At 33.8% G+C, this 72089-nt stretch overlaps 2 protein-coding genes and 1 long non-coding RNA gene across 5 annotated transcripts in view; 1 reads left to right on the top strand and 2 right to left on the bottom strand.

Moving 5' to 3' along the window:
- Positions 1-15012: 15012 nt before the first annotated feature.
- LOC149494329 (uncharacterized) lies at positions 15013-17586 on the bottom strand. Of its 2 annotated transcripts, none has more exons than XR_016322283.1 (3): positions 17488-17586; positions 15753-15822; positions 15013-15489 (listed from the first exon to the last, which is right to left on the bottom strand). It is a non-coding gene; the product is annotated as an uncharacterized LOC149494329 (long non-coding RNA). The 2 variants fall into 2 exon arrangements; XR_016322284.1 differs by having other exon boundaries at positions 15013-15480.
- Positions 17587-19736: 2150 nt separating this feature from the next.
- Positions 19737-24307, bottom strand: LOC105631079 (ATP-dependent RNA helicase). Of its 2 annotated transcripts, none has more exons than XM_020678159.3 (2): positions 23860-24304; positions 19737-19965 (listed from the first exon to the last, which is right to left on the bottom strand). In XM_020678159.3, exon 1 carries the CDS (start codon positions 24164-24166, stop codon positions 23897-23899), a length of 270 nt encoding a protein of 89 aa, XP_020533818.1. In that variant the 5' UTR covers positions 24167-24304; the 3' UTR covers positions 19737-19965; positions 23860-23896. The 2 variants fall into 2 exon arrangements, with proteins under 2 accessions (XP_020533818.1, XP_089581445.1); XM_089725319.1 differs by lacking the exon at positions 19737-19965 and adding an exon at positions 22985-23294 and having other exon boundaries at positions 23860-24307.
- Positions 24308-69791: 45484 nt separating this feature from the next.
- The window catches only part of LOC105631080 (RNA-binding KH domain-containing protein PEPPER), a 16946-nt gene continuing 14648 nt past the window's right edge, over positions 69792-72089 (top strand). Inside the window, exons 1-2 of the mRNA XM_012213080.4 lie at positions 69792-70326; positions 70736-70988. Of these exons, the coding sequence (XP_012068470.1) occupies positions 69949-70326; positions 70736-70988 (631 nt within the window). The 5' untranslated portion in view covers positions 69792-69948. The remainder of the gene's footprint in view (positions 70327-70735; positions 70989-72089) is intronic.

The raw sequence follows: 72089 nt of genomic DNA, 5'->3' as shown, positions 1-72089 counted from the left end.
GACATGAAGAAAAGAGACGAGGGGGGGACGAAAAGACGAGGGAGGGGAATGCAGAAGAGAGAGGGGAATGAAGAAAAGACGAGAGAGGGCGAGGAATGTACGACCAGCGGGGGGGGAATGACGCGCAGCGAGGGGCGAGGCCAACCGCCACAGCAGCGAGGCGGCCTGTCGCCCCCCGCGGGCGAGGCATGCCGCCCAGCACGCGCGGGGCCTGTCGCCCCGCGCAGGCGGGGCCTGGCCCCCCCACGCCCCTGGGCGGCACCTGCCGCCCAGCTTGGGCGACACCTGCCGCCCAGACCAGGCGGGGCCTGCCGCCCCACCGACTGGGCGGCAGCTGCCGCCCTCCCAGGCGGCACCCCCCGCCCAGCGTGGGCGGGGCCTGCCGCCCCACCGACAGGGCGGCAGCTGCCGCCCTCCTGGGCGGCACCTGCCGCCCTCCCGGCGGCACCTGCCGCCCGGGACCCGAAAATGGCCTATAAATAGACCATTTTCAGTCCAATTTTGGCACACCTGTCTGTTTTGACGAACGAATCCTTCTCCCTCTCACGCTCCTTGCGTTTTCTTTACCGCTTTTTGCATTTTAATTTAATTTTTATTGCATTTTTATTGTGATATTTGACCACTAAAATTAAATAAAATTGAAAATTAATTAATATACCTAAACGAGGAGCTTAACCTGGAGTTAAGAAGTGGTCGACGATTAAATCAGGTACGTAAACGAAACTCTGCCTATTTAATTTTAGCACTTCATGCATACTTCTTTTCTACTCTTAATAATTCTATAATTGCATAAACGCATTCACATCATCATTTAGACAAATAAACCGTCTTAAATTAATTTGATTAAGCTTAAATGCCCGGTTAATCAATAATCGTGGTATTAAAGTTTAAATCCGACAATATTGGCTAAAAGAGCCTAGTTAATTAATAACTACGATTCAACTGCCTTATTTCGAACAAATCCGGCTTAAGTCCAATTAATCAATAAGTGTGACTAAAAGCCTAAATCAACATTTTTTGGCAAAATGCCTACAAATCAACCTTTTTCGGCTAAAAGTCGTAAAACCGAACCATTTTGGCGAAACGCCTTAAAATCAATCTTTTTCGACTAAAAGTCGTAGAATTGAACCATTTTGGCCAAAGGCCTCAAAATCAACCATTTTGGCGATAATCGCCTAAATCGCACATTTTGGCAAATTAATTGCCTAAAACAACACCTTTTGGCCAAAGGCCTAAAATCAACCATTTTAGCGACAAATCGCTTAAAATCGACATTTTGGCAAAATGCCTTAAAATCAATCATTTTCGGTTTAAAACCGTAAAATCAACCATTTTAGCGACAAATCGCTTGAAATCGACATTTTTGGCAAAATGCCTTAAAATCAACCATTTTCAGTTTAAAACCATAAAATCAATCTTTTAAGCGACAAATCGTTTAAATGAACCATTTTGGCACAAATGCCTCAAAATCAACATTTTTGGCAAAATGCCTAAACAAAATGCACAAAGCATACACACACTCATGCACAAAGCATACACACTTATGCACAAAGCATACAAAATCATGCACAAAGCATACAAAATCATGCACAAAGCATACACAAAATCATGCACAAAGCATACACACAAAATGCACAAAGCATACACAAAATCATGCACTAAGCATACACACACCCATGCATTAAGCATATCATTCAAAGCCCTCTAAAAGAGGCCTATCGAACTACGTTGACTTTGATCTTCCATTCAAATGGAAGTACGTAGGCACGTTCGGGATTTCACCCCGGGTGGCAAGTCGAAATCACTTAAACATTTCATTGATCCATCATTCACCCTTGCAAAACACTCATTCATCGGTTAGTTTATCAGCATGACATAGTCTCGGGATCCACCTCGATTTCGTAGATTGTGCCTTAATCATTGGGATAATTAATCTAGTAACTAGGTTAATTAAAAATGGAGTCATTCAGGTTTTTTTCCTAGTTTACCCTAAAATAATTAAACAAGGTGGCGACTCACACACTCACGCGCATTTCTTCTCATTCATCATATGCATCACATGCCTATGTGCTTTTGGGGAAGGGGTTCACAGCAGCTGACCTTCTTCGAGCAGTTGTAATGTTCTGCTCCAGCCGGAGGGACCTGGTGGACAAAATGTAATATGGGACGTCATGAGGAACTCTCCTCCTATCCGGGCCAAGCTCCACTTATATACCCTCTCTCCAAAGTAATAATTGTCGTAGAACACGCTCGAGAAGATAAAATGTATGTGCTAATAAACGACAGCTACTTGGATGAAATCGAAAAAGTTAGCTGCGTCTCCCCATGGATATCTTTTTATCTGAAAAAACAAAAAAAAAAGACGAAAAAAAAAACACAAAGAAAAAAGCAAAGAAAAAAAATCAGAAAACAAAAATGGAAAAAGAAAAAACGAAGAAAAAAAATAATAAAGCGAAAGAAAGTTGTAATAAACAAAGGGTGATAGCGACTTATCCTAATCCCAGCTCAAGCCATTCAGCAATTGTTGGAACATCGCAACGTCTGAGGTAGTATGAGAATATCTCTTGCTGTACTGCCATCCTCGGCCTCGAGGAAGAGTCCTTATATTCACACCGCCCTCAAAGCCAAACAAGCAAGGCATGGGGAGGACTTTGTGTTCACAAGCCCAAATCTGCATCATAAATAACCCAAAAATTAGTGAATAAAAGGAAAAGCAAGAATAAAAGCAGAAAGCAAAGAATAACCAAAAGATATGGTTTTGTACCCCAATAACCCGCTTGTAGCCGACCTTCAAATGCACCCCGCGGACGCACAGATTCATGTCGTAGTACAGATAAGACAAAGCGGGGGCATCCAGGTCCCACAATGGTGGTAGCAGTGCCAAATCCGTGTCATTACCATGGTTCCTTAATAAGGTAGTCGATAGTAGATAGAATAAGTAGGCTCGTGCTACCACGTCTACATCCATCTCAACTACCCACTCTAGAGGCATTTGCTGATAATAAGTATATATGCTCTCATATCTGATCCTCTGGTCAGAAATAGTGGGTTCCACACCAATGGCTCGCCTGCAGGCTTAGACGGTCCAATGTCCTCATCTTGTCATCAAAGACCACTGACCGTCCTCCAACGAACAATCCCATGATAGCAGCAAAATTAATTGGCGTGATAGTCATCTCATCGAACAGCACATAGAAAGTATGTATGGTGTCCATCCACTGCTCCATCAATGCTAGAATGCTAGATGGTAGAGTTCGCCCCTACACCCGAGGAAGAGTGTCCACGAAACGGCCAAAGCCTGCCTCTCGAACGCTCTCTTGACCCGCTCAGGGAGCCAGTCAAACCATTCACCAAATTTTCTATCAATACAAAAAAAAAAACACGCTGCGATCGACATTTGTGACAAACTCACATCGGTCGCAATATTGCAATGATATTGCGACCAATTGCGATGGTTGGGAGGTGGAATATCCATCGATGGATTTTCGACCAAACGGCGACACAATTTGCGACCAACATGATATCCATCGCTAATTTTAGCGCTAATAATTCCCACCAGTTTGGTTTTCAGTTTGCGACCCCGTTGCGACTACTTTGCGATCGATTCTGCGATGGATTTGCAACCGTTTAGAGGCCTGTCGCAAAATTGCGAGCTGCAGTTCAGCACTAAAATTTAGCTTTCATTCTGCGATCGATTGGAGAATGATCTGCGATCGATTTTTTGCAACTAATGAAGTCGATCGCAAATAGGTCGCAATTTTTCTGACCCGAAAATGACATCGCATGATTAAAAATTATGACTGACTTTTTAAAGAATTGTCGGTTGCAAAAAAAATAGGGCTTTATAAGCCCTTGGTCGCCTTGCGCGGGCGCAGCTCGCCTCCTTCCTTCCCGTTCTCCTCTCTATCGCGTCGCAACCCTTCTCGGCCGCCTCCTCCTCCGCTCTCTTGCAGCATCGGTCGTTGGAGATTCTTACAAGAGCTTCATTCGCGCTCGCCTGGTCAGGTACACCTCTTGCTGTCTTTATTTTTTTTGGTTTTTTTTCTATGGATTGATTTCGTTTTGCAATGTGAATGCATTTTCATTTTTTTTTTTTAGTTATTATTTTTGTTTTTTTAGTCATTTAATTATATTAGTTCTATATTATTGTTGTTTTTTTATGATTATTGTTATACGAATCTATGGTTGTTTTAGCTTAGCGATTTTAATTTTAGGAGGTAAAATTTGTTATCGAAGGCTGTTAGTTTATGGTTTTAGGTTGAAGTTGGTCTTTGAATATTTATGAATAAATTGTTTTAGGCTGTTAGATTTATGAAGTTGGTCTTTGAATATTTATGAATAAATTCTTTCTCAAAGTAATCATAATCATTGTTTACATATCGGTATTGTATAAAAATACATGTACAATTATACATAAATTAAAAAAAAAATTAACGCATCAAATGAACAGCTTAAATTTGCAGTTTGATTTTGTTTTTTTCTATTTTTTTTCTGAATTTAATAAACTTTTAAGAAAACTCAAAGTAATCATTCTATGTCACAAGTCCAATCTATCTTTTGAATTGTAAGGCTATTTCATGTCTTATACCTCATCATAAGATGTTAAAATACAGTGCTTCTTATTTTTCTATGAAAAAAATATACAACAAATTAATTAATGGTCATATTAAATAAGAGCTAATAATTTTTATGGGAATCTCATTTTAAGGTTCATGACTGTCTTTTTAAATTTTAAAGCTTCTTATTTTTCTATGAAAAAAATGTACAACAAAATTATTAATGGTCATATTAAATAAGAGCTAATAATTTTTTTTATGGGAATCTCGTTTTAAGGTTCTTGACTGTCTTTTTAAATTTTAGAGAAATATTGTACTAAATTTAAGCATGTCTCACCGTTTAAATCAATTTGAATATTAGACTTTGCAATATTATATAAAATAAACCGCTACCCACTTAAAGTATCTCTTATTATTTAAAATTTAAAATATACTAATTTTTTTTTAAATTAGTTTATGTTGATTTGTGTTTTCATTTGATTGGAAATGAAATGAATGATGCATTTGAGTTGGAGGCCAAGTAGTGGCCATTTTGACTTTGATGGATGTTGCAATGATATAGAAGTGCTTATAGTAGTGTGTTTTGGCTTAAGAATTGATTATGTTATGCCGAAATGCTGCCGAAATTTTTATAAAAACTGAAAATTTTTTTAAAAACTGATTATGTTATATATATATATATATATATATATAACCTTAGTTAGAAATAATAAACTTCGTGAGTTTACATATATATAGTTATCCTTATTATAGAAATAACCTTAGTAAGTCAGAAATGTAAATGGAACATTACTTTTGGCATGTTTTAAGGATGGTTTAGGACTAATGCAATTACATATAATTTGCCCTTTATAAACAGAGTGTTAATTAGGTAAAAAAATGCAGACTAATCGAGATTGGATGTACTGGAGGTACGAGGTCAATGGGATATTAAGACAAGAATTCTTGCAAGGATTGGAATCGTTTATACAGTTTGCAGTTGGTAATCCCAGTTGTATGGATGATTATAAGTTGAGGTGTCCATATAATCATAAGAAGTGTCAAAATAGAGCCTTCTTAGATATCGATACAATTAAACTTCATTTACGCAAAAATGGGTTCGTGGAGTTAGAATATCCAGGCCTACCAATCAAGTGCACAATTTTATTCAAATGTGAATGGTTTGATCCTACACCAAATGTTGGCATGAAGGTTCATCCTAAGTATAATCTTGTGGATATTAATCAAAGAAGAAGATATACGAAGTATGAACCTTTTGTGTTGGCAATGCAAGCTATACAGGTGTACTATGTCCCATATCCATAATTGAAACGAGATCGTTGCGATTGGATGGCAGTATGTAAAATCAAGCCTAGATCAGTTGTTCATGCAGTTGAAACCAAACAATCTGCTTCGCTCACAGTATCTGAGCCATTTCAAGAAGTTGCGGTTGATATGCAACCGATGCAAGTTGTTGAAGATTTAACGGATAGATTAGATGATGAAAGCGGAACTTATGTTGAAATAGGAGCATCAGATGATGAAGAGAAAGAAGATCAAATCATCATGGATACCTCAAAAGACGAATATCAACAAGAGGAAGAAGAAGAAGAAGAGGAAGCAGATGATGATGAAGACACTTAATACTTCAAACCACATGTATTATGGATAATAAATTAATAAATGTATATATAATATTATTAATGAAGAATTTTAATGTTATTCAGTTTCTTTATACATATTTACCACATGTTCTACAATTTATATAATTGTATACATATATATGTAGGTTCTGTTATCTGTAGTACAGATGGCTAGAGGCAGGCATTTGATTCAGACGGGTCTAGCAGTGGTCCGCGTGGAGCTCGTGGCCGAGGATGTAATACTCATGGACGAGAAGGGACTATCCTTCCTCCTTCTTCTTCAGGTACATCTGGGGCTTCATCCTCTGCTTAGCCTCCTGTTCCGCCATCACTTCCTTCTGTTCCTTCCTCTTCTACCCCACTTCCTGGACCAGTAGAGTCTTCACCAGCTTCACAGTCACCTACTACACCAGGTAATCATAAATGTCATTATTATCATTTTAGTTATATATTAATTATTTATCTGTATTTATAGCATTTGTACTTGTTTTGCAGCTTCATCAGAGCCATGTAACAAGCTCAATTTAGTAGCAGGACAATAAGTACTTATGTACTTTTTTCTTTGTACTTGGTTTTGTTCAAATTTTGATGCATTCGTTTACTTATATTTCACTTATGTTTTTTTTCTCAGCATATATCCATCCTCTCGAGCATCAAGGCAAATTATGAGGATAATCAAGCTACATCTTGATAAAGATTAATACACATGGGATGTCGTACCACAAGAGCCGAGAGAATTTTATTGGAAAGAGTTTCAGGTACGATATGGTTTAAGTTATATCTTCATTCAATTTTTACAATTAATCAAGCTAGCTCTCTTTGTTGAAATTTTATTTTTCATTTTTGCAGAAGCATTTCGTATGGTAAGAGGCAATTACGGCTATGCTAAAAGTGGCCTGGGAGAAATTATGCGCTCTATGATATGCTGACTTCACCTATAGGATGCGAAAAAGCAGTAAGAAGCAGCAGTGCGTGTCTTAAGAGATATGGGAGAGCTGGAAAAAGGCTTGGGAGGATCCTGCATTCAAGAGAAAGCGTGAGATACTTGCACAAAATAGGCACAGTGAGACTAGTGGTGATGGAGCAGGACCTTCTCGACACATAGGCGGATCAATATCTGCTATAGAGACATCTCAACTAGCCACAGTTACAAAACTAATATTTAATGAAATGACACCATATTAATATATCATGCATAAAAATTCATTACAGGCTAAAACATATGGTCGTGAGCCCACACCGATGGAGGTGTTTACTTACACTCACACAAAGGACCACGATTGTCATATGTTTGTCGACGGACATGCGTTGGGCGTCAATGTAAGTAACAATGAAAAATATTTACATTTACCTTTTAGTCCTTTCTTACGTGTACAAGTTCAGTATAATAAAGCTTGCAACTACATTGATTAACTGTGTGTACAAATCGAGATGTTTCGACAGCTCAGCAGTAGCCACTACCGTCTCCTCTTGATCCCAATACTGCAGACGATACCTTGGTCACTCCTGCCGACACTACGACACATCCAATAGGTACTATAACGTCCCATTTTTCTATATCTGACATAGTAAGTTGTGACATCCTATTGAATCGAGTCGTTGTTTAAAGTCAAGTCGAGCTGATCCAAAACTCGGTTCGAGCCATTAGAGTCCAGAGTGGGGTAGAATGGGATGTAACTGAAAATAAGGAAAAGAAATGGACTTACTTGAAGGAAACAAAAAGATCAAAGTATAAGGATTAGGACTTACTTGCACTAAAACATAAAGCTTAGGTACTAAGTTGTAACATATTGACACTTGAGGTACCATTTGGTAATTTTATACACAAAATCATGATATTTTTGGAGTCTACCCGAGACTTCCATTTCACTTTCCCATTTTTCATCTTTATCTTCTTCGTCTCCTTCATCATCTTCATCTCCTTCATCTACTTCCTTCACCTTACTTCACCTTCCTTTCTCCATCAATTTTCATGGGATTCAAGAATTACATTCAACTTCTATTCTATCTAAGTAAGTAAACCTTCTTGAATTTCATAATTGAATCATTTGGTGATATTTTTAGAGTAGTCATAAGAATTCTTATTTAGAGGTGAAGTGAGCTCAAAGGTAAAAGGAAGTTAAGAAGAAGATTCCAAGCTTGTTAAGTGAAGGTGTGCTATCTCTTTTAGTTTAATTAATTTCCTTGCATGAGAATTTGTGTGGTGTGTTGATAATGAGAAGATATTTTGCTTAATGTTGAGTGAGAGAACTGGAAATGGTGAGAAAGGATAGGATGAAATGAATAAATGAAGTAAATATTGAGTTTTTACTGAAACAAGTTTTGCTGGAAAATTTACCAGTAACTTCACCTTGATTTTGACCCTATTTAACGATGGAATTAGGAAGTGTCATAAAAGAGGTATTTGTTCCTCTATGTGTTAGCTTTCCATGGGTTTTTGAATCACCCAAATCGGAGTTATAAATTGAGAGATATGACCAAAATAGTACAAACTACGTAGGCTGGAAAACACGACGCCCGCTCGTGAATTTCATGTCGAGCTCGCGAATTTGGCCTGTAAACTCTCTGACTCTCACTTGGTGCTTCTCGCGCTCGCAAATTTCATTGCGCGCTCGCAAATTTCACCTGTAAACTCACTGACCCTCATGTGTGCTTCTCGTGCTCACGACTTTGCATGGCGCTCTCGCGACATGTGTTTTGATGCTCATTTGTACCTCTTTTTCTATGCAATTGTATTCCTTTGCTCAACTTGTATGCCTCCAATCATTTTAAGATAAAAAGACAACATGAACACATGTATAAACACAAAATGCAAGCATGCAAATGATGTGAAACTAACATGATGCAAATGATGTGAAACTAACATGACACAAGTTGCCCGCTTGGCGAGGCTATCAGCATACAGGTAAGCAGTATGGGTTATGAAATTATGAAGCAGTTAATATGCTTTTGTTTTATATATTGACATACCGATATTATGCTCCATTAAGGTTAAGTAGAAACCACGTAGATAAGGCTATGTTGCGACATAGGATAGCAGATCTACGCCCCATACAATTTGGTACTCCAGCTACAGGCCGTTGAGTGGATATGATTATATAATGGCCATAGCAGCCCAGTCATATAGTATTCACCAGTTTCATACAGTTTTTCTTATCACTTTAGTTTCACTATAAGCTTATGGAGCTATATAGTTATATTGACTACAAATTGCATAATCATACAGTATAATGAGCAGCAAGTATAATAATGAAAGTATCATGATATGTGTGCTTACATTCCATATGTGATTACATGTTTATTTCTACATATGTATGTGCTTACATGTTTCTTTCTTCGTCGAGATATCCACTGAGTTTTAATAAAAGTTGCAGAATTCATACAGCATAAAGAACATCAGGTAAGATCATGAAAGTGTAATGCTATATATGCTTACAAGTTTATTTATTTAATTCTTAAGGAGCCATACAATTATGAGATTTTATTAATCATAACTTATATGATGTGACTAAAAAGTGCATAAGTCATACAGCATAATGAACAGCAAATAAGATAATGAAAATATAATGTTATGTGTTCTTACATGTTTATTTGTTTAATTCATACAGCATAATGAACAGCAGGTAAGATCATGATAGTATCATGATATGTGTGATTAAAGGTTCATGTAAAGGAGTTATGAGATAATTAGAACTAAATTATTTATGTTATGAATTAGAAAAGTATTATTTGCTAGAAAGATATATTTATGTTGAAATTTACTGATTCTATGATTATCAATGCTTTTATGAAATTTGTATTTTAAGTAAGTCGCCATCGCACTTTGTTAAGTATGTGAATTATGAGCACCACTGAGTTTTATACTCAGCACGTCGATTTTTATCACGCGTAGGTTGAAGATCATGGTTGCTACTTGAAGCCGTGAAGAGTACTATCAAAGCAGAAGTGACTAATTTTGGAGTAGTAGATTGAGAGTTATATAATTAAGAATTATGGCATGTATAATTATTACATTTGTTAGAGCTTATGTGATTGTAAATATAAGTGAAGCATGTAATTATTTTGGTGTAAGTAGTTGGAGATAAGAATAATACTTATGAAATGATTGAATATGAAATATTTTACAATAGTTGGTGTGATTAGTTCATGAAGACTTGATATAGATCATGAATGCACTTAATTGCTGGTTATTAAATGCTATTGAGGATTTATACAATTCTGAAAGATATATAAAGTGTTATTGTGTTCTAATGATTAGTTGGAGATATTGGAAGTCTGAAGTTTAATTGGGAGTGTTTTATATTCATATTTAGCATACAATATAATATCCGCATGACAGGACATAGGTTCAACAAGATTGTAGCGTCTCGGCCCGGTTCATTCGGGTTAACGGGTGGACCGAGAAGGGATGTTACAGGTACTCCTCCCGGCGATACGACACTGGATCGTGCAGATGACCAACCTCGTAGAATTGATTTTGGACCTTTTTAGCTTTTGTCGTTTCCTCATATTTTGTACGGTACATTACATTAACAATTACATCTTTACATTGTTATTGTGTTGTGATCTTGATGATGATACTTTTGATTGTGAGATATATATATATATATATATATATATATATATATATATATATATATATATATATATTTATATATGCCGATATTCACAAGTGCAAAAAATTATGGTTTTTAATATTATTAAAAAAATTTTTTTGCAATTGTATATTTGCGACAGATTTGCGACTGAACTGTAACCAAAATTGTAACCGTTAAATTTAAAATTATGACAGATCACCGACCAATCGCTTTCAACATTTGCGACCACTATTCATAATTACGACAGACACAATCAGCGATCAATTTGCGACAGGATTTCAAAAGGAAGACACGACCAAAATTAGCGACCGACATTTATAATTTTGTGACTAATTTTTCGGTTGCTAATTTGCGATCGATTAGTAATTCGATCGCAAAAGATTTTGCGACGAGCACTTTTGCGATCGATTACTATCGGTCGGAAATCAATCGCTGATCAAATTTTAGCGACCGATTTCTTATATTTTTCCTCGCGCCCTTCTGCATAAATAAATCACTATAAGTATGCTAATAGAGTGCAAAAGCACGTGTTTTTGTGTTTTGATGTAGGTAAGCAAGGGAAAATGGTGCAAATCATAAAAATAAGGTGTCACACAGACACTATGGCGAGAGCCACTACTAAAGTGGTGCACGCCACAAGCCCTTTGGAGCACGCCACAGGCCTGCAGTCCAACCAAATGCCATTCAAAGTGGCGCAAGCCACAGCGGCCCTCACATGCCCAAAACGCTCAAAACGCCAAAATCAGGTAAAATTGTACTTAATTTTTGACTTCTAATCTAATATTTGCATGTTTCTAGTCCTAATAATGCACGAAAAACAAAGAAAAGGTTTCGGAATACCTCTATTGTACCCCCAACACAGGTGACCAAACAAATCGTACTGCAAACTGATTGAAGTACCCGCATCTGGTACGAACTCCCATAACTTCATCCCTTGGTTCACAAGGCGAGTCACAAGGTCGATCACTGCATCACCAGGAAGCCAGTCATAACATTTTCAAGAGCCATGAGTTCGGTTTGCAAAAGAGTGGAAAAGAGAGAAGAGAGAAAATTTGAAAAGAAAAAGGAACAAGAAAGGTTGAAAGTCATAACAAAATGTCGCTTTCACCTTTTATAAGAGTTAATGGGCTTATGGGCCCAATTCAAGCCTTCGAGCCTGGTTAGATTTAAAGGTCCATGAACCGTGACCAGCTCTCGTACTTAATTGGCAACCCGTCAATGGCTAGCCGATTCGATAGGGGCAACACACTGCTGGCCACAGGTAAGCCTTCTCCTTTTGCATGCCACGGCACAATTCACATGAACTCACGCAAATTTACACATTTTTATCATGTATCACACGAGCACGCTTTTCTGATCCTAATCACAGAAATTTCTAACTATAACAGGCCAAAGTGCCTCTTCCCCTATGTTGCTAGAATTGTTTCTGTAGGTACCTCTCCAAGCGGAACATTCTAGAACTAAGCCGTCCCGAATGGCGCACCCAAGCCGTCCCCAGTGGCACACCTAAGATGTCCCGTGTGGGGCGTCGTAAGTCCTCTGAGGCAGGTTTTCAAAGTCCCCCTGGGCACCGTCCGAAGGGCAACCTCCCGAAGTAGAACATTCTCAAATTAAAGCAGCCAATTGACGCAAGATAGACAATCACCATGGCACAATTTGATCGCCTATCAAATGCCATAATGGTAATCCATATTAATAAAGCTACCAAAATAGTGCACTTCATCTATCAAAGTCGTGCGCGCCACGCAAATCAGGTAAGTATTTTCTTACTTACGCATCTACTTTACACTTTGATGAGATTTTTGTTGAAAAGCAAAATATTATCAAAGTGGGCGTAAACTGTAAACGCTTAAATTTTGCTCTTAAAAGATTCAGTGATGATACACCGTTTTTCACATAAATTCAGATAGGGATGCCCAATCGCCCTAGTTCTCAGACCAATGATCAGCGACTGAAATTATCTATGTGCTTAACCATTTTTACTTTTTCGAGTCATTGGGCATTTCACGACAAAACTAGGCCTGGGAAGCACATCGAGCCCGTCCGATAAACTTTTCGGTGCATCGTCTCATTTCGCGTGCCATCTGGTCCGATTTTTAAAAGTGGGCCGGGTCCCGTTGCAGGGCCCAACAGTGGCATTTTTGCCACGTTAACCCTAAATGGGGCCACCCCACCCTTAAATGTCTACAAATAGACATTGGGGGTTGAGCTGTAGGGGAGGATTTTTTGGATTAGAGGGGAAACTATTGCTTTTTCAAAACTCAAACAAAAAGGTCAAACGCAGCAAGTGTTACCCTTTGATCTTAAGTTGAGATTTCATTTATTCAATCATAAAAACCCCAAAGATCAATCAAAGAATCCTAAAAAAAACACAATTTTAATCCTCAATCTCGGATTATTGGATCAAGAACCAAAGAGTTGGGTTTGCTCATCCATTTTCATCTAATCTTTAAAGGAATCTCCAAAATTTAGTTTCTGAAAACCTTAAACCTCTTTCTCCGCCTTTTCCCTTTCTTTTTTAGTGTTTTAAACACCTATTCTGGGTTTGGTTGTGAGGGAAACCTAGGATCAACCATTAAGAGGATTTTATGCATTTATGGCGCACAACCCGGGCTAGTGGCGCCAGCCACTACGTGTGGCGTGCGCCACAGGCATGTGGCGTGAGATTCCCTTATTTTTGCTCCATTAAGCCCAAAAGCCTTCCTGATGCAAGAAAGGCCCTGCGCCACTACGTGTGGCATGCGCTATACGCAAGAAGCACACTCCATAGCCCCTGTGGTGCAAGACCTTTTCAATTCAGAGGCTTTAAATGTATAAAAATCCAATAAATGGCCCGATTCGAAGACTCAGTGACCAAGCTCTGACCTTAAACGGTTCAAGATGCGTACTAAGTCGCATATAGATTGAATAAACAATAAAAATGAGATTGAGAATAATGATTGATGTATTTGCTCACCTTTCAAAGATGAACATCAAGATCATGAGTTTAGATCTCATATAACCATTTAAATTCATGACATTTAATTACTGTTCTTTAAATTCCGGCACCTTAAATTTCAATCCTTTATTTTTACGCACTTTAATTTTCTTTAGTCTTTTGTTAATCTAACCCTCTAACCTAAGCGTAGAACATCCTAACATTATCATTCATCATTTGTCATTATTGATTGAATATATGCTTTGTGCTTCTAAGAATGATTGTTATTATTTTGTGGTTATCATTCTTTATGTTTGGATTAATGTTTTATTCATTGTGTTAAGCTCAATGTCAAGGGTCCATAAGGACTCCTATTATTGCTTGTTTGTAATATTAAATTTGGTTTGAAAAATTTAGAGGGGTAAGAGTAAATTGTATTATTAGGATGGTTTTGTAACTCTTGTCTCCTCCCTCCTTTATGTTGGCTTTTATGTTTCATGTTTATTATGCTTACAATACTGTGTGAATGACAGTCTTCTAAAAATTATATTAAAATTGTTTTACATCTCAATTAAAAGTTAATTTCATTATTAATTATTATGAATTAGTAGACAACAAGGAGGCTAATTTAACCGGGCAAAATGAATACCTAATACCTTCCCATTTCGTACCCAACTGCCAAATTCACCTCTGGTTTAAAACCGAATTATGCGATTCTAAAGAATCGACTAATTTAAAAATTTTTCCCTAATAAGAGTGGCGACTCCAAAATAAAACCCTTACCAAAGTAATATAACATTTTTTGAGGATTAAACGGGCTTAATGAAAGAAAACCATTTTAATAAATAAAATCAATCGAGCCCGTTCGATTTGGTTATTTTCAAATCCAATCTTTTGAAAAAACCACACGTCCTCACCCACGTTATTTTATGTTTAAGTCATAAAATCATATTACATTATAGTCCGATTCCAACATCCCACATAAATCATAGTTGTGTGTGTGTGTGTTCACAATATTCAAAATATGAGCTAACTGGTTCATACATATACTGAATTGGACATTTAAAAAACCCATAAAATTCGTCGATTAGCACACTTATAATTTTTATAGGATAACAGTGATATAAAAATCCCTAACTGCGGAGCTCAATAATAAATAGATATGAATATATTCTTATACACAATACTACATAAATTAAATAATAATAATAATAATAATAATAATAATAATAATAATAAGAACTAGAAATTTCTTTTATAGCTCTGCGGTGAAAGATGTAGAGCTTAATTGGAACGATAGAGAGTCTACCTCTTGGAAAGATTACATAAAAATAAGTGAGTTTTACAATTCACTGAATAATAATAAATAATACATAACACAGATATTCACGTGAAATGCTTCTTAAAATACTAAAATAAATACACAACCAGTCAAGTAAGCATACGGCAAACATCAGCACCCATAAGTAATTACATCTTCAAATAATTAAACAAGTGAAAATTGGTCAATGGCATCACTGAAACCCCCAACGAGTCGTCCTTACACATGGCCCGCCCTCTCAAACGTGTACACCAGGGAGCCGATCCCCTACACATGGCCAACTAGTCTGACGCTCACTTGACCAGCCCTCTTATTTTTTTTCCATACTCTTTTCTTTTCCATTACCGACAAAAGGTCACCATGTGGTTTTTCCTTATCATCCACATCATTAGATGCTCATGGGGACGCCGATCTCCCCATACATGGCCCACGGTTTTATAGACCGCCCTCACAAATCCGTAGTGACCTACTTCATCTCAATTCCACACAAACAAAGCACAATAATATCACAACACAAATAATAACACAATTCACTCGGTATAATGCACTAAATCAATAAATAATATGCAAACATAAAAGGATATAATTAAGATGTAAATAAATGTATTTAAATATAATCATATATTAATAATAACGTAATAATATAAAAATAAATGCTAAATTATCATTCATATATTCTGTATAAAGTAAATAATATATGCATGCAAATGATGGTATGCACTATTTATTATTACTCACGATGATAGAGAAGAGAATAACCGCTAGTTTGGATTTTGACTGATAGGAGCGATAGACGAACTCGGACAATCTAGATAAAACATAGATACAAAGGAAATGACTAAATTAAATAAAGAAAATATTTAAATAGAGAATTTAACCAATTAATCTAGTAAGTTTATCTACATATCTAACTGCTATAACTAACCTAAATTATACCGAAATTTTGACAACACCTCCCCTAAAAAATAGGACTATCTACCTCTTTAAATATCACAATATTATTATGTATGTGTCAATCAATACACATAGCCTATCTATCAGACAATCAATCGAATCGAACACCGATCCTCCTTCAATAGCAACATTACCATTCAACCATAATTTATAAATTAAAATAACTTTCAACTTGTCCCAAGTGTAACCATTATTAAACATTCTTGCTTCATGTCAATATTACCGAATAAATAAAATCATTTATACATGCATATATAAACAAATCTTATACCATTAAGTTAGTTAGCTTTCATAATAACTCTTATTCCAAATATATACCTTTAATAATCATATACAACTACAATTCATAAACTCTTTTAGTTCCTTGATTATTAACTAAGATCTCGTAATTCAATTTAATGACCTACGAATCATCATCCTCAAAAACATGATCATAGCTTAAAAACACATTTTAATCGTCTATCGATTGTAAATAATTATTTATATATCAACCAACACAGAAACTTGAAAATACACTTGCTTATATATATTTGTCCTTCTAAACAACACAAGATCTCAACGTCATTACTGCTAATACACTAAAATTTAGAGTTCTTCTATACTAAAATCATAGATTACACATCAAATAACCAATCCCTTGCAAAGACTGAACTTACAACCTAATATGTATTGTACCAAGCAATAATTTAAAGGAATAGTTAGAAATAGTTGCTGTCATTTCAAGAGAATTCTCATTTTAATTTCATCTTGATCACTAGAACCTTATATTAACAACAATTATGGAAAACTTATTCCTACCACCAATATAGACTTAGTTCATATCATCTTAAAGAAAATTAAAACACTCATTCTTAGTTTTGGTTAGTCAAAATTTATAAGAATCAATTTCCTAACAGCTGTCATTTCCTAGAAATTCTAAATTCTAGCTTAAATTCATAGCCCACAGTCTAGCAAATTCATTAATCAACAAGGAAATCATTTTAATATACCGTTTCTAATCTCATCATCACCAAACGAATTAAAATGAACAATATGGTTGCTACCACGACACTAAACTTCAAGTTTCTTCACCAAAACTCAAGTTCTACATGATAATCAATTCATTTCCCAACCTAATTATTTTTGACTAATAGCATTCCTTCTTAAAATAATATAACCCATAAAAATAGCTACGTTGATTCCTGCCATAATTAAGAATTCCTTGATTTCTTTATAAAAATTGCAATTTAAGCAAATAATCTACTTCTTTATATACAATAACTCAATTTATAGGCCAATTAGATAGTAAAGATCAAAATTCAAGTGTTTAACATATATAATATATAACCTTCTTAACTTAACTAAAACTCAATTCATAGTTCCTAATAATAATAATTTTTAACAAAATCCTCCAAGTCAATATGCAGAATCAATAGCTAAGGGTTTCAATCTATACATTAACTCAATCTATACTTTAATCCCTTCAACTAAAATTAGAAACTTATGAATTCAACCTAAAAAGAGTCAGAATATAGCTTACCTAGCTGCAAATGAGCTGAAAATCGAAATTTTCCGGTTAAAATGACCGTGAGTAGTTCTAACGCCTAAAACCCTGTTTTGTCGGCGTTAGCTTGGTCGAAGCTGGGGAGGACTGTGGCAGGTGAAGTTGCTAGCATTTAATATATTAATATAAATTTATTTCTTCTTACAAAACAATTAATAAGTAATCCAAACGCTTAAAAAAGCGCGAATAAAAAATATATTACTATTAAATAAATAATATATAAACAATAAAAAAATATAAATTTGTATGTGCTGGATAAGACAATTTTTTAAAAAGTAGGACATCCACATGCTTAGGACACAGAACACTAAATAAGTAATATAATAATATTTCAAATAAATAAACAATCATTTATAATAAATCATGAATATAAAAAATACTTAATTTCTTATTTCAACGACATAAAAACAAATTTGAAAAGAAACACTCCATTTTTCATTGGTAATAAGAAAAAACTTTGGTTAATTAGCTTGGTGTATGGAGTAGTCTCATATATCAAGAGCTAAGTTACACGGACACAGGACATGAGATATGGGAATATACAGAATTTAATAATTTTTTAAAAAAGTAGAACACTCACATGCTTAGAATACACTACACTAAATAAGTAATACATTAATATTTCAAATAAATAAACAATCATTTATGATAAATTATAAACATAAAATAAAAAATTAATTTCTTATTTCAATGACACAAAAATAAATTAAAAAAACACTTTATTTTTTATTGATAATAAAGAAAATATTGGTTGATTAACTTAGTGTATGGAGTAGTCTCATATACCAAGAGTTAAGTTGCACAAATACGATACTCAAGATACAAGAATGTATAGAATACGATAATTTTTAAAAAAATAGGATATCCACATGCTTTAGACACACTACACTAAATAAGTAACACATTAATATTTCAAATAAATAAACAATCATTTATAATAAATCATAAACATATACTTAATTTCTTATTTCAATATAATTAGTTAATTTCTCAAAATTATTACCACTATTAAAAATGCATTTGTTGATATAGGTCATAATATGGCTTTTACTATTACATATCTTAGCATTCCAACTTTTCAGCATATTTCAATGAGATACAATTTATCATTTTATTATATAATTTTATTATTTTTGAATGATATATGAAAGATTATTTCATCATTTAATATTGATCTGTCCATCACTCAGGCTTAGGTTCTAACACTACTACATCTAAAAAACTGGGGGTAAAAAAAGTGTCTGGCAACACTTTTATATATCATTTTCAAATTTTTCTTTTTAAAAATTATCTATCATTTTCATTTTATAAAGATTAATAAAAAAATTATCAAAATTAAAATAATTTAGTAAAATTATTTATCATAATTTAAATTATAAAATTATTTTTTAAACTAAACAACAAATAAAAAAATAGACGAAATGTGAGGATTTTGAGCTGACGCTGCAGCTGCGGCTGCATCTTCCTCTTAAGAGGAATATTCGAGTTGGCTGAACATTTTCTATCCACGCAATAACAAGGAAAAATGCAATTCACCGCTTTCTTGGAATTATCAAAATGAAATTTATAATTTCATAAATTTATCAAAATTTCCTCATTTGGTGAAAAACTAAATCACAATCCATAATATGGATAGATTCCATCATAACCTCAATTCTATCCGTTTAGAGGAGTAAGAAAACCCACCTTAAATATAAACTACTCTCAATCCCATTGTTTCTCATTGATAATGTAATTTAAATCAACTAATTTTGTTCAAAATATCTTTTAAATCCATAGGTTATATTTTTCCAGCTGAATAATGGAATCCAAAATTCTATTGATTTCACAATCCATGAATTCCACGTTCCATGGATTTTATCTACGACATTCATTTAAAGGATGGCTGAACAATCCTTCGACCATTTGCAGCTCCGCCCGTTTCTGTGGTTGGGCATTCTAAAACACATCTGAAAACGCACTCTTTCATGATAAATAGCCAATGGCTATCAAACTTATCTTGAAAAAACCTCCAGCCAAACAGGTTAACTGGCGTGGAGGGCAACAGCCGCAACTCTTAATTCAATTAATTTTAGATAATTTGTAGATGTACGTCCATATCATCCATGATATTGAGATATTATGTAAATTCATGTAGAATTCCACATAGAAAGTGCCCTGCCTAAAATAGAGACTAAAAATAAATTTAGTGCAAACAAAATAGTTATGGGCGCTTGACAAACAAATAGAACAAAAAGGAAATTTTTTACCAATGTGGCCATATGCAATATATCAACATCAAGACAGAAAAGTAATCAAGCTCGATACTCATGAGCAAGTGTATTTTATTTCCTCGCTTTATGCTATTATCCATTGAAAGGACAGTATCTTCCTGCCTAGAATATCCAGAAACACAAAATGAAACATCAAGCAAATCAATGGTTGTGAATAAACTCCCATGAGGTTTACCGAATCCTGCCAAGAGATCACAAAAACTTATCAATCTCTTGAAATATATAGGGGATTCAAACAGAAATACAAGCAATGCAGTTGCATCTCATTGACACAAATATGAAATATACACAGCACGCGCGCGCACACACACACACACACACACACATTTAGCAAGGAAACAAAGTGTAAGCCTGGTTAAAAAAAAATAAAAAAGAAAACCAAAAAAATTTATAAGTTGGGTAATGTAGTTGCATCTCGTAAACGTCTAAGTTTTGCAAATTGATATTCATGGATGACTGTGATAAGATTAGCTGAGTATTTAGCTCACAGTCTTGGTGTAGTTCAGAATGCAACCCGACACCTTGCTCCTATCTTTTATAGGGGAAAGAATTTCTTAATCCCTAAGGTTTGGCCTAATTCACTACTTCGTCCTTCCATTTTCAAGAACTAATTTAATAGTCCCTAAAATTTCAATCCATCAAACAAAAACATCCTTTTGGCTTTTTAATGTTAAGTCAAATAAGGAACACAGGTCAGAAGTGAGAGAAACCAAGATAAAGACAAATACAACCATGTTCCTTGCTCAAATCTCCAATTTCTACCACCATTTCCATTCTCCACTCAATTCCATTAGTCACCACAGCCATTAAACAACACCATAACCACCAGCATAACATGTCTTTACATTGAAACCAAAATAGAAATCAAGCAGACTCAAGTGGCAAAACATCCAAACCTGTAGCGATATTTCATTAACATCCATAACGAGTACCTTCCTTAGGACAATTCTTTAATGAAAATCCTTGGGCCTTTAGAAGATCCAGCAGCTAATATGAGGGAATAATTCTTTTTCAGAAATATATAGATAGAGGGACTCAGTATTTCGGTTTTTGTATTTCAATTGTTGATTAAAGAATGTTCTATTATTAAAACATATTTACTTTTATTTTTGATATCAAAAAAAAGAAATAGGTTGTCACAAAAACACAATTATTTTAAAAAAAGAATGGTATGATGGAGTTTTGAAGATAAAGATTATGATGAAACTGAAAAATGGAGAATGGAGAGTGAAAGAAAGGGCATTGTTGTCTTTTCACACCAAATAAATGGTAAAATCAACAAAAATAGAGGGAAGCACCTATCAGTTTCACAGACTGAAATGTGAGGGACTATTGAATCAGTTCTTGAAAATGGATGGATGAAGTATTGAATTAGGCCAAACCTTGAGGACTAAAAATTTTTTTTCCTTTTCAAATTCCAATTCACCAAAAAAATGATACTGACAGCAATATGCCTTGCATATTAACAAAACATGGAAATCTAATAAATAAACAAGAACAAAAAATTAAACGTAGAAAGAACTTCATAAAGAGACAATTCACAATAAATTGAGGCAAAAAAAAAAAAAAAAAAAAACAAAGAAAAAAGAGGTCCCACTATGCTGTATTAACTTGACAGAAGATAAAGAGTGACAATGGTAAGTAGTAATGTGGGTGACACATCTAACAACACATATGTTTATAAACACACGGATGTACTCTTTCCATTTGAAACGATAAAGCTTATTACAAGAAACCACAAATCTTCTAATTTTTAACAAGCAAAATAAGGATCACAAACAAGAGTCATTGTTCTCCACAACTAATTCCAACATAAAGAGCATGTGAAAAGACTAAACAGAAATTGCCAGCAAGGTATTTTCTAGTTTCACCACTAGATGGACCACAACTATTCACATCCAATTCCTTCCAGCACAAAGCACGGAAAGCAAATTCCTATAAGGTGGCAACGTGGGAATTGGTTCACAGATTCCAATTTAAGTTTCGGAATCTCTTTATTCAAAACATGATGTCTGGGTATCATATTTCAAGGAATTTTTGACATTTGGGAGATATACTTACAAAAATGCACATAAGACCAGTTACAAATAGTTCATTAAAGTACATGCAGTTTCTTAGCAAAAACAAAAAGAGAAACATCAAATAAACCCTTCCACCTTGCCCCATGGTTAGAGAAGGCACAAGGCGCATTAAGGTACAATTGGGGTCCTGAAGACTATGTGAAAAGCACTCAGCACAGGTGCACGCCTGAGTGACATGAGACACAAAAGGAAAAAGGAAAAAAAAAAAAAAAAAAAAAAAAAAAAAAAAAAAAAAAAGAGGAGAATTGATATTATAGTCGCCCAAGTGTTTGAGGCACCAGAGGCTGCCCCTTACACCTGAGGTGCACTTGATGCCTTGCCCAAATTCATTCAGTGGTTCAATTATTCTACCTTTAGAATTTAACTTGCAAAACGAACCAAAACACAAGTATTTAGAAGGAACTTGCGAAAAGGTGATAAAATTCTCCAACTTAGGAAAACTAAGTAACAAAAGCTTCAACAATGGGATATCTGCGACAATCTGAAACGAGAGACAAGCAATAAAGGACAAACATATTTATTCCTCACAATATCATAGATATCCAACAAGTATTACACTATTACTCAGACAGAAACCATGGAATAGCAAAATCAAAATTCAAAAATGTAAACAATAAAATCAATGCACATAATTGCCCAAACATGTATTCACTGTCTATCTCCTAGATACTTTCACATCATTCTTCATTTTCTTTTTCTCAGTTATCTGATTAACTTCACTTTGAAAGCCTCATGTGTACTGCTCAAAGAGATTGCAAGTATCTGTTGAGATTTAGCTACCGTTTTCAACAAAGGTTGCATGGTATGGCCCACATGGACCAGATTTTAGGCATCCACAGTTAGATCATTCTTATTGCAGTATTTACATCATGGCATTCTTCCTTCAGTAATAACTAATAACTCTATTCTAAAACCAGTGCAATTGACAAATAGAATATAATATACTTTTTATTTTTTATTCATTTATTTTGATTTAGAATACAATTTGCTATCATTTTACACACAAAATAATATCCATTAACTGGATCAACAAACATTAAAATTCATTCAGACTAAATGTCAATACCACAGATTCACAAACAATAGCTGATAGCGAAAAATAAGAAAAGGACAAAAACATATACAGACATCTTCACAATTGAAAATATCACAGTTATTGATTCATCTCTACAAGGAATACCAAGTTAGAAACTAATAAATGCTAAAAATCTGCCCAGTCAATCTCCCAGTTGGAACAAACAAAATATGTCAATACAACCATAGAACATTTTCACAGATTAGAAAACCTCATTAACGCGTCTTGGACATACTTTGCATACAATATTCACTGGTCACAACAATGAACAAGAAAAAAGTTTTGAGCTATCAAGGGAAAAGGGCGTGTCACAGAGCATGAAGAAGATTTCTCAGAGATCCCATCCTTCCAACTCTGTCCGTCAAACCCCCAACCAAATAAAAGATTAAAATAAAATTGACAAACAAATTACTCAAATCAAAACAAATTGATGAAGTTATAAGAATGTAAATTAAATGCATATATTGATTAACTACTAACACCAAAAAATTTTCAGCCTAATTAAGGCATCCAAACAAAGAAAATTGACCAATTAATTCAGTAAATGTAATAATATTAAACTCTTCAATCCATCATATTCCATGACTACTTGACCAAATCCCATCAAATAATCATCAGAAAGAATCAAATGAAACGAAGATCAAAACTGCATTTTTTACCCACGATCATTTAGAAAAACAAAATTCCAATATAGTCAATCTACTTTCTCCTACCAAAAACTTTACATTGTTAACCAATTAAATTTCACATTCTCGCAAACAAACCCACCAATCAAATTGCTGAATACATTAGAATCGGAAAAATAATCAACAATTTTCCCGAAAAGAACAACCCTAATTAATTACAGCACGTCAAAAATCCCGAATGAAACAAACAAAAGCCAGCAATAGAATCATTACATAAAAGAAATGAGGAATACCTGCATTGAGAGATCGAAGAATCGATCAATCAATGAATCAGTGGCCATGCTCCTTGGCGTGCTGTTGGTGCTCGAGATGGCGACGTTCCTCCGGAAGAGCAATAAGGTAGGATAAGATCAAGCCGCCGAAGCAGACATGGTAGAGAGGGTCGATGGAGTCTGTCTCGATGTACTTTGCGTGATAATTGTCCAAAGCTTTCTGCACCGATTTCTTCGCATAGTCGATCGATAGCTTTGGTTTCACGTAGTCAGGCACCTCCTTCACTTTCAAACCCCTAATCTCGCTGTAGAATCTCCTTAGCGCCATTTGTCTTTTGATGTTTTAGATTGGGATTTTGAGTATTGGAAAATTGAGGAAATGGAGCTACAAACCCTAACCTCTCTGATTTTCGCTGACAGGCAGAGAGAGTGGCGGAAATTAATTATATGTGGGAGAGATCTGGTTGAGTGAATTCGACGGGCTTTTACAATCATGCACCTTTTAACTGTGGGACCGACAGTGAGTCTGGGGCTGTACATTGTTCGGGTCAACCGGAATTAGATAGTAGGCATGGCCATAATACGGTTCGGGGAACCGGAACCGTCGGTTCGAACCGGTCCGAAACCATAACCGGAACCGGTGTGAACTGGAACCGAAACGAACCGGAACAGGAACCGAAAAAATTCGGTTCGATTCCGGTTCCAGCAAATGAGGAACCAGAATCGGCGGTTCCAGAGAACCGGTCAGAACCGGACTGGAACAGCCGGTTCTCCGGCCGGTTAGAACCGCCGGTTCGAACCGGCGGTTCTAGCCGTTGTAACTGTCAGATTTTTGCAGTTTTTTTTTTTTAATTTGTTGTGAAATGTCTTAATTACCCCTCCCAACAGCCATAAACGGCTATATAACGGCTAGTTTTAAGGGTATTTTTGGAAAAATGAATTTTTGGATTTATTATAAATACCTCATTTTATTTACAAATTCATTACAAAAAAATCTCAACTCTCTCTACTTACTCTCTCTACAATATACTACACTCTCTACTTACTCTCTCTACAATATACTACACTCTACTCTATATTATTCATTTACTCTTCTCTACTCTACAATATCTATTATTAAGTAATTATTCTCTCTAATTTTTTTTATTCAATTTTCCAAATTATATTTTATTATCATATAATGGCAAGTGGAGGAAACTCAAATTCGGGTAAGGGCAAGGGAAAAATTGGAGAATCATCTATTCCTACAAACGACATCTATGATATGATTCCCGACCAATTTAATTTTGAAGGTTTTCCAAATGAAAATTTGGATATTCCAACTCAAGAATCCGAATTTAATGAGCAATTTCAAGAAGATGAAGAGCAAGAGCAAGAGCAACGAGCAAAAATTGTTACAAGAGCAAGACAAAGTTCCGACATATTCTCCATTCATTTCACCAAAAAATTCAAAGGTGAGAAAATGTACAATGTAATTTGCAATTATTGTGGAAAATCTTATAAATTTAAACAAGCGGGCGGCTATGGATCATTATAGAAGCATTTGGAGGCAAAACATCCAACAAAAATAGGAGTTAATCGGTCTCAACAACAAATTTCCGGGTACGCTTCTAACCTTTCTTTATTTAAATATTCTGAAAAAATACAAAAAGAAGAATTACCAAAAATGATTTCTATAGAACATTTATCTTTTAGTTTTGGTGAAAAAGTAGGTTTTAATAATTATTGTCAAAAGGCTTTAAATCCTTGTGCTAAAAGAGTACCAAGAAATACTGTAAAACGAACTATTATTTCTTTATATAACAAAAGAAAAAAAGAGTTAGAGCTTTTATTTTCTCAATTGAAAATTCGTGTTTGAATTTGTTGTGATGTTTGGAGTGATCATTGGCAAATGCATTCTTATATGGGTATTACATGTCATTGGATTGATGATGATTGGAAAATTCAAAAAAGAATTATTGGTTTTCGTGTTTTTGATGATAAACATACTGCAAATAATATTTATAGAGTAATTGTTTCAATTTTAGATGAATATAGGTTGACAAAAAAAAATTTTTCAATTTCATTTGATAATGCTTCTGCAAATACTAGATCAATTATTGAACTTAAAAAAATTTGTGAACCAAATATTGGTGGTAAATTTTTTCATATAAGATGTGCATGCCATGTTTTAAATTTATGTGTACAAGATGGTTTGAAAATTCTTGATTCTTTTATTTCTCCAATTAAAAAAACTATTTCATATTTATGGACACATCCCCAAGTGATGAAAAGTTGGGCTAAATTTTGTAAAGAAAATAATAAAAGACCAAAACGTTTTCCAAGGGATGTCCCAACTCGTTGGAATTCAACATATGAATTACTAAACGAGTCTTTTTCTTATAAAGAATTATTATGTTTTTTTGTTACTAATAATATTGAGGATATTAATTTATATCCACAAAATTGGGAGATTTGTGCAAAAATTTTAGATATTTTAAAAATTTTTAATGATGCTACCTATAAATTTAGTGGGATTTATTATCCCACATCTAATTTATTTTTACCTATGTGTATTAATATTGTTACTGCACTCCAAGAATTTCAAAATGATGATTTATTAAAAGATTGTATTTTTTCAATGAAAAAAAAATGGTTATCTTATTTTAAAAATATATCACCTCTTTATCTTGTTGCTATTGTATTTGATCCTAGATGTAGAATGGATGTTTTATGTGATTATTTGACTATTTATTATGACGTATTAAATCTTGATGTAGAAGATAATGTTAATATAAATGTACTAGTGCATGAAGTTAAACAAAATATTATGCAATTATATAATGAATTTGTTCAAGTTTCTAGTTCATCTACTTCTATTTCTACTTCTTCTCAGTCTAATATTCCACAATTTTCAACACAAAGGGTAAGTGGTGTTGATGTTGCTCAACAAGTTTTATTGCAAAGACAAAAAAGAACAAGGGAATCCGGTTCTATTTCTGAATTTGACAATTATCTAACAACTTCTTTTGAGTTTGGTGATAATTATGCAGATGCAGATTTTACCAATTTTAGATTGGTGGAGTCGTCACGCAAATACTTTTCCAATTCTTTCTTTACTTGCAAAACAAATTTTAGCAGCTCCGGTCTCCACTGTTGCGGTTGAACAAGCTTTTAGTCAAGGAGGTAACATACTTGATGAAACACGATATTGTATGACACCCGATTCATTAGAAGCACAAACGTGTGTGGATGATTGGACCAAAGCCGAACTAAGAGCCCACGAAAATCCAAAAGAAAATGAAGATTTATTTGATTTATACGATGAGTCCTCAACGGGAACATCAACCGGTGGTGCAAATAGCGATTAAGGTAAAAGGGGTGAAATTGATATAAGGTAAGTAAGAACTACGTGGGCTTTGATTCCTCTAAACCCCAAGAGGATACGTAGGCAACTTAATTTTTTTTTTAAGCCCATTTTTTTTTTTTAAATTATGTTCAAACTTAAAAAAAAAAATTCAGTTCAAAATTTTTTTAAAAAAAATCATTATGTTCAACACTCAACAATTCAAGTCTTTAAAAAAATGAATTTAATTGAAGTATTTTTTAATTTTTTAGGTGTATTTTTTAATTTTTTATGTTCAAATAATTTTTTTTTTAACCGGTCTTCATATTTTAAAATTTTTTATGTTCACATAATTTTTTTTTAAACCGGTATTCAAAATTTAAAATTTAAAATTATGCGATTCGCCGGAAAACCAATCGAAACCATCGGTTTTGTAATCGGATCGGAACCGGAACCGGACGGTTCGGAACCGGACGGTTCGGAACCGGAACCGGAACCAGACCATTTCGGTTCGGTTTCGGTTCCAGCTTTTCTGGAACCGGAACCGTGGCCAAGTCTATTAGATAGTTCGAGTTTGCAAATTGTTTGTACCCGCGGTGGAGCTGAACACTTTGATTAGTGAGGCGAATTTCACTTTAATAAATATAATATATATATATATATATATATATGCAGTAGTGTTCAAGAACGTGCATCTCATTGAACATACCCATTAAAATCCTTTTTGAGTGTCCTTTGCTGAGTAGGCCAAATGAGGGAGAGCCCCTTTATTTGTACTTGGCATCAACTCTAGAATTGGTAACTTTAGGTTTAGTTTATGAAGAAAAATGCGAATAATTCCGAGTATATTACGTAAGTAAGGTGTTACACGGAGGAGAACTTAAATATCTTACTATTGAAAACTTGGCTTTGTAGCTTTAACATCTGTTATTAGACTCTGATATTATTTTCAATAATATGAAATACACGTTCAGACAAACTACCCACTCCGTAAGATTTTACAAAGAGCTGAGACTTCCGACCGACTGATAGAAGGGTCCATTCGTTTAGAGGAATTTGATATCAAGCGTGTAACTCTCTCGACCTTGAAAGCACAAATCTCAATAGATTTTATAGCAAAGTTCTCGAGAGAAGAGACAAAAGTGATGAGGGTGACATTCAAAAAAAAAAAAGGCTTGGAAGTTATACACTAATGGTGCATCTGTGATGCAAGGTTCCAAAGCAAAAATATTTTTGATTGGTCGAGGAAAGATCAAATTCAAATATGCAATATGCTTTAACTTCCCCTTGAGAAACAATGTAGCTGAGTACAAAGCTCTTATAACCGGTAATAAACTAAAACTAGAAGTATGAGTTAATAAACTCAATATTTTTTGTGACTCACAATTGGTTGTTAATCAATTATTAGGTACCTTTGCAACAAAAGAAGAAGACATGATAAGGTTCCACAATTTAGCCAAAACTCTTTTAGACCAAATTGTTCAAGAAGGCAGCGATTGGGAAATTTCACAAATTAACTGATCAGAAAACACAATAGTCAATACGTTAGCCAAGTCGGCAAATCGAGGTGAATTATGAATAGAAGACGTGATGATGATATAGAGAAATGTATGAGGCAAGAAGAGAAGTTCCTTTATATCATTAGTTGTATAGCCGAACATGTACTACAGAAGTGTGAAGAATTTGTATCTAACCTAACTACATTTAGGTACATCAATTCCTATCTTATAGGAGTCCAAACTAATAGATAAACTTATCTATTTACAGTTGGCTTATCACGCCCCCTCAAGATTGGGGTGCCATGATGAACACCAATCTTGACTCTATTGAGATTGAACATAGCATTTGACAAAGGCTTAGTCAACATGTCTGCAAGTTGATCTTTGGCTGAGACATGTGCAATTCTAAGAAATCCCTTGTGAACTAAATCTCTTACAAAATGCCATCAATCTCGATGTGTTTCATCCTCGAGTGAAATACCGGATATTGGGATGTATATATAGTGGATATATTGTCACAATGGATCAAAAGAGTCGAAATTTCGATTGAACTCCAAGTTCTTTCAAGAGATTTTGAATCCATTTTACCTCGGATGTTGTAGATGCCACGGCCCTGTATTCCGCTTCCGTAAATGACCGTCCAACTGATTTTTGTTTTCTAGATGACCAAGAAATAGGCACAGAACCTAGATACACAATATAACCAGACGTAAATGACCGGTTGGATGGATCTACCGCCCAATCCGCATCAGAGAAGATTGAGGTGAGATTAGAAGTCCATAATCAACAGTAGATTTGAGATACTGTAGCAATCGTTTAAGTGCATGCCAATGGTGTTTATTTGGATATTGCATAAATTGAGAAAGTTTGCCAACAGCATAACTGATGTCTGGCCGTGTCCACGTAACATACTGCAGTGCTCCTACAGTTTGCCTGTATCTGGTAGCTTCATGAGACATAACCGAACTTGATGACTTGACAAGAACATCCTTCATAGCCATTGGTGCAGTAACCGGCTTTGCACCCTCCATTCCAAGTTGTTCCAATAATTTGCAAATCTATTGGTGTTGTGACAAAAACAAACACTTAGTTGTTGTTTAAATGCCAATTCCCAGAAACAAATGTAATGGCTGAGGATCTTTGAGAGAAATTTGACAAGATAACATGTTGACAAACTTGTCAATAAAACTTCTATTATTTCTTATAAGTAAGAGATCATCAACATATACAAGGGAATTACAAACCATAGAACCCTTGGTGTAGATAAATAATGAGTGATCACCATGCTTAATGAATCAAAAAAATAGAGGAAATGTATAAGCTAAGAACATAAGGCTTATTTAGGCTCTGATACCATATAGAGAAATGTATGAGGCAAGAAGAGAAGTTCCTTTATATCATTAACTGTACAACCGAATATATATTACAGAAGTGTGAAGAATTTGTATCTAACCTAACTACATTTAGGTACATCAGTTACTATCTTATAAGAGTCCAAACTAATGGATAAACTTATCCATTTATAGTTGGCTTATCAGATGAAAGTACATGAATGTCAAGCACTGAAGTAGGAATTTTTACTACAGAAGTGGAAGAAGATTGGAGTCCCTATTCTTCAATATTTGGAATATGAAGTTCTCCCTTCTGAACCTAAAGAAGCACTTAAGTTGATCCGAAGGTTGGCCAATTATTTTGCAGATAAAGGAATACTTTACAGAAGATCTAGGACGCATCTATGGGCTAGATGTTTATCAATGGAAGAAGGCAGTTAAGCCTTACGTGAACCACATGAAGGTGTATGTGAGGCTCATGAAAGCTTAGATGTAATAATACGTAAGTTACTAAATGTTTCATAACAAAATCAGGTGCATTAAGTAGTCTCTATAATTGGAATAAATTTTTCAGGTTGCACTGGCATTTATAAAAAACATTCTTTTTATGAGTACCAATGGTTAACATATCTCAAATTCTCTAATAAGGTATGGTGAATTAATTTGCCTTATCCATAAGTAACATATGGCTCAACTCTATGAAGCATACACATAATTGCATTGTTCACTTTGAGAAACACACCATTAAATATCTGTCAAAGAAACTTTAATAGGTTAAGATATTTCTAAATATACATGGAATTAGAATACAAGACACCTACTCTAGTAGAGCAATACTTGGTAAAAGGTTATTTTATTTGGTTGTTAATTTTTACTATAAATGCCAATATACATTACCTGTCTCAAATGCAAAAGTTGCAAATTTTTCTTGTCTTTGGATTCATGGCATTAATATTGTGAAGGAGCAAATAGAATTAAAGAAACAAAGAAAGTTAGGTAAAAGGCCATTTTATTTAGTTTTTTATTTTTAATATAAAAGCTAATATATATTACATGTCTTAGACGTAAAAGTTGCAAAATTTTTCTTATCTATGGATCCATGGCATGGATACTATGAAAGAGCAAACAAAATTAAAGAAATAAAGGGATGCCAACATTTAACACACACTAATATTGACAATAAAAAGCCAGGATTCAATTATAATGATTGGAAAAGTAAGAGATAACCACTAACCTAACAAGAATTGAAATTGTAGATAATTGATAATATTATATTATAATATATCCCAAAAACCACCATGTCTCTCTAACTACCCAAAATAGTGGAGGATATTTCTCCAGTACTTGATCTCCCTAAACCACCTAGCTCCACTATAAATAGAGGAGCTTATCAACTCAAATACATCATAAAATAATTCACACAACAACTCTCAATATTCATATAGTAACCTCTCATCCTTAATATTAACAGGTTAACATAAATTCTTGAGACTATCAAGTGGTGCGGTGAGCATAGAACACACCTCCAGAACTTCATTCTTTCGAAGATACTCTTTCCCCTTCCCACTATAACAAATGGATTTGTAAGATTCACCAGTATGGAAGATTAGGATAATAGTTATGGTAAGGCAAGCGAGCAAAATATAATGCCACCTTCCCGAACAACTGATCCTCAAGCCGCAACAGCCTTGACCCAAGCCTATGCATAATTCGCTGCGTACTAGAATGCCTACTAATGGTCCCTCCTTAGCACGGCGGTGAACCCCAACTAGAAACCAAGAGGGTAGCAATAGGGCAAACCTGATATATCCCTACACCTCTCTAGGAGACAAAAACACCAAGACTTGGAGCAACCTCCTGAAGCTAAGTTTGAGGCAAACCTAAGCACGTTCATCCGAAATAGCCAGAATCTGAGCAATACCCAAGCAATGGCAGATAATGCCAACCTCAAGAATGTCATCAAAGAGATTTTCAAAGAGTGCAAGGAAATAGGGGACCTTGGAGATTAAGGACTCAGAGAAGACTCGCCCCCTATTCGCCAACATCTTAGGGCAACGTTCTCGCCTAAGTACAAAATGCCCACTTTCGACCATATGACCTCTACTAAATCCCGAAGTCACCTAGCAACTTTTCGAATCATGATGAACCTTTAAACTAACTTAAAAGACCTTAAGTTCAAAGTGTTCCCAATAATGTACTAAATACTGAAAACAAGTCCTATCCAATCCTTCTCCTAGTTAGCCAATATATATCGAACATGATTTATAATGAGCATACCATCAAGAAAAATCTCTTCAGACTTGATGGACCTAAAAAGAGAAGAAGGCGAGACCCTGGGGCAACATGTCTCTAAATTCTAAAGAATGGCAATGCAAATGGAGAACCTAAATGATGAAGTTGCAATCAGCACAATGTCAAAGAACTGTAAGTATTGACGCGGAACCCAATGAAAATAAATTTCATGAACTCAATGACAAGTTTTGGAAAAGATCCAAGATCAAACTAAACCCCTCTCTATGGCACCCAAAGCTTAAAGAAGTAAGAACACCAATAATAGAGAAAAGAATAAGATAAACGCCACAATTAGATTGATAAGTTTACCTTGATTCTTGATGCAATTAGAAGAATGCAATCTCACACTCTCTAAAAACATGAACACGCCTAAGCATGAAGTTGAAGAAGAAACTCTCTTTTTAATTCATTAATTGTCTGTTAAAATTTACAAAATAATAAGCTATTTATACCAATCTAAGAGGTCCAGATCCTTAGAGGATTTAGAGTTAGCTAACGAGTAGGATTTAGCAAATCTAAACCAACTAAGGAGTTGACTAACAAAATCATAACTACTTAAGGATTTGGAGATCTAATCCAAATCCACTAAAGATTGACTAAATCTAATCAAAATAAGGCTAATTATTCAAGGGTGGCCGAAATATTGGAGGCCCAACCCATTAGCATTGTAAAAACACAAAATAAGCTAACTAGTTTAATGAGAGGCAGACAGTTGCACGGTCCAGGGCGTGTCAAGGCGCACGGGCGTGCGCGCATGCATGAGTGTCCCTCGTGAGAGGCAGAGAAGTGCACGGCCTGGGGCGTGCTGATTGGCACGGGCGTGCGCGCATGTATGTGTGTCCCTCGCGAGAGGCAGAAGAGTGCACGGCCTAGGGCGTGCTGACTGGCACGGGCGTGCGCGCATGTATGTGTGTCCCTTGCAAGAGGCAGAGAAGTGCACGGCCTGGGGAGTGTTGATTGGCACGGGCGTGCTTCGAATCATGTGTTGTTCCTTGAAAGGCAGTAGCTTGCACGGTCTGAGGCATGCCACCTTGCACGGGCGTGCTTACCAACTCAACATGCGCTTCTATTAATGTGAGAAACTTAGGTGTTTCTTCAAGTTCTTCATAGCACTTGTTGAAAGCAAGGTCATGGAGCTCTTGTGTGATTTGCCCTTGAATGTATAAGGACATGGTTGCTCCATACTTCTTTGCACGACTCCTTGTAATTGGTCCACTAGGAAGTTCTAATGGATTGCCATTGTTGTGGCCCTTGTTCCCTTGATCTTCATAGGTGTTTGGTGGTAGTGGATCCGTATCAAGTATAACAAACTATTTGAAAGCCTTAACATTGATCCTCCTTTAACTTTTACAGAATTAATGGCCTAAGCTAGGGTTGCAAACGAACCAAACCATTCCCGAACTATTCGAGATGAGGGTCGATAAAAGCTCAGATTGATTCGAGTTCGGTTTATGAATGAACCAAATTTGAACAAAATTTTAGGCTCGTAAAATAAACGAACCAAACTTGAGCACAAAGGAGTTTGGCTCGATAAGGCTCACGAACTGTATCATTTATGAAGATCGTGAACAAGCTCGTGAACAGACTCATGAGTAGGCTCGTTTAACAAGATTGTGAACCAACCATATATATATTTAGCTATGAGCTAATTTATTTAAAAGGCTTGTGAACAAGCTCGTTTATTAAGCTATTAATCTGCTTCATTTAAATAATTGTAAGTAATATCACTATATATAATATTTATTTTATATTAATAATGATAACTATTATTATTAATAATAATTATATTCTCATATATAGTATTATTAATCACATCTAATAGTATTATACATCATAATAGATGTTGAATTTCTTTCTTTTAACATAATGATATTAATTTAATTATAAGTTTAATTACAATGCATGATAATAGTTCTAACTATTATAATAATCAAAACAAAGTATTTTTATAGATTATACTATAATCACATGCAATATCACTGTTACATATTATAAAAATACATGGTGCCTTTCTTTTTTATTATTTAAAGATACCTAGTATTATAATTTTAAGTAATTAGTATTATAATAGTTTTACAATTACTATTATTTTAATTGCGTACCTCTAATATTTTAATAATATTATAATCATATGTTATTATAATAATATTAAATATATTAATTATAGCCTTCTAATTATTACTATATTTATGGTTATTAGTACTCCCCCGCCCAAAAATGTTTATCACTATTTTCATTTTTGGATGTCTTAAAATGTTTGTCCACTTGATTTAAAAGATATTTACTTTTCCTTTATACCATTCGTCATAAATAGTTTTAAATTCTAGAAATAACTGTTTTTTTGTTTTCAAGGAGGACAATTTTGAAAAGTATGAATATTTTATATGTGTTGACACTATAGTCGGTGTATTTCTTAAACTTTATGTAAAAGTCAATAGGACAAATATTTTCGGAGGAGGGAGTATTACTTTTTTTGAAAGAGATGGTTATTATTATTACTAAATAATAGTATTAACTATACTTATAATGTTATTAATAGTTAATAAATATTATAGTTATCACCTTTTAATATTAATACTGTATTAAATGGTTGTAATATTATTATAATTCTAGTGTTTTTAATCATTAGTAATTTTTTTAGATAATAAAAATAATTATTAAAATAATACTAAGAAAAAAAGGGAAAATTATGATTTTATCCTTATGTTTTACCAAAATTAAGTAATGTACCTCATATTTTGAATATTACGCTATAATCTCCCTATATTTTACCTCCGTTAAACTCTTATACCTTTTTGTCTAATTTTTATACTTTTCAGTTAATTTTTCTATTAAAAAGATGAAAATGCCCTTATTTTAAGTGGGCTCCATCTCCATCTCCATCTTCCTTGTCTTTATCTGTTAGCTCAAGGGTCAAATTCTAATCTCGGAATTTTGATGATTAAAACAAAATAAATAAATTTAAATTATATTATTTGTGCTAATATTATTTTATGCAGAATTCTTACGGAAAGAAAACGAACAAGGCAATTCCTACAAAAATCCATAATATGTGAATATATCCAAAGGCCCTAGGGGTTAGGCATTTAGGATACATTGTAGAATAGAGAGAAAATTCATCTATAAGCACAAAAACAAATCTTTCTCTCATCAAAAATATTTTTCAAAAATTAGATTCTTCAAAATAAATCTTTTCGTCATAGTTGTTTTCGAAATTCCTTTAAAAGAAATCAAAATGATTCAATTACCTAAAATTAAAAGAGATTATATCTCTAACGATTTTGGTAATAAATCGTGTGCTTTCTTTTTCGGAAATTCTCTTTGAAGATCTAAAGAAATTTAATTTATTCTCTTACCTAAAACGAAGGAAGATCTTATTTCTTTCTGTTTTAGTAAGTAAAATCTTTTCGAAAAATATTTTCCAAATAAAATGCTTTCGAAAATCTTTATGTTTAAAGGAAAGGAAGATCGTTTCTTATTTTCTTACCAAAAGGATAAAACAAAGTTTTTGGTAACTAAGATTCTCGTATCTTCTAAATAAAGAAAGCAAATATTCTGATTTCAAAATGAAATATCCACTGTCTAAAAATGAGAGTCACAAATCTCTCTATAAAAAGGTGTTTTCACGCTTTGAACTAGGAAGAAGGAAGAGCTTTCGTTTTAAGAGTATTCGCCTGTTGATCACATCTTTTATCTCTCAAAATTTACTCTCTACCCCCATTTTTCTTTTCATCTTTACACTTCACGTTTTTATTTTTAAAGAGAAAAGAATTTTTATAACTACTTTCGAAAAACGGTTCTGTGTTCTAAACGATTTTTTAATCTGAAAAAATGTTTTTCCTATGCTTATATTTGCATTTCTGTCTGTCTATTTAGATTCTGTAATCTTTAGTAGACAGATTTTTTTTTATTTGAAAACAATTATGTAATAGCTTAGGATAGAAGCTATTGTGAAAGAGGTTATCAAGCAACCTTCTCCGTGAGAGAGTTTATAATGTCTTGAATTGAGTTTCTGTACTCTGCCAAAAACAGAAAAGGTTGAGGTTAACTAGAACCGTTGGAAAATCTAGTGGGATAAAGGGTAGATCTAGGTGTTGATCTATTGCATTGTACTGTTGGTTTGTCTCTTACCCTTGAAAAGAGATAACATAGTTGAGGATCTCAAGATGAGTCTTGGGGAGTGGATGTAGGCGAGTTAGTGCCGAACCACTATAAATCACTGTGTTGATCTTTTTTATTTCTGAAGTTTTGCTTGATAGTACTTTACTTACACTTCTGTTTATATTTTAGAAATGCTAAAAGTGTTAATGGATTTAATGTTCTAAAACTGAAATCAGTCTTAACTTCTCTGAATATTAGAACTCTGGAATTCTGATAGGTGAACACACCAAGTTCTAAATTGTTCTTCTATTTTCAGTATATTTCACTACTTGGGTTTCTAATCAGTTTTTCTAAACTTGATTAAAGCTCTGCGAAGCAGTTCTAATTTCAATAACTGTCTCTCACACAGTCTTATATGATTTTCTAAACTTTATGAGGAAGTTCTAATTACAATAGCTTTCCATCATAAAGCATTTCTGATATTGAATAAGACATTATGAAGCAGTTCTAATTAATAGTTGCACTTTGCATACGTCTTTCTATTTTTCATAAATAGAACATTGTCAGGAAGTTCTAATCCATAATCTATTCTCACAAGTTCTTTATTTTTCCGCTGCACTTAGAACTCTATATTTTGTTTTAAAATCTAAAATATTTTTAGAAAACCCAATTCACCCCCCCCTCTTGGGTTGTGCCATATAGGCATGGCCGATTCAATGAACCGCCGGTTTCAGTTCATTGAACCACCGGTTCGAGATGTTTAAAATTTTGAACCGGAACCGACCCTTGAACCTCCGGTTCTGGTTCGGTTCCGGTTCCGACACGGTTCAGCACGGTTCCGATGAACCGACGGTTCAAATTACGGTTCCGATTCGGTTCCGGTATTACACAAATTTTTTAAAAAATAATTTAATTTTGATTCCAAATTCATAATTGAATAATAATTTTAAAATGTTTAGATTTTAATAACTAAATAAATTATTATAAAATGTTAAAACAAAAACTTCTATTGACTTAGAACTATTATTACATTAAATTTACAAAATTTGCTAACTCACTAATATAGAAAATTATAATTTTTTTATTTTGGGCTTGAATTAAATTAAAATTGAAAATTTTTAATTTAATTTCCTACGTATCCTCTTGAAAATTAGAGAAAATCAAAGCCCACATAGTTCTTTTTTTTTTACATTGGAAAATAACCTCCCAATTATTACAATTAATTTTAGTTATCGGTGCCACTAGTCCCCATTAATGAGTTGAAATCATCATCATCGCTTGAATTTTGCTGGTCTTAAGTTCTCAACGCCGCTCTAGTCCAATCGTCAACACACTCTTGCATTTCCACATTATTTGGCGATAATCTTGACCGTGCTGGATCTAAAATTTGTCCACCCGCACTAAACGCTTGTTCCACTGCAACAGTAAAAATTGGACAAGCAAGAATATCTTTTGCAATTGAAGCTAAGACTAGAAAGCGATTTGCATGTTTTTTCCACCAACCCAAAATATCAAATTTTGTTGGGTCTTCATCCGCATCATCACCTGAAAACTCAAAATCTGTGCTAATATATGTCTCAATTTCTGTATATGAATGTGGATCCTACTTTAGTTTTTTTGAAACATTTTGCAAAAAGGTAAATTGTGTAGAATGAAATTTAGCAGATTGTGTAGTTTGTGGATCTGATACTTGAGGAAGGGGAGATACTAATTTAGAATACTCATCATACAATTGACGAACATACTTTAAAATATTATTAGTAAGAGAAAAATAATCTGCCTCAATATTAAAAGATCCATAATAAAGACGAAAAAATTCTTGTAATGCAACTAACTTAAATCTAGGACAAAAAAAAATGCAACTAAATTTAAATCTGGAATTTCAGTATAATATTTTAACCATTTAGTTTTCATCATGAATATACATTCTTGTAAATCATCATCATTTTCATTTTCAATTATGGCACTACTTATGGCCAAACAATGAAATGGAAATAAATGGGAGGTAGGATAATAAATACCACTAAAAATTCTTGTACAATTTTCAAAAACTTGCAAAATATATAATATTTTTTTACAAATAGTCCAATTGGTTGGATAAAGTTGAAAATGTGATGTATGCAATTGCATAAATGAAGAAAGAATATCTTTATATTTATAAGACTCATTTAACATTTTATAAGTTGAATTCCACCTTGTAGGAATATCTCTTGAAAATTTTTTATATTTTTTTCCCATAGAGTGACAAAAATTTTTAAATTTTTTTCTAACATATCCATGTGTCCATAAATGATTTAAAGCATTTTTTATTGGACGTAAAAATACATTTAATGTTGTTAATGCATCTTGAACACATAAATTTAAAATATGACATGCACATCTAGTGTGAAAAAATTGTCCACCAAATTTAGGTTGACAAAGAGTTTTTAACTCATTTATTGATGCCGTATTTGCACTGACATTATCAAAACCAATTGTAAAAATTTTTTTAGTCAAACCATATTCTTCTAAAATAATATTTAACATGGTAAAAATATTATGCGCGGTGCGAGAGTCATCAAAAACTCTAAGTGCAATAATTCTTTTTTCAAGTTTACATTCATTATCAATCCAATGGGATGTAACACCCATATAAGAATGAGTTTGCCGAGCATCACACCAAATATCACAACAAATGGCAATTTTACCATTAAAATTTGCAAATAAATTTTTCAAAATTTCTTTTTCTTTTAAATAAATAGATAAAATAGTCCTTTTAAGTGTATTCCTAGGTATCTTTTTTGCTAAAGGATTTAATGCTTTTTTACAATAGTTATTAAATCCAATTTTTTCACCAAATGAAAAAGATAATTGTTCCATACAAACCATTTTAGCCATTTCAATTTTATTAGTTTCATCACTATATTTAAATAGAGGAGTGTTAGGATCACCATACCTTGATGACGATAATTGAGTTTGAGTTACATCCATTCCTACCTCACTTGGATGATGTGATTTTAAATGCCTATTGAGAGTGCCATATCCTCCTCCAAGCTTGAATGCATATTCTTTTTTGCAACAATTACATCGAATCGCATTGATTTCTCCATTATCTTGAACAATTTTTGCAAAGTGCTTCATGAAAATATCTGATTTTGGTGGTTTACCTATTGAAATATTAGGAGATATTGCTTCTTGTGGTGAAAAATCAATCAATGGATCGTTTGAATCAATTTCTTCCATGCTTTGAGCAACTCGCTTTCCCTTGGAGTTTTGTGAATTGTGTGCCATAATTTTAAATGGAATTATGGAAAAAAAATGAATAAATGGAATATGAAATTAATGGAATTTAGAATTGGATGTATGAAAATAAAGCAATATTAAGAAGAGGAGAGATAGAATATAATTGGTTGTGAAAAAAAAAATAATCAACTCATCATATTTATACAAATTTTTATTTATGTAGTTTCCCAAATTGTCCCTTATAACAGAAAAAAACAATTATATTTTTGGATAATTTAGTAAATTATAATAAATAAATAAATAATTGATTAAAAATGAATAAAATTTATTTACCAAAAATAAAAAAATTAAATGTCACCTCAAAGGCTCAAACTAGCCGTTTGAACCTTGTGTAAATTGTATAGTTCATTTGTAAAAAGAAAAAAATAGGTATTTGTAAAAAAAAAAAGGTTCAAACGGCTAATTAAGTGAAATGATGATGCTTTTTTTCACTTCTTTTTATAAATTAAGTATTATTGCAACAAATAATTTTGTTTGTGAATCCGGTTCGAACCGGACCGAAACCGCTGGTTCCGGGCCGGTTCAGGTTCATTTTTTAACATTCACATGAACCTTAACCAGCCCTTGAACCGCCGGTTTCAGTTCAAAATTTTGAACCGCCGGTTTCGGTTCGTCTACAGTACAGTTCGGTTCCGGTTAGAACCGAACCGGTGGCCATGCCTAGTGTCATACATATACGGGACCCACATTATCTCTCTCTTTGGTAAAATTTTCTTTGTTCCTTCAACAGATTAATAATATTTTCACTTTCATTTCTTGAAATTTCAAAAAAATCAAAAGCAGTCAAAATCCAAATCAAGTTTAACCCATATTGAGGAAGATTTCCGAGAATCCACAATTGTGGTGACAAAAGATGGGACTAGAAGCATTTCATAAAACATGGCCAACTACATAAAAATCAGATGTATAATTTTATGCTAGAGCAAGGACAATAATAATTTCTTGAAACGAATGTGTTTTTCTTCTTGATTTGGATTTTGATTGCTTCTGGAGTAAGGACATAATTTTACCATCTTTTGTATTTTCATTTACTGTACATGTTGAAACAAAAGTTTAATATGGATTTTGTATTGACTATAAACTTTCGTTTACCATCTTTTATTAAATCATTTACCATAATTTACCATCTTTCGTTTCAACTAATGGCGAACATGCACAGTAAATATTCATTTCAAGAGACAATTTTTTTTTTCTATTAAAAGTTAATTTCAAGAGGGCAATTTTGTCTTTTTATTGAAAATTAACACAAAAAGGTACAAAACTTAGACGGAAGGGCACATATTTTAACGAAGGCAAAACATAGGGAGATTTTAGTATAATATTCAAAATACGAGTTACGCTAGTTAATTTTGGCAAAATATAAGGATAAAATTATAATTTTTCCAAAAAAGAAGAATTCACTGTTAAAACAATGTTGTTTTAATATATGCAGTTAAAGTTAACTCAACCTCCATCAAAATTACACTGTTTTAACATAGGGTTTTACAAAAGTCATTAGGAATAAGAATCACAAGCTCATAACAAAAGTTCCACCCTCTGCTGCTCTCATATTTTCTTCTTCTTTCTATCTCTCACCAAAAAACATTAGATTCACCTAACCATCGCTCGCTTAAGAAACAGTCATCTTATCAATGATTGACCGTCTCAAGTTGCTAAAGAAAGTGAGTTCACTCAATTTTTTTGGTTTCTTCTCCCACGGTTCAGATTTTTCAATAGTTTTCCTTATAATATCTCGAGCTGGAAATATTTGTTTTGTGTTTGTTAATCAATATCTCGAACTGGTTTTATTTAATGACTGCCAATTTTATTAGATTTAAGTTTGCAATTTTATTTACTGTGATTTTTATTGTATTAAATTTCATTTTGTTTTTCATTTTTTTATTCTTTTGTTGCATAATCAAATTCAGTAGTGGCTTTATGCTTCTTAATGACTTTGAATTAGATTGCTTTGGATTGATTTGCTTTATTAGGATCCAAGTTACGTATTAGCTTTATCGATTTGATATTAGCTTTCGTTTGATTTGACAATGGCTTTTAAACTCAGCTTTTATGCTTCCTTTGTAAATTATGTTATAAGCATTAATCACTTAGCAATTAATAGTTTTTATATTATAAGCATAAATATGATAGTATAAGCATAAACTCAAGCAAGACAAAGAGTTCTTTAAGAAGATGTCTGCTGAGAAGGCTGAGTTTAAGCCGGTCGTCTCGAAAAAATTTGAGAAACTTGATAAGAAGCTCGAGAAATTGCATGTGTTTATGAGATCCAAGGGAATGGACCAGTATGTCGACCTCGATGATGATAATGATAAGGAGTTAGAATTGAAGCAAGTTATCCCTGTGACCTACAAGATGCCAAAGATGGCGAAGTATGATGGTAATGGTGACCCGAAGGTACACCTCATGTAATACAAGTCTATAATGGAGGTGGCAGGTCTATTGTCGAGGGAAATCTTGAAGATGTTCCCAATGTCCTTAATGGGGTCTGCCTAGACTTGGTACTACAATCTCGAGAAGAGAGTAATAAGAGATTGGATCGAGCTTACTACGGTTTTCCTCAAGGAATACGCTTACAATCTTCAAATGAGCGTCAATTTATAAGATTTAGAAGCAACTATGAAGAAAATTGATGAGACCTTCACTGATTATATGGCTAGATGGAGAGCCAAGGTCACGCAAATGAGGAACCGTCTAGATACCAAGGAGCAGATCAAGATATTCATCAGGGGGACTTTGTCGGTCTTCCGTGAGACGCTCTACTATATGCCTTTGACTATGTTTTCCCGAGTTTATGAGGTAGGGACTACCATCGAAGATAAAATAAGGGAAGATAAGAAGTATAGGAACCACACTGGAAGTTTCAATAAGTCCGGGTTCCAAAGGTCCAGTCAATCAGCTAAGACTCTAAGAACCACTAAGAACACAACAACAGCCACTTTGGATTTGAGAGCTACTAATGTGCCACCAAAGAGATTCTCCAACTTTGGCACCCCACTCTCTAGTGTGTTTGAGAAAGTGAAAGCAGTGGGTTTGTTGAAACCTCTTGCACTGAGACATCCTCCAGCAATTCAGCCAAGGAATTTCGATCAGAATGCTTATTGCTATTTTCACCAAAGTAAAGGCCATATAACGGATAATTGCTTGCTACTCAAGCATGAGATACAAGATCTGATCGATAGTTGTAAAGTTACTGATCCTGAAAAATCAAGGCCTACCACGAGGACTAAACCACTCCCAAATTTTAGGAACGTGCCGCTTCTTAAGAACATATATTTGGTTGAGTCTTAAAAGATTCCCAAGAAGGTGCTGGCCGAGTTTGAAGAGGGGAGGAGGAAAGTGAGAGGGAGATGCTTTTGGAACAAATTTATGTGATGGTGCTTAATGTTTGGGATAGCGATGAGGAATGGTTAGAATAGAGCGAGCAAGTCTAGGTAGGAAGTGAGGATGAAGTAGAAGTAAATCTCATTATTCTAGATATATGAAGTAGCAAGGATGAAAAAGAAGCAAGAGCAGTGAATCATATGACCCATAGTGGTCAAGTTTATCAGTCGGATATGATCAAGCCGACGGAAGAAAATGAGAAAGCAGGCTCATCGGATGTGCCGAAGAAGGAAGTAAAAGATGATGCCCTGATGAGATAATAGAAAAGAACCCATGCAAACATAAGCATGTGGGACTTGTTTGTATCTTCTAAACAACACTGAGAGGCATTGCTATAAGCCATGGTAGATTCCAGTTTCATCATCCATCTTTCTAGTTGATTTTGTAGGGATAGTGCAACATAATCCCCTCACATCACCTTTTCGGATGATGAACTTCCTTCCGAAGGAAGAAATCACACCAAGGCACTGCTTATAAAAGCTGAGGTTAGAGGGAGAGTGACCGAAAATGTGATGATAGATGATGGGTCAGCTCTGAATGTGTGTCCATTAAAGCTGCTTTCCAAGATCAAGCTAGAATTGTCTGATACTTAGAACCTTCAGGTGTTGTGATTAGAGCATATAATGAATCTAAGAGAAAAGTAGAGGGCATCTTCAAAACTGTGATCAAGGTGGGACCGATTGAAAAAGAGACTAAATTTATCATCATCGATACCCCCCAACTTTTGCCTTATTGCTTGGGAGCCCATGTTACCATTCCTCGCGAGGAGTGCCTTTAACATTACATCAGAAAAATCAAGTCTCCATTTAATGGGAAGATTATCACCATATCTACTGCTAGTGAAAGAAGCGTAGCTCCACTTAATGTGGATAAGCAGGTTATCCTTCTATGGACTGGTTTTCAGATTGCTGTATTGAGCACTGACATGAGGGCCACTGTCTCTAACATCATGAAGAGGATGAATTATGAAGAAGGGAAAGGACTTGAAAAAGATCAACAGGGCATTACGGAGCTACTTAAAATCAACACCCAGAGAAATCGCATGGGCCTGAGGTACAAAATTGGTAGCACACCATCGAACACATACGGCTAGTTGGACATGGATGGACAATTTGTCCGATCGAGTGAGCATTCCTCTCCATGTCTTCCAATAGAGCCTTTTAAGCATAAAGGGAAAGACATACCCCGGTCTAGAGATCTTCGCAGATGTTATTGATATCTTGGCGATTGAGCCCAAGAAGCTTGAGGAAGAGAAAGAATTGAAGGAAGAAGAGAAGACACTCGAGAAAGAGGGGGTTGAGGGGCCATAAGCGGCCGAGGAGGAAAGAAAGAAAGAGGAATAAGAAGAGGGGCAAGCTGCTCAAGAAGAGAGGAAGGAAGAGAAGAATAAAAGAAAGGCAAGTATTAAAGAAGAAGAGGACACCACGGATCAAGTGCTGAAGGCAATCGGGGCCTGCATAGAAGAGAGTTTTGAAGAAGCTGAGCCCCATTCGGATGTGTTCATTTCTGTTAAGGACGAGTCCAATTATAATGAACTTTCTCTATCAATTAATTAAATGAACTTTAATTTTGCTTACCTATTTGATGTCTTTCCTGATGGTTCCATTTATTGAGTAGATAAGCACATGCGCATATTTGACATTAACTCATCATGCATGCTTGAATTTAATATTGGCACGAAAAATAATCCACGAATTCTATTAATTGGGCCAAATCTAACGCTAGAGTTAAACACAAAATTTCAAATTCTATCGTTGACGAAAAGGAAGCCTTCGCATGGAGTTATGAGGATATGCTAGGGATAGACAGATCTATAGTTGAGCACACAATTCCCTTGCATCTTGGAACCAAGCTAATGAAATAGAAGAGAAGAAGGTTAAGACCGAAATGGACCGAGAAAATTAAAGAGAAAGTGACCAAGCAGATAGATGCGGGATTTCTTAAAGCGGTTCACCATTTAGAATGGTCAGCAAACATAGTCCTAGTTCCTAAGAAAGAGGGAAGGGTCAAAATGTGTGTGGACTATAGGAATTTGACCAAAGTATCATCGAAGGATGATTTTTCTGTCCTTCATATTGATATCTTAATTGACAGTGCAACAATGATGGGATGATACTCCATTATGGATGGGTTTGCAGGGTATAACCAAATTCTTATGGCATTATTGGACAAGGTCAAGATAGCATTTGTGACAAAGTATCGTACTTTCTGCTATTGGGTGATGCCATTTGGTTTAAAGATCACTGGGGCTACTTACTAAAGGATGGCTACTACATTATCTAATGACATGATCTATAGGGAGCTAGAGGTGTATATTGATGATATGATTGTCATGACGAAGACACCATAAGAACATCCAACAGCCTTGGAAAAATTCATGAACAGAGTGATTAAATACAAGTTGCGGTTGAACCCGAAGAAATGTGTGTTTGGGGTCAATTCCGGGAAAGTGCTAGGATTCATAGTAGGACCTAAGGGAGTAGAGATCGATCCAGACAAGATTAGGGCGATCCAAGAAATGGAGCCGCCTAAGACGAAAAAGTAAGTGAGAAGCTTTCTGGGAAAGATTCAATATATCAGCTGGTTCATTTTGAAGTTGTCTATAGTATGTGATCCAATTTTCAAGCTTTTAAGGAAAAATCAGACAGTAAAGTGGGATGACCACTACCATATAGCTTTCGACAAAATCAAAGAATATTTGTCAAGTCCCTCAGTTTTATGCCCACCAAAGCTAGGGAAGCCCTTAATTCTGTACTTGATGGTGAAAGATGCGGGAATTGGAGCCATGTTAGCACAAATTGATGAAGCCGGTTGTTGAGAAGGTAGTGTATTACTTGCGTAAAAAGCTTCTTCCAAATGAACACAAAAATAACTTGATTGAAAGAACTTGCTTAGCAATGGTATGGGCTAATAGAAAACTTTAGCACTACTTTCAGTCTTATAAAGTAATAACAGTATCAGGAATGGATCCGGTCAGATATTTGTATAGGACACCAGCACTAGTGGGGAAACTAGCAAGATGGCTAATCTTATTATCAAAATTTGATATTGAATATGCCACAAAAGAAATCATCAAAGGACGAGCAGTTGCAAACTTGCTAGCAGCACATCCAGTTAAAGATAATGAGCAGTGGGAGATTGACTTTCCCGATGAACATTTGAGTTTGATAGAAAAGAAAGGATGCAAGCTCTACTTTGATGGTTCAGCTCATAGTAAAGGAGCCGAAGTAAGCGTCTTGCTAGAATCTCGATAAAGTCTTTTAAGCTTCAATTTCAGACTCCTTTTTCTCTTCATTTCTAATTTCTCTGTTTCTGCATCACTAGCATCCTCAACTTTCTCCTTTTCATTCTCTTTTTATACTTCTTCTAATTTTTTCTTTTCTTTTTTTTTTAATTTCTTTTTCTTCTTAGTTCCTCCTTTTTCTAAATCTAATTTCTCTTTTTCTGTTTTGTCTTCCTCAGCCTTTTCTTTTTCTTTTCCTTCTTCTTCTTCTTCATCCTTCAGTTTGAAAGAATTACTGTCCAACTTTGAAACATTATGACACTCTCTCTTTACTTCTAAAAATTCAAAAATAGGAGTCAAGATCATTCCATAGGGCAGCTTCTTCAGACTTTGGCATGAGAAGCCGAGATCTTTTCTTTCCCTTTTGATTTCACTGTCTTACTTTTCGATTTTCCCTTACCCAAACTTGATTCCACTACTGATTTCTTCAGTCCCGATTCTTACTTTTCGTATTTCTCAGTTAACTTCTTGAGGATTTGCAGTTCTTTCTCGGTCAAAGAATCAGAGGAGGAAGAAGTGGAACTAGATTTGGTCATGATTAGGGTTTTGGAACTAATAGAAGTTTAGGGTTTCGTTGAGAGAAAGAGTTAACGAAGAAGAAAGTAAATAATTTAGAGCAATTAAGATAGAGAAGGAAACTAAAAAAATAAAAACAATTTTAAAAGAAAACTAAACTAACAAAAAAAAACTAAGCAAAAGTTTAAATAAAACAAATAACACACAATAAAGAAAAATGCCGCCAAAAATAAATGAAATAAAATAAAATAAAGAAACAAAATAAAATAAACACAAAACAAATAAGATAAACACGAAACAAATAAAATAAACACACAACAAATAAAAAGAAATTGATTGTTTTAATTTTGTCTAAAAATAGAATCTGATGATTACATTAGAACTTCACATCAAGGCATTTTGCATCTCTTTTAGACAAAAACGTTTTTCAAAGTCTCACAGAATAGAATATTAAAACATAACACAGAGCAAGTCTTTCGATCTCAAATATAGAAAGCATTTTAGAACATACTTACAGAGTTCTAAAGTTAAGAGTTTAGAATTAACATACCGAGTTCTCTTCTGATTAAGTAGAATTGGCTTTCACTTAAAGGTTTAGTAAAGATATCTGCTAATTGCTTTTCTATAGGAATGAATTCAATCACTACATCACCTTTTTGAATATGATCATGTATGAAGTGACATCTGAGTTCTATGTGCTTGGTTCTAGAATATTGGGCTGGATTCTTAGATAAGTTGATGGCGCTTATGTTGTCACATTTAATTAGGATTGTTTTTAATTTTAGACCATAGTCTACCAATTGTTGCTTAATCCACAGAATTTGTGCAACACAACTTCTAGCAGCAATATATTCTGCTTCTGTAGTAGAAAGAGCAACAGATGTGTGTTTCTTGCTAAACCATGATACAAGGGCGCTACCTAGAAACTGGCAAGTTCCAAATGTGCTTTTTCTATCTATTCTGCTTCCTGCAAAATCAGAATCACTATATCCAACAAGATCAAATGTATCACCTTTAGAATACCACAAACCCAAATTAAAAGCTCCGTAAAGATATCTTAGAAAATTCCTTACAAAGAAGATCATTAGTAGAACTAAAGATTATGTCATCAACATAGATTTGCACAACTAGAATATCATGTGCTTTATTTTTGATAAACAGTGTAGTATCAACCTTTCCTCTATAAAAACCATTTTCTAATAAAAACTTACTTAATCTTTCATACCAAGCTCTAGGAGCCTATTTTAAGCCATAAAGTGTTTTAGTAAGTTTGTAAACATGATTTGGTTTACTATAGACTTCAAAACTGGGTGGTTGTTCTACATACACTTCTTCATTTAGAAAACCATTTAGAAAAGCACTTTTCACATCCATTTGATATAACATGAAATATTTAAAGCATGCAAATGCACAAAGCATTCTAATGGCCTCGAGTCTAGCAACCGGAGCAAAGGTCTCATTAAAATCGATGCCTTCCTCTTAGTTGTACCCTTAAGCCACTAACCTTGCTTTGTTTCTCACAACGTTACCTTGTTCATCAAGCTTATTTCTAAATACCCATTTTGTTCCAATAACAGAATGCTTTTTAGGTCTAGAAACAAGTTTCCAAACTTGTTTTATCTCAAATTGATTTAGTTCTTCTTGCATAGCAAGAATCCAACTTTCATCATTTTGAGCATCTTCTAATGCTTTACTATTACTAGAATATCCTAGAAAAATTCCTTCATAAGATTTAGCATCAAACTTAGCAAGGTGATTTTTCTTGTTGTCTAGAATAAAACATTTATACCCAAAAATGTGAAAGTAACCATTATTTAGCTTTCTACCTTTGTATAGCTCATATGAAGTTTTTTTAAGTTTAGATCTTACCAAAGCCCTATTTAGAATATAACAGACAGTGTTAATGGCTTTTGCCCAAAAATACTTTGGTCACTTAGAATCACTCAACATAGTTCTGGCCATTTTCTAAAGTGTTCTATTCTTGCTTTCCACTACTCCATTTTGCTGAGGTGTTCTACGTGCTGAGAAGTTATGGAAGATTCCTAACTCTTTGCAAAATGCATCGAATTTCTGATTTTCAAATTCTCTTCCATGATAACTTCTAATCGCAGTGATGTTGTATCCTTTCTCATTCTGTATTCTTTTGCAAAGATGAACAAACACTTCATATGACTCATCCTTATTTCTAAGGAAGAGTGTCTAGGTGAATCTAGAATAATCATCTACAATAACAAATGCATAGAATTTTCCTCCAAGACTAGGAGTAACAGGTCCAAATAAATCAAGGTGTAGCAATTCTAAAGGTCTAGAAGTAGAAACCATGCCCTTAGATTTGAAAGATGTTCTGGTTTGTTTGCCCAATTGACAAGCATCACAAATGTGATCTTTTTCAAACTTTAGCTTTGGCAAACCACGAACTAAGTCTTTCTTAGACAATTTAGAAATAAGGTGCATACTTGTATGTCCAAGTCTTCTATGCCATAACCAACTAGAATTGTCAACTGAAACTAAACATATATCTAGGTTATGCATATCAGAAAGATATACTAGGTATATATTCTCACACCTTTTTTCAACAAATAAAGTTTTGTTATCATGCATGTTCTGAACGTCACAATAAGAGGGTTCAAAGATCACCCTTCTATTTTTATCACAAATCTGACTCACACTTAACAAGTTATAATGTAATCCTTCTACTAAACATACATCTTCTATTGAAGGATTAGAACATACCACACCAATACCAACGATTTTACCTTTTGCTTTGTCTCCAAAGCTTACTGTACCTCCCTTTTTCTTTTCTAATCTGGTGAATTTCTTTCTATCACTAGTCATATGCCTAGAGCAAGCGCTGTCCATGTACCACATTTCTGTTTTCAGCTCACTCCTTAGGCACACCTGAAAAGATCACGCAGATTTAGGTACCCAACTCAGATTCGATCTTGGAGGGTTAGTGGTAACAGGTGTATTCAACTTACTATGATTTTTCTTTCTGTTGGGACTGTCAGATTTCTGATGTTCTAAAGTTGTGACTTTAGAAACAACATTTTTCTTATTAGAAACATGATTCTATTTTAAAATGCTATCATAGCTAAAACTTCTCTTTTCTTTAGAAAACGACTCTGAAATTGACTTTAGAATTCTAATCTCAGTTTTCAAAGATTCATTTTTAGAATTCAGATTCTTACATTTTTCTTCAAAGTGTTTCAGATTTTCAGAAAATTTATCATTACAATCTTTAAGATCTTTGATCTCTATGATAAGATCTTTGCATGTAACTTCTTGATAAAAAGCATCTTTCAAATGATTACATTCAGTTTTTAACTTTCTAAAATCCTTCTTTAGAATTTTATGCTTTTTAACAAGCTTTTCAAATTCAGTGCAAAGGTTATTATAAGTATCTAAAAGATCATTTTCAGATTTAGGTTCAGAAATACTTACATTGATTTCTTCACGTTTTTAGCCCGTTGCATCTGTTTCATTACTTTCAACTTTCTGTGTTGAAGTCAGAGTGCTTATTTCCTTGAGTCAGAATTGATAGTGGCCATTAGACAAATATTTGCAGTCTCCTCCTGGTCACTTTGACAATTAGAAACATCTGAGTCACTCCAAGCAGATACGAATGCCTGCTTCAGCTTTTCTTTCTTTGACTTCTTTTTCAGCTTAGGACAGTTGGGCTTGATATGGCTGGGCTTGTTGCATTCATAACAAACTACTTTAGAAGGTTCTTTCTTAGGCAAGTTGCTATTTTTAGGTGGAAAGTTCTTTTTGATAAACTTTTTTTGTGGCCTTCCACTCTTTTTATAGAACTTTTTGAATCTCTTAGCAATAAGTGCTAAATCATCAGTATCAATGTAACACCCTAGGCGAATCCTACATCGATTAAGTGCAAGGTGCAAGTGATGTACATAAGTATGGACAGACCTTAGACTGTCAAGAGGTCTTCTGGGTGGTCTAGCCAGGGTGTAAGAAGGGTACGGGCCTACCTTGTGTATGCATCCAAGAACAAAATCGTGTGGGCTTGTGACCCAAAGCGGACAATATCTTAGTCAATCTGGGCTGTTATAGCTTGGTATCAGAGCCCAAGCCTTGTTCCTTTGGTCGGTGGTGGGGCAAACCTCAGTGCGGACACTGAGTCCCTTAGGGGGGTGAATGTAACACCCTAGGCGAATCCCACATCAATTAAGTGCAAGGTGCAAGTGATGTACATAAGTATGGATAGACCGTAGACTGTCAAGAGGCCTTTTAGGTGGTTTGGCCAGGGTGTAAGAAGGGTACGGGCCTACCTTGTGTCGGCACCCAAGAACAAAACCGTGCGGGCTTATGACCCAAAGCGGACAATATCTTGGTCAGTCTGGGCTCTTACAATCAAGATCAGAAGAACTTTCTTCACTAGAATCTACTTTTAAAGTTAGTCCTTTCTTTTTCTTATCTTCTATAGTCAAAGAAGATCTCATCTCTTCTGAAACAAGTGCTCCTATCAAGTAATCATAAGTAACAGGAGTCTCTTTGTAATTCATAATAGTTCCTATAGAATCCCATTTTTTAGGTAGTATTCTATGGATTTTCTTAACAAGCTCATCTTCTGAAATTTCCTTTCTGAGAGTTCTCAAAGGATTAACTATATTAGTAAATCTAGAATTTAATTCAACAATAGGTGCTCCTTCTCTCATACTAAACATTTCATATTCTCTCCAAAGGATATTAATTCTAGATTCCTTCACTCGATCCATACCCTCATAGGTAACTCTAAGTTTTTTCCAGACTTCCGTTGCAGACTTACATCTAGACACTTTGTTGTATTCTGTTGGATCTACTGCACAGTGAATAATATTAATAGCTTTTGCATTTATCGAAATATCATTCCAATCAGCATCAGTATATTCTTCTTCTGTTTTTCTAACTCTCTCATTTTCTACAGTTTTCATAAGAATACAAGGACCAGTAATGACGTTCCTCTAGCATTTATGTCAACTGATTTTATGAAATTTTCCATTCCGATTTTCCAATAAGAGTAATTAGAATAATTGAACAAAGGTGGTCTAGAAACAGATTGACCTTCTAAAGATGTAAGAGGAAGTAGGGCTGCCATGAGATCTTATCTCTTAAGCTGTTAAGCTTTGGTAAGTCAAAAGCCAAAGCTCTGATGCCAGATTATGGGTCCCGTATACATATGGCACAAGCCAAGAGGGAGTGAATTGGGTTTTCTAAAAATAAAAATTTAACTTTCAAAAACAAAATCAGAATTCTGTTGTAGCAGAAATAGAATGCATTTGTGAGAATAAGTTATTAAGATTAGAACTTCCTCATAAAGCTCTATGCAAAAAATAGAAAGACTTTGTAAAGAGCAGCTTTGATTAGAACTACTTCACAATATCATAATCAATTTTAAAACTACTTTATGAAGGAAAGTTATTACGTTTTTGAACTACTTCATAAAGTTTAGACAAATATTAAAGAGTATGTGAGAGACAGTTATTGAATTTCTGAACTACTTCACAAAGCTTTAAGTATACTCAAAAAACTGATTAGAAACCCAAATTGTGAAATATACTGAATATAGAAGAACGGATTAGAACTTGGAATATTCACAGTTCAGAAGTCTAGAGTTCTAATGTTCAATAAAGATAAAGCTTATTCAAGTTCAGAAACAGAAATTCATTAACAACTTTGCATTTCTAAAAAGTTAAGAGATGTGTAAATAGAATAAAATCAAGCAAAACTTCAGAAAATAAAAAGAAGATAAACACAGAGATTTATAGTGGTTCGGCACTAACTCGCCTACATCCACTCCTCAAGACTCATTTTGAGATCCTCCACTATGTTATCTCTTTTCAAGGGTGAAAGACAAACCAACAATTCAAGGAAACAGATCAACACCTAGATCTAACCTTTATCGCACTAGATTTTGCAAAGGTTCTAGTCAACCTCAACCCTTTCTATTTTTACAGAGAACAGAAACTCACATCAAGACATTAGAATCTCACACAAGGAGAATGTCGCTTGATAACCTATACCACCATAGCTTTCCACCTAAGCTATTACACAAAAATTTTTAATTAAAAAGCCTGTCTACAACAGATTACAGAATCTATATAGACAAAGAGAAATGCAACTATAAGCACAGGAAAAACAGAAATCAAGATTAGAAAATCGATTTAAAGAACAGAACTATTTTTCAAAAGATGTTGTTATAAAATTTTCTTTTCTCTTTCAAAATATTTCTTGAAGCAAGAAGAAGAAAAGAAATAAGGGGGTTTTTGAGAGAGAGCTTTGAAAGATTTAAACATATGATCAATGGACTCTTACTCTTAAAATAGAATACCCACGTTTTCATAAGAGGAAAACGTTTTATATAGGGGGATGAAGATCCCGTTAGAAAGCATAAAATCTTTTAGTTTAAGGAATATTTTTGACATTAAAAAATAAGAGATACGAAAAGATCTTTAAATATTTGTTGCCAAAAATATTTGAGTCAAAAATCTTTTCATTTAGGAAAGTAGAGTAAATAAAAGATTTGGCTTTCCTTTTTATAAAATGATTTTCGAAAATGCAAAAATATGCAAATCTCTTTCAAATATTTTGTTACCAAAAATAATTAAGCCAAAATCTTTTTCAAATAGGTAAGTAAATTTAAAAAGATTAAGATTTGACTTTTATTATTAAGGTAATTTTTGAAAATAATAAAAGATATACAAATTTCTTTCAAATATTTTGTTACCAAAAATAATTAAGCCAAAATCTTTTTCAAATAGGTAAATAAATTTAAAAAGATTAAGTTTTGACTTTTATTATTAAGGTAATTTCCGAAAATCTTTTGAGAGAGAAGAAAAATATTTTTGTGCTTATAAAAGAATATTCTCTTTATCCTACAAAATATCCTAAGATACTAACCACTAAAAAGAAATCTTCAATAACCTTTCATGGTCTTCAAAATCTTGGATTTGTAGGAACTTGCCTTCTTTAGCAATTTCCATATTTAAAAAATTCTGCATAAATTAATATTAGCATAGACAAAAATATTAAATTTATTTGTTTTGCATTATCATCAAAATCTCAAGATACATTTGACCCTTGAGCCAACACTAAACTTTCCTTTCCTGTGGTCACAAATCCTTCCGGTTGCTCCATGTATACTTCTTTCTCTAAGTCCCCATTAAGAAAAGTGGTCTTTAAATCCATTTGGTGAAGCTATAGATCATAATGAGCTACTAAAGCCAAAATAATTCTTAAAGAGTCCTTTTTGGAAACCGGAGAAAATGTCTCTTTATAGTCAATATCATCCTTTTGAGTGTAACCTTTAGTAACAAGTCGGGCCATATATCTTTCAATGTTGCCCTTAGAGTCCTGTTTGGTCTTGAAAACCCATTTACAACCAACTTGTTTTGAACTCCTAGGCAACTCAACCAAGTCCCACACTTGATTATCACTCATTGATTTCATTTCTTCTTTCATGGCATTAAACCACTTTTCAGAATTATCACATTCCATGGCTTTCTAGAAAGAGATTAGATCCTTATCAATGTTCAATTCACATTCATGCTCAAGTGATTACACCACATAATCACTAGAAATAGCTGGCCTTCTTTACCTTTCTGACCTCCGTAATGCTATTTCTTATGGAACCACTTGCTCATTTGCGACTTGTTCATTATTTACTGGTTCATCATTTATATGGTCATTTTGTGGGTTTGGAATGTTATTTTGTTGTTCAACCATGTTGTTAAACCGTGATACAACTAGAGGAACAACAACAGAAGAAGAGACATTAGGAAGATCCACATGAGTTGGACTTTCAATCTGAATCTCTTGCACATCCACTTTACGTGGTTCACCACTCCCACTAATTTGGCCATTTTCAATAAACCGAGCATTACCAGACTCTACAATTCTCGTACTATGGTTAGATAATAAAATATGTACCCTTTTGACTTTTCAGGATATCCTATGAAAAATGCACTAACCGTTCTAGCATCAAGCTTTTTTTCATGTGGATTATATATTCTGACTTCTGCTAGGCAACCCCAAACATGAAGATGTCTTAAACTAGGTTTCCTTCCCGTCCATAGTTTATAAGGGGTCTTAGGAACTGCTTTGCTAGGAACCTTGTTAAGCAAATATGCAGCGGTCTTTAATGCATGCATCCATAATGATAAAGGTACAGTATTGTTACTTAACATACTCCTAACCATTTCCATAAGTGTACGATTTCGTCTTTCAGCTATACCATTCTGTTGAGGTGTACCCAGCATTGTGTATTGTGCATATATGCCTCGACTTTTAAGGAACTTTGCAAATGGACCTGGACATTGTCCATTTTCATTAAACTTACCATAACATTCACCACCTCTATCAGAACTCACAACTTTAACTCTTCTATTTAACTACCTGTCTAACTCATTAATGAATATCTCAAGGACATCCACCGATTGAGACTTTTCATGCAGCAAATATACATGACTATATCATGAGAAATCATCAATAAAGGTGATAAAATACTTTTCATCACCCCAAGAGGGAATATCGAAAGGACCACATATATCAGTGTGTATAAGATCTAGTAATTCACAGCTTCTTGTGCCTGGATTCTTTAATGTGTGTTTAGTTTGCTTACCTTTAATGCAATCTATACACACATCCCAGTCAGTAAAATCCAATTGAGGTAAGATTTCACCTTTCACTAACCTCAAAATCCTTTCTTCGGATATGTGAATTAACCTTTGATGCCATAAGAAAGTAGAACATTCATTATGTGCACTACATTTATTGCCTATATTGTGCTGAACATTAAACAAGGATTCAATAATTTTAACATCAAGATTAAAATGCTACAAACTATCAACTAAAGTACCAGAACCATAATAGTACTTATGTTTGTATAATGAAAAAACACCATTATCAATCTTGAAATTAAAACCAATATTGTCCAACCTCCCTATAAAAACTAAATTTCTAGCAAATTCAGGAACATAGAGACACTTTTCAAGATCCAGATAACAACCAGTGTCCAGGATCAATTTATTAGTCTCAATTCCTTTTATTTGTGACTTCATTCTGTTTCCTATGTATAGGAACTTTTCAGTTTCGTTTATGGGTTGGATCGAAAGGAATCCATGTATAACATAAGACACATGAGTAGTTGCACCAGAATCTAACCACTGGGTATTATTAGGCACTTCAATAAGATTTGATTCAAAACATACTGAAACGTAAAATATACCTTTCTTCTCAAACCAAATCTTCCTTTTCGGACAATCTTTCTTGAAGTAACCATTCTTTTTACAGAAGTAGCACTTCAACTCCTTACAGATTTGGCCCTCATTCACTTTCATTGGGGCTTTGTCAGTTTTCTTGCCTTTCTTCCCTGATTTGCTGCTGCTGCTACTAGCTCCATTATGAAAAGTGAGATTGACGGAGTATTCCTTCATCTTCTTTACTCTCCCTTCCTCTTGTATCAGTATGGCCTTGATTTCTTGAATGTTCCATTTTTCCTTAAGGGTGTTGTAATTCACCTGGAACTGACCAAACTCAAGAGGGAGTGAGTTGACAATGAATTGAACTAAAAAGGACTCACTCATATCCATACCCATCGATTTCAATATAGCTGCCAAATTCTGCATGCTAGTCACATGATCATGAATGGATTGTGACCAATCAAACTTCTTGGTCGTTAGCTTATTCATTAAGGACCCTACTATGGATTTGTCAGCTATATCCGATTGGGAGTACTCCTTAATCTTCAACATGTACTCTCTAGTGTCATCCGTTTTGGGCATTGATGGCTTAACATTTTCAGCCATTGTCATCTTCATTAAGTTCAAGCTCAGCCTATTAGACTGCTTCCAAGCCTCATAATGAGACTTGTCAGCTTCTGTACTGGTCTCTGTGATGGCTGTTGGCTTTTCAAAGACTAATGCCAAATCCAAGTCTAGAACTCCTAACTGATAATGGATTTGTTCAGACCAATCAGTATAGTTCAATCCATTGAACTTAATCAACCCAGTGCCCATAGCAAACATGTTAAAAGAAATTGCAGCATAATACATATACTCATACGTTAACACTTTGAGAAAAAAAAACTTAAATGGATTCAAACAAATAACAAACTTAATTATGCATTTAAATTTACCTTTGGGTAATACTTAAATACATAGCTTTAATCAATAATGATGCCAAGAATAAAATACTCTAATAGACCTTCATTGATGCACAGGAACTCGCGAATTGATATGCTATTTAAGGAATAGAGGCACGCTTGTGCTTCACTACAACACGCCTGTGCTTCTCTGTGGAACTCAGGGCACACCCGTGCTACATTACAGCACGGCCCGTGCTACTCTCTAGAGTTCAGGACACGCCCGTGCTAATTACAGCATGAACCATGCTGTTCTCTGAGGTCTGTAGCACGCCCATGCTCATTACATCATGCCCGTGCTCCTTTCTGGAGTCAAGTTTTAGCAATAATACAGCAAGCAAATATCCATTTTACCTTTGGGTATACATACATATTTATCAAATACAATGATAGGTCTCTTTAACGCCATTGATTATAAGTAATGGTCTATCTTTGGGTAACCTCATAACATTATAATCAATGATCTCAATTGTTCAATTTTATCTTTTATGTCATTTAACGACATCACATGATATGAACAATTGAAAAACTGCATAATCAAATATCCAAATAAATCCAAACAAGGTCACTTTGGTGACTAACAAGTTTTTCATTCATTAAACATTGAATTATGCAGAACCTTATAAGATTGAATTAAGATTTCAAAACTTTAATGAGATTATACAATAAGATGTCTTGATCTTTCTTTTCTAAATCACAGCAGAATAATTTAGAAAGCATAAAGAAAAGAAACAGTTTCTCAATTTTTATAACTTTGGCTTCGTTTATACCAGATTAAAACAATTTCATAATACGAAATTAATTTCCATTAATCAAGCCAAATACAAAATCTATCAAATAAATATAGAACAAACTAGGCTCTGATACCACAAGTAAAAACCTTAATGCTACCTAGATCGTTTTGTCCAGAAATTATTTAATAGGAAAAACTGTTAACGGAAGCGTACCTTGATTCATAGCCATTGATTACCTCATTGGCTTATTCGATTCTTACTATTGCCGGAGATCCGTGTTTTCTTCACTCTGGCCTTTTGTCTGTACTCTTCACTTAATGGTCAGAGATTAATCAATAGCAATGGGAGTTAAGGCAGAGGAAGGTTATTAAAACCCTAACTGGTTCTCATTCCATTAAGCCTAATAACCATCATCTTGAGCTACCTTAATTAGAACCAGCCCTTTAATTACATAGGCCACTTAGATTATTAAAATAATCTAACATTATTTTTTAAAGCAAGTTATATCATGTATGGCTTTTACTATCGCATACCTCTGTGAAAGGCTCGCAGGATACTTAAGAAGGTACATCTTAGCATTACAACTTTTTCAGCATCTCTCAATGAGATACAATTTTGTAATGCATTTTATAATCATTTTATTATACAATTTTATTATTTTTTAATGATGTATTAAAGATTATTTAATCGTTTAATATTGCTATGCACATCGCGCAGGTTCTAATACTAATGGAATTAAAGCACAAGGATAAATCTAATCTCTATCTCCTTTATTCTTTCTTTTTTAAGCCTTTTTGCTCTTTATTTTTATTTATTGGGAGGTCTAAAATATTGAAATAATACTATAGGTTGCATAATAGGGGGTTAGTCCTCCCTTGACTCACCAAATTGATGAAAAAGTTTGTGATCGAGAGGACTCAAACTCGAGATCAAGATCTCCCACTTCTCACATGATTATTAAAACTTAAGGTCTCCATAACTCGAACTCGAGATCTCCCACTTATAATTGAGAAACCAACTGGACCACACATGATTGACTTATTTTCTTTTATTTAACTTTTCTCCTTTCACTTTATTTAGTATTTAACCGTCAAATATATATAATTCTCCTGAATATAGACAATGTTTGGCTCCAAATGGCGCATTTCCTGGGAAGGAAGTACACTTCTAAAGAAATTATTTCCTACAAAGTATAATTTGAATGTGTTTGGTATGTAAACCAACTTCCTAGAAGTAAATTGCTCTCAATCTGCAAATTACAATTTTATTCATAATATAGATTTGAGTGTATTTAGATAATAAGATAAAATTTTACACTTAAACTAGGGAAGTGCAACTTCCTTAGCCATCTCTGAGAAACTTACTTCCCTTTTTTTAGGGAAGTTGGATGAACTACTTCGTGAGTAGAATTAATAATCTACTTCGTGGAAAGTTCGATGATGTACTTCGTTAATGATCTAAAATCGCAAATATTGGAATGAAGGAAAAAAGAATGTAACAAGCTCAAACTATGAGAGTATGTCAGTCTTTTTTCAAAAAATAAAGATAAAATAATTATTTTTAAAAAATAATACGGGTACAATTATAATTTGCCCTTTTTGTTATAATAGTCAGAGACAAAAAAAATATATATTTTTTAAGTTAAAGAGAAAATAGCATATATGATTTCTTTCTTCATATTAATTGATTTACATTTTTAATCAAACTTAATTCGTATCAATTATTTATATATATATATTTAAAGCTTTCTTTATTTATTTTTATCATTTATTATGAATTTTTAACTTATAAAAAAAATAAATGTACCAATAAGTAAATGATGCAATTATTTATAATCTATAAATGAAATATGATAAATAACAAATAAAATAAATTTTAAATATAATAATCTAAGGAGAGTAGTTTGCCTTATATAGAAGCTAAATGAAGTGACATAATTTGTTACTTGTTAGTATTTTGTATTATAGAATGACAAATGTTAGAAGCATATAGAAAACGAAAAAAAAAAAAAAAACAAAAGTTTGTACAAGTAATTTATATCAATGTATCTATTCACTCCTCAAGATGGATATTTTATATAGATGTGTTTGTTCATTCCTCAAGATGCTTTTGTTAATTGTCTGCATAAATTGTTATTCAAATTTCTAAAAATGACAATTGAAGAACAAGTGCATAAATTATGTATTCTTTAATTAATTGCAGAAATTTGGTTGGTTTAGATTATGACTTCACAAATTGATTTCATCAATGAGCTGAAGGGATATGTGGTGCGATTGTGACAGGTTCCAAAACATGATAGCTCAAGCAATGCTTTCTCCCTTGAGATAGTGCTACAAGATGGAAATATTTTTTTATTAAATCTCTCTTGATATACTACATGTTATCTTTTGATAGTCTACAAGAGGATTTAATAATGATATTTGAATGATATATTTGAATGATAATTCTATAGAAAACTAAAGTAATCTATGTGTTAGTAAAGATATGACCATTTATACTACATGTTGTCTTTTGTATGCTTCCTAATTTATCATTTATTCATATGCTATTTTTTTTTAGGAGTCTATATGATTGTACGAATTGAGAAATCAAAACAATCTCTTTAATATAGATGTCTAGCAATTTGTTTGATTTTTTGACATATTATGGAACACAAAAAATCTTAGCATTATAACTTTTTCAACATATCAAAATGAGATACAATTTTATAATGCATTTCATGATCATTTTATTATACAATTTTGTCATTTGTGAAAGATGTTATAAAAGATTATTTCATCCTTTAATATTGCTCCGCGCATTGCGCGGGTTCTAGCATTAGTTAACAAAATAAACCTAATTAACAGAATAAACAAAAGTACATCAATAACACACAACCAAACACAGAAATAATCAAAACATATCTAAACTGAAAATCAAAACCAAACACGGAAAAAAATAAAACACGGCATTGAAATTAAAGAAATTTGTTTTGCACAAAATAATAAAATATAACATAAATGAAAACAAATTAAACAAAACACATATAAACTGAAAAATAAAATCAAAACACAACAAATTTCAAAATTAAAACTAAAATGAGCAACAAAAAAGAAACAGAGAAAAAAAAGTGAACTAACATGAACTGGCGGTAGCAGTTGATTGTGGCAGTGGATATCGGAGAAGCAGCAATCGGCGATGCAGGAGAGAGAGAGAGGGAGAGAGATTGAGATCAATCTCGCGTGAGAGGAAGGCGACTAAATTGCCCTAAAAGTTTAGCAACTTGCCAAATCGATCGTTAATTAATAAGTTTCGGAGTCTAGTTTTAATGACATGGAACTAGACTATCGGCCGCTACCTAAAATATCAGTCTCTAATTTGTCGCTAAATGATTAAAGATACTTAATAGTCCATTTTGCCAGAGATCGATCTCTAAAAGTTTCCACCAATAATGTCGCAGCAAATTTAGCAGCTGACAATATATTAGTCCCTAAGCAGTCGCCAAGACCGTCGCTAAATCATTGTTGATTTGCCTAAAAGGTTCCCGCTAATTCTTGACAGTAAAATTAGCAACCAATTTTCTATCCATCGCTCTTTTCAGTTGCTAGCCATCGCCGATTTTGTTGTTGAGGTATTATCGATTTTACAACAAATGCTTGTCGTAATCAGTTGTCATTCAGTCGTTTGTCGCTAATATTAATTGATAAATAGCATTTTCTGCGATTGAAGCATCATATATTTTCTTTGTTTTTAGTTTCATATATATATATATATATATATATATTGTCATAAAAATCTACGAAGGTGAAAATGCACTAATTTACAATCAAATAGTAGGTTATGAAGCACCATATGCAATGTGAACCACAATAGCTACCATCTCTCATATAATGTTTCAATCATTTGTACCGCATTCCACCACGTATACTGCCAAAATCTAATTTTATTAGTTTGCAGGTTAATTGTAAATTGATGTCTGAACTCTTTAAACATTTCTACTTTAATATTTCAATGGAAAATGTTTACAATCAAATATTTGAACTGTAACGCCCCAAAAATTTTCGAATCTTATATGGTATTATTTTATCGGGTCATGAATGGTGCTACAGAGAGGGGAATAATATTTTATTTAGACCCGAGGTAGATATTGAGTATAATTAACTATGGATGGATAGTGATTTATCGATCTATGAATAATATCACCGGTCTGTGAATAGTACTACCAGTCCGGAAATCGGTATTATTTTGGAACAGAAAAATTACTATCTATGTTTTATATTGTATTTAATATTTTTGGAGTATGCATACATGATTTTTATGGGTAGAAAATAAGTAATGAAAATGTTTGGAGAATTTAGATAATTAGTGAATAGTGAATTATGGTGTTATATTAAGTAAGGAAATTTGAGGAATTATTTTTAAGGATTAAATGTGAGAATTTTATGGAGATAAATAATATTTTGAAGGAATTTACTTGGAGATTATTTGTAGCCATTAGATGAGATTACTTTTGACTTAATCTTAGCCATCCAATTATGGGAAAAGACTAAACTACCCTTTAGTTGCTTTATATGTCAACTTCTCAATTATTGAGCAACACTTTTTCTTTTCTTCTCCTCCATTTCCAACGCCAACTTTCTCTCTTCTTCTCTTCTTTGTTTTTTCTTCACTCCCTACTCACTAAATCCACCAAATCTTTTTCACCCAACTTAATTTAAGTTATTAATCCTAGAGATTAAAGCTTGAGAAGTGATTTTTGGTGAAGTATTTCAAGAAATTTGGAGATTCTCTACTTGAGCCAAAGGTTGGAAAAACCTCTACCATGGAGTAAAGGCAAAGTTAGAGCTTAGAAAGCTTTAATTTAAGCTTGCTAAAGTTTATTTTTAAGGTTAGTGTTCATAAACACACTTACCTTACTTTAATTTTTGATTTTGTGCCTTTATGCTAGCATGTGTATATTTTGGGATTTTGTATGAAATGATTGATTTGTTGCATTTTGGTTGCAACAATATGCTCTTGGGTGATGTTTGATGAGTACTTATTATGTGGTAGACATTTCTACCTTGTACCTTTGTTGTTCATGTTCTTTTCATGGTTGAAGAAAGCTGAATTTGGGAAAAATGGGTTATTGAGTGAGATTAAGGACCATTTTTCGATCCTTTATAGTTTCCATTTGTGTCTGAGTCCTTCATAAAAGTTGTAGGTCTGCTTCTTAGCTTTCCAACCCATCCTCTTATGTCCAATTTGGAGATACATAGCTCAACTTATGACTGAAATACCTAAACTGACTCTGTTGTGTCGGGCCACATGCATCACTGAATTGAGTGCCCATTTTGACCACTATAATGACAAGATTAGGTTCTGAGTTCTTCATGAAAGTTGTTTCCCTGTGTCTTCAAACTTCTCTGGTTTTGGATTGATTTAATTTGAGTGTTTGGTTAAGGAGGAATTCAATAAACATTGGACTTGGTTCTGCTGAATCAGGTCTGGACTGTTAGTCTGTGTTCCTAGCTTTTGTTTGCTATCTTACAGATTGATCTGGGCTGTGGTCCCTTCATAACATTTGTAGCATTTTGTCTTAGCTTTCTAATGAATATAATTTCATTCAATTTGGAGACATATAATTCAAGTTATGTCTTAAAAACCCATCAAAGGTCAAGTTTATTTTAATGCTGAAAATTTCCTATGTCTTAAATCATAGGTTTATTTGGGATAAGGGTATGTATGAATCATGTGTGATGAAGTACTCTTGATTATTTGTATATTTTAGGATTTATTTGACAAAACTAAGACAAGTTTGACTAGTGTTATTGTGGACATGTTTACATGGATACTTTGGTGCATAAGAGTTATGTTAGTATGCTTGATTGGAAAAAGAAATTCCTCCCCTTGGTTTTCATTAAGAGGTCGAACCACCTTAGGGTAATAAGGCTTACTTATTATGTATGACATAAGTATGATTATTTTGATAACTTTCACATGTTTAGATTTTTTTTAAAAATGGGTATTTAAGGTGTATGTGCTTTAATTTTGAATAAGGAAAGTATGATTTTATATGAAAAGAAAGTTATTCTGATAAATTTCATTATGACTTTAAGAAAGTTTTAAAAGAAAAGGAATTTATGAGAAATTTCCTATATTAAGTAATTATGTATAAGTATGAAATTTTTATGAGTTACGTTATAAAGTAAGCTTATATTATGAATTTAAGAAGACTAAAGAATAAGACAAGTTTTATGAGAAGTGTTATGAATTAAGAATTAAAACAAGGATTTTGGGCTCTAATATACTTGGTGTGAATTTGATGCGTTATTTGATTTTATGTATGATGAGCATGCTTGACATTTGATGCCAATATGATAAGAAGCTATGATCATATGCTAGGCACGTGGGTGTCTTAGGTTAGGGTGGACGCGCTCTATATGTTATGAAAAGATTAGCGACCTAAGACCATTATGAATAAGTTATAAAAATCTATTTGCTTCTCTTTCTCCTAAGTGTATGCGAGCCCTTGGAAAATATTTTTAAGGCACTTAAATGAATGAGATTATATTATTTCAATAAACCTTAGTTTGGAAATAAATGATTATGTTATCAAATGAATTTTCAAAGCATGCTATTTCAGTACATGGTTTTAAAATAAATAGTATGTGTATTGGTATAATAAATGTCCAAGTAATGAATTTATAATTTGGAAGAATTAAATTATTTATGTTATTAATTATAAGTTTATTTGATATTTCTTTTGCTATAAATGTAAATATATGTTCTTTTGATGAAAATTTATATTTTAAGCGTGTTGCCAGTGCAACATTGGTAAGTTTGTCATTTATGAGCACCACTGAGTTTTATACTCAGCGCGTTGATTTTTATCACGCGTAGGTTGAAGTCCGTGGTTGCTACTTGAAGATCAGAAGAGTAACTTCAGAACAGAAGAGACTATTTTAGTAGTGGTAGAATTAGTGTGATGTACTTAAGAATCATGGCATGTATAATTATTACATTTTCAGAGATTATGTTATTTGAATTATAACTTAAGCATGTAATGATAAATTAGTTTTGTGTATATATTTGGAGATAAGCATGAGATTTTATTTAATGTTTGGATATAAAATATGTTTAAGATAGTTGGTATGATTAAGAACATAAGGACTTGATATATATATATATATATATATATATATAATGAATGTATTTAAGTGCTGAATATTAAAATGTTATTGAGGAATTATGTAGTTACGAAATTATAGAAGTGCTATTGTATTGTTATTTGGAGTTTGATGAGATTTGGAGTTTGAATTCGGGAGTGCTTTGTATTCATATGTTTGGCAACTTCTATTTTTAGGGGAAACTCTTGCAGTTTTTCTGTAGGATTCTCCCAAATTATTTTCAAAACAAAATATTATTACTTGCTAAATTTATGAATACTAAATCACTTCTAATTCATAATATGGTTGTATAATTTATATGTAGGTTAGGACGGTGCCTCCGGCACCGAATGTGGCATCCACCGTTGGGTCTTTCGGGATTCGACGGCGGGTGTTACATGAACTTTTAAATTTGATGTCTGAACTTTTAAAAATTTCTACGTGACTTGTTGAAAACATAAATAGAACACGTGAGACCACTGAATATTCAAAAAAAAAGCTGAATAGGTAGACATGGCCACGGTTCCGGTTCCAGAAAAGCTGGAACCGGAACCGAACCGAAATTGTCCGGTTCCGGTTTCGGTTCCGAACCGTCCGGTTCCGGTTCCGGTTCCGATCCAATTACAAAACCGACAGTTCCGATTGGTTTTCCGGCGAATCGCATAATTTTAAATTTTAAATTTTGGATACCGGTTTAAAAAAAAAATTTATGTGAACATAAAAAATTGAAAAATACAGTTAAAAAATTTTAAAATATGAAGACCGGTTAAAAAAAAAATTATTTGAACATAAAAAATTAAAAAATACACCTAAAAAATTTTAAATTTTGAAGATCGGTTTAAAAAAAAATTATTTGAAAATAAAAAATTAAAAAATACACCTAAAAAATTAAAAAATACTTTAATTAAATTTATTTTTTTAAAGACTTGAATTGTTGAGTGTTGAACATAATGATTTTTTTAAAAAAAATTTTGAACTGAATTTTTTTTTTTTAAGTTTGAACAAAATTTTAAAAAAAATGGGCTTGAACTTAATAAAAAAAAAAAATTAAATTGCCTACGTATCCTCTTGGGGTTTAGAGGAATCAAAGCCCACGTAGTTCTTACTTACCTTATATCAATTTCACCCCTTTTACCTTAATCGCTATTTGCACCACCGGTTGATGTTCCCGTTGAGGACCCATCGTATAAATTAAATAAATCTTCATTTTCTTTTGGATTTTCTTGGGCTTTTAGTTCGGCTTTGGTCCAATCATCCACGCACGCTTGTGCTTCTAATGAATCGGGTGTCATACGAGATCGTGTTTCATCAAGTATGTTACCTCCTTGACTAAAGGCTTGTTCAACCGCAACAGTGGAGACCGGAGCTGCTAAAATTTGTTTTGCAAGTAAAAAAAGAATTGGAAAAGTATTTGCGTGACGACTCCACTAATCTAAAATTGAAAAATCTGCATATGCATAATTATCACCAAACTCAAAAGAAGTTGTTAGATAATTGTCAAATTCAGAAATAGAACTGGATTTCCTTGTTCTTTTTTGTCTTTGCAATAAAACTTGTTGAGCAACATCAACACCACTTACCCTTTGTGTTGAAAATTGTGGAATATTAGATTGAGAAGAAGTAGAAATAGAAGTAGATGAACTAGAAACTTGAACAAATTCATTATATAATTGCATAATATTTTGTTTAACTTCATGCACTAGTACATTTACATTAACATTATCTTCTACATCAAGATTTAATACGTCATAATAAATAGTCAAATAATCACATAAAACATCCATTCTACATCTAGGATCAAATACAATAGCAACAAGATAAAGAGGTGGTATATTTTTAAAATAAGATAACCATGTTTTTTTCATTGAAAAAATACAATCTTTTAATAAATCATCATTTTGAACTTCTTGTAGTGCAGTAACAATATTAATACACATAGGTAAAAATAAATTAGATGTGGGATAATAAACCCCACTAAATTTATAGGTAGCATCATTAAAAATTTTTAAAATATCTAAAATTTTTGCACAAATCTCCCAATTTTGTGGATATAAATTAATATCATCAATATTGTTAGTAACAAAAAAACATAATAATTCTTTATAAGAAAAAGACTCGTTTAGTAATTCATATGTTGAATTCCAACGAGTTGGGACATCCCTTGGAAAACGTTTTGGTCTTTTATTATTTTCTTTACAAAATTTAGCCCAACTTTTCATCACTTGGGGATGTGTCCATAAATATGAAATAGCTTTTTTAATTGGAGAAATAAAAGAATCAAGAATTTTCAAACTATCTTGTACACATAAATTTAAAACATGGCATGCACATCTTATATGAAAAAATTTACCACCAATATTTGGTTCACAAATTTTTTTAAGTTCAATAATTGATCTAGTATTTGCAGAAGCATTATCAAATGAAATAGAAAAAATTTTTTTTGTCAACCTATATTCATCTAAAATTGAAACAATTACTCTATAAATATTATTTGCAGTATGTTTATCATCAAAAACACGAAAACCAATAATTCTTTTTTGAATTTTCCAATCATCATCAATCCAATGACATGTAATACCCATATAAGAATGCATTTGCCAATGATCACTTCAAACATCACAACAAATTGAAACACGAATTTTCAATTGAGAAAATAAAAGTTCTAACTCTTTTTTTCCTTTGTTATATAAAGAAATAATAGTTCGTTTTACAGTATTTCTTGGTACTCTTTTAGCACAAGGATTTAAAGCTTTTTGACAATAATTATTAAAACCTAATTTTTCACCAAAACTAAAAGATAAATGTTCCATAGAAATCATTTTTGCTAATTCTTCTTTTTATATTTTTTCAGAATATTTAAATAAAGAAAGGTTAGAAGCGTACCCGGAAATTTGTTGTTGAGACCGATCAACTACTATTTTTGTTGGATGTTTTGCCTCCAAATGCTTCCAAAATGATCCATAGCCGTCCGCTTATTTAAATTTATAAGATTTTCCACAATAATTGCAAATTATATCGTACATTTTCTCACCTTTGAATTTTCTTGTGAAATAAATGGAGAATATGTCGGAACTTTGTCTTACTCTTGTAACAATTTTTGCTCGTTGCTCTTGCTCTTGCTCTTCATCTTCTTGAAATTGCTCATTAAATTCGGATTCTTGAGTTGAAATATCCAAATTTTCATTTGGAAAACCTTCAAAATTAAATTGGTCGAGAATCATATCATAGATGTCGTTTGTAGGAATAGATGATTCTCCAATTTTTCCCTTGCCCTTACCGGAATTTGAGTTTCCTCCACTTGTCATTATATGATAATAAAATATAATTTGGAAAATTGAATAAAAAAAATTAGAGAGAATAATTACTTAATTAGAGATATTGTAGAGTAGAGAAGAATAAATGAATAATATAGAGTAGAGTGTAGTATATTGTAGAGAGAGTAAGTAGAGAGTGTAGTATATTGTAGAGAGAGTAAGTAGAGAGTGTAGTATATTGTAGAGAGAGTACTTAGAGAGAGTTGAGATTTTTTTGTAATGAATTTGTAAATAAAATGAGGTATTTATAATAAATCCAAAAATTCATTTTTTCAAAAATACCCTTAAAACTAGCCGTTATATAGCCGTTTATGGCTGTTGGGAGGGGTAATTAAGACATTTCACAACCAAAAAAAAAATATTCAAAAATCTGACAGTTACAACGGCTAGAACCGCCGGTTCGAACCGTTTCGAACCGGCGGTTCTAACCGGCCGGAGAACCGGCGGTTTCAGTCCGGTTCCGACTGGTTCTCTGGAACCGCCGGTTCTGGTTCCTCATTTGCAGGAACCGGAACCGAACCGGATTTTTCTGGTTCCGGTTCCGGTTCGTCCCGGTTCCGATTCTCATCGGTTCCGGTTACGGTTCCGGACCGGTTCGAACCGACAGTTCCGGGAACCGGAACCGTAATTTGGCCACGCCTATGAATAGGACCTGAGTGGCTTGCCATGTCGGTTTTTACACGTAAAACAAGTGATGGGTGAAAACTGGAGGATAAAATTGCCGTTAGTAAAACAGACGACTAACCGTACCCAACAGGACCAATGGACCCAATCTTCACTACCCCTGAGTCGTCGGATAAAACCCTAGGCCACAAAGCCTACGTGATCTTCCAATCGCTTCGTCTCTCCTGCTCCTTCTGATCGTTTTGTTTTTCCTTATAGCTCTTTCGTTTTTCTCCTTTCTCGGCTAGAACCGCTTCTGAGACCCGACCTGGTTTGCCTGAGACATGAGGGTTAAGTCCATTTATGTTGGATTTGAAAGCACGACGTCGTTTAACGCCCTTGCGCTTGCAACCAGTGTCATGTAGTGGCGAGGGATTCTTCATGTTTGGTCCCATTGAGCGCGGAGCACTATCCGGTCCACTTGACGTCAACTCCGAGATCGACAATATACACTTCTCCCCACCGCTTGATGGTATTTATGTGAAAAAGAAGTGCAGGAAGTGAATTTCTGTTATCAAGTAGGCCATGTATAGGAACTTATCGAAAAAGAAACGGCCGTTGGTGGTGCCAATACTGAATTTCGTGAACCGAAAGGAAAATTCGGGAACTAGACAGGGAGAACAGAGATGAGAGTCATTTGCAGTGGGCATTAGGAAAAGCGGGGAGAGGAACAGGTCCATGTGGTTGTATCGGAGGAGCAAGGGTGGTTGTTTGTTGGGATTGATAATGGGCCCTGAAGAATTTCAAGGATTATTTTTAGACTTTAAAGAGGCTAAATAGATGAGTAGAACATGTGGCCTTCTTGATACGTAGGATCTTTTATTTGACATGTCAAAACTGACATGGCTGGCCATTTCAGATCCAACTCAGCTATTTTTGAACATTTAGTGGTCCCGCACATCCTACTTGTGTTTCTAGAAATCCATATAAGCTGAAGATAGCTAATTAAAAATAATTTAGGAGTTGAGATACATATTTGACTGTAAAGGTTTTCGTTGAGATACTCAAATAGAAAGTTTTAAACAGTCGATACATCAAATTTATAATTAACCCTTGGTCCCAATAAAATCACCAAAAATTCCACCTTTCCTTTCTAAAACCTTTTAACCTAGCTCTCTGTTCGATTCATGGCCATGGCCACCGCCACTGAAGCAGAAAAACCGATGGACAACGGTTGTGCGAATCCCCAAGACTGTACAGATTGCCCAGAACCAAACCTGCAAACCGTCGCTGTCAGTACAACAGGAACGGCCCGAGAAGAAAGTACGGAAACCGACCCATTGACGCAAAACTGTGTGCCCGAGTCTAATTCTGCACCTAATCCCGCCACTACGACAACAAGGTGGCCGGGATGGCCAGGAGATTGCGTATTCAGGTTGATAGTACCAGTGCTGAAGGTCGGCAGTATCATTGGGCGCAAGGGTGACATCATAAAGAAAATGTGCGACGAAACTCATGCTCGCATCCGCGTTCTTGAAGCCCCTAACGGCACTTCAGATCGCATTGTACGTTTCTTTTCATTTTAGCATTGCTTTGTTTAGGTTTGAATTTGCTCGTTGCTTTAGCTTCATATCTATGGCTTTGTAGCCTATCTGTTTAGTGTAGCATTAGTTTTATTTTGCTTTTTTTATTTTCTTGTTCTTTTATGATTTAGTTGCTTGGACAAAAAAAATTAGTATGCACCAGGGAGACCTTGAAGATAAGGAGAGCAAAAGCTCAGGGGTAGAAATTGATATAAGAGGGGATTCTTTATTCATTTGAAATTAGTGTTTTTGATTGAATTAGACAAGGGAATTTAAGTTTTGATCTTTTTGTTCTGTCATTTATTCTCTTGTGAACTAATCTTGTTATCGTACCTGAATTAGAGTCTGCATGTTAGTTTCCTACCGTATGATTTTCCCATTTTTCTTACAGGTGTTGATATCTGGAAAGGAAGAGCCAGAGGCACCTCTATCCCCGGCAATGGATGCTGCAATAAGAGTGTTTAAACGCGTTACTGGATTACCTGATGGTGATGCTAAAGCATTTGGAGCAGCTGGTGTTGCATTTTGCTCTATTCGGTTATTGGTAGCATCCACACAGGCCATTAATTTGATTGGAAAGCAGGGCTCATTAATCAAGTCAATACAAGAGACTTCTGGTGCATCTGTTCGGGTATTATCAGAAGGTATGCTCTGGACTTCTATTATATACTGTAACACAACCTTTTTATATTACACTGGTCAGTAAAATCTTAAATTGTTGCCAATTTCCTGTGCATTATCTGTACTTTTCTCCCTCTTGAGCTTGATTCATTTTCTATATCACATACTGTTTTTGTTAAGTGTTCTGATAGAATATTGGAACATAATAGAGATTTTGACCTTCTACCGGCCTATATTTATTGTTGTGCTGGCAAATGTGTCTGAGATATCTTTAGTACTTCCCGGTGGCTTTGCATTTGCTTTTAATCTAGCTGACTTTGTTTGTCATAGGGGTGATTATTCAATGTAACTAATGCACTAGGACATATTACAGATTTTCACTTGCAAGTCACAAATACATCAGACCACCTGAAGTTGTGAAGGGACTATTGTGTAATTTCTCCTGTTCTCTAGGTATCTTGTTCCAGCCACCCTGACTAGCGTAGCTGAAATTGAAAAATACCATTCTCCCTAAGCTTAAGTTTAATTTTTCTTTATTGATATATAAATATGTTCAAATTAAATTTCACTACACCAGTCAGATTCCTTTTTTGAAATACATCTCCAAGTATGTTACCCCATGAAACAAAAATGACCATAACTTTTACTGCGAAACACTTGCAAAATATACCTTTAAGTAAGGGTATAAAACAATTTGTTTTGTAAATCCTGAACTTCTTTTAGATCAGTAATAAAATGATCTCTTGTTATTGTGATAAAAATTTAACTGTACTTATGCTTATCTACCTGTCCATTATCAAAGACAGCTGATATTTAATTTCATTCTTTTGATTTTCCTGTACATTTTTTTGGGGAGTTGAACCGGAAATCTGAAACTCGTCATACATATTTGTATCAGGAAATGCTAGTTCATCTGCTGATATAGATGAACTTAAATTTCTCTGTGGTTCACATCTACTTTTCTGCATAGATGAATGTAGACGTGCCTAGCTTTTTGTGCATGTATATATATATGTCCTAAGGCTTGTATGACAGTGTGTTTAGATCAACTTTCCCAATCAGCTGGTGAACAATTTTTTTTTTCTCGCAAATCTCTGGTTGTAGGATTCAGGCAAAGCAACAAA

This window comes from Jatropha curcas, chromosome 8 (genome assembly GCF_041381405.1).
Source record: "Jatropha curcas cultivar XTBG-Jc1 chromosome 8, XTBG_Jcur_1.0, whole genome shotgun sequence".
NCBI classification, from domain to species: Eukaryota; Viridiplantae; Streptophyta; class Magnoliopsida; order Malpighiales; family Euphorbiaceae; genus Jatropha; species Jatropha curcas.
Note: the sequence above shows the minus strand (reverse complement) of the source record. Positions and strands in the feature narration are given on the sequence as shown.

What these genes read in the sequence shown, in the direction of transcription:
- LOC105631079 (XM_089725319.1), bottom strand. Translation starts at nt 24,166, where the DNA reads ATGGCGCTAAGGAGATTCTACAGCGAGATTAGGGGTTTGAAAGTGAAG.